This window comes from Thalassophryne amazonica, chromosome 3, assembly GCF_902500255.1.
Source record: "Thalassophryne amazonica chromosome 3, fThaAma1.1, whole genome shotgun sequence".
Classification (NCBI taxonomy): domain Eukaryota; kingdom Metazoa; phylum Chordata; class Actinopteri; order Batrachoidiformes; family Batrachoididae; genus Thalassophryne; species Thalassophryne amazonica.
Genome location: NC_047105.1, coordinates 69,273,635 through 69,345,723, shown reverse-complemented (window position 1 = coordinate 69,345,723; position 72,089 = coordinate 69,273,635). Strand labels below are relative to the sequence as shown.

Below are 72,089 nucleotides of genomic sequence, written 5' to 3'. Positions count from 1 at the left end.
CAGCAACCTAACTTGTTCATAAATCAGACATCTGTGTGTGAGAGAGACATTCTGATCTTCTGGTCCGAAGTAAAGTGCTGTCTAACTGGATCACTCAGATATGAATTAAGGTTGGATATTATTTTCGTTCATGCTAACTCTGCCAGTCACGTAACCTAGCCTAGCAATGTAACCTGTGCAAATGGTGTGCATGGCTAGCTACCATGCTGTCGCCGCCAGGTTGTTTCTTTATTCTTTATTCTATTTGTGTGACGGTCGTGCGTCGGTCATACGAAGTATGCTGTTTTGCACAGTCTGCGGTGCGGTGGCGTGGCATAACGGTGTCCCTGTCTAAAATGTATTTTCCCAAGTCCTGGCATAATTTCACATACCTAACATTTTACTTTAAATTGAGAGTCATTCTCTAAGTTGATTAGCAACACAAATTGGTAATAAAAGAAATCCTTGATGTTACTTGTAGCTTGTAGTGAGATAGACAACTGTCTCCATCTTGTGGCCTTTTTGTGTATTACAGTTTCAAAAGTTCAACCTTTGTATCCAGTCATTGGTCCAGTCATCCAGTCATTTCTTGCTTCATATGAGGAACTGTATCACACAAGTAATGATATATTATTTATAGTATAGCCTACAGCAGTGTTTTTCAACCTTTTTTGAGTCGCGGCACCCTTTTTATATTTACAAAATCCTGCGGCACACCACCAACTAAAATAATATTATAATGCTATTACCTCTGGTTTTGCGCAAAACCCAATTATCGCAATAGAAAATCGATACAGAAAACATCGCATTTCGAAAATCCTCAAGCATTTTGTGCTCTGATCTCAAGTAGGGCTGTCACGATTAGAAATTTCTGGAGACGATTAATTGTCAGACAAATAATTGCGATTGACGAATATATTGTCTATTTTTTTTTCTTTTTTTCCCCTTCTTTATATTCTACTATTGTAGTATAATTACACAACTCTGGAAGAACGTTTGGCTTCTGTGAGTGGAGAAACTGGGAATGGTGCAACATTTTTATTTTTATCTTCATTTTACATACAGTCCCAACTTTTTCTGATTTGTGGTTGTTTCTGTTGCATTTCTGAAATTGTTTCTCCTCATCAGTCACGTTTTGTGCTTAAACACTACATTAAGCTCAAGACTGAACAAATAAATACCTTTGGAAAGTAACAGCTGTTAAAGTTCAGAGTTCTCACCTGCTTTTTGTGATCTGTGCGTCTGAACATTTTTTTTGTGTATCTCAGTTCATTCATATATTCTCATTTTTTAAATATGTTTTTAAAGATATTTGACCGTTTATTTCATCTCATGATCTCATAAATTCAGCATACGACGCGCACATGGTGTGAACAGGACGGTAACGGCAGAATCACACCTTTAGAGAAAGTTCAGAGAGAAGTAAAAGCTTCACGTTTTCGTTTTGTTAACATGTTCACTCCATTTAAAATCCTCTCTCTGCTCCGCGCTCGCTGCGCACTGAACGTGTCGCGCCTGCATTCAGGAATCTCCCTCACCCACCCCCTCCCCTCCCTGACCCACCCCCTCCCCTCCCTGACCCACCCACTCCCTCGCAGTCTGCAGCCTGTTAACTCCGCGCGCGTGCACACACAGGCACAGACACACACACCGACAGCTCCGCATTTTAGACGGCTTTTGAAGGAGACGGCACTGTTTCAATCGGCCGTCAGCCTCCTTGTTATTGTCCCGCCTTAAGACGAGAGCGAGGCTGCAGCACAATGACGTCAGATTCTGAGTCGTTTTATGCTTTGTGGATAAAATAAATAATTCACGGTAATCGCGAATATGAAAAATAATCGCGAATATGAAAAATACCCACGGCACCCCTGACGATCGATCACGGCACCCTAGGGTGCCGCGGCACCCCGGTTGAGAATCACTGGCCTACAGTATTTCTATAACAAATGTTTTTATATAATTTCTGTTTCTAAATTTAAGTAAGAAGGCTGAATGAAATGATGGCTTATTATGTCTAAAAAGTAATGTGACCTACTGTCAATAGATCGTACTTTTGATAAGCCTATGATAACTGTATTTCGGGAGAACTTTTCATAATGCTTCTTATAGTGTTAAAATGTATGTGTCTCCTGGTGCACATTGATCGGTTAAGGGACCAAAAAAAAAAAAAACTGTCACAGCAGGCTTAATTTTTTTCCCCTTCGATACCTGGTGGTGGCCTGGTCTTGGTTAAAAATGCCCGGCCTGAAAATTTCCCCAGTCCAGCCCTGACCCCGCCTCACGCCCTATGACTGCTGGGATAGGCTCCAGCCCCCCGCGACCCTTCATTGGACTAAGCGGTAGAAGATGGATGGATGGATATAAGTCTTAGTACAACCCCTGGCAAAAATTATGGAATCACCGGCCTCGGAGGATGTTCATTCTGTTGTTTAATTTTGTAGAAAAAAAAAAAGCAGATCACAGACATGACACAAAACTAAAGTCATTTCAAATGGCAACTTTCTGGCTTTAAGAAACACTATAAGAAATCAAGAAAAAAAGATTGTGGCAGTAACGGTTACTTTTTTAGACCAAGCAGAGGAAAAAAATATGGACTCACTCAATTCTGAGGAATAAATTATGGAATCACCCTGTAAATTTCCATCCCCAAAACTAACACCTGCATCAAATCACATCTGCTCGTTGACACTGACCCTATGTCATGAAATTGACCCTATATGTCTTTTTGCAAGGAATGTTTTCACAGTTTTTGCTCTATGGCAAGATGCATTATCTTCTTGAAAAATGATTTCATCATCCTCAAACATCAGAAAAGTGTCCAAAATATCAACGTAAACTTGTGCATTTATTGATGATGTAATGACAGCCATCTCCCCAGTGCCTTTACCTGACATGCAGCCCCATATCATCAATGACTGTGGAAATTTACATGTTCTCTTCAGGCAGTCATCTTTATAAATCTCATTGGAACGGCACCAAACAAAAGTTCCAGCATCATCACCTTGCCCAATGCAGATTCGAGATTCATCACTGAATATGACTTTCATCCAGTCATCCACAGTCCACGATTGCTTTTCTTTAGCCCATTGTAACCTTGTTTTTTTCTGTTTAGGTGTTAATGATGGCTTTCGTTTAGCTTTTCTGTATGTAAATCCCATTTCCTTTAGGCGGTTTCTTACAGTTCGGTCACAGACGTTGACTCCAGTTTCCTTCCATTCGTTCCTCATTTGTTTTGTTGTGCATTTTCGATTTTTGAGACATATTGCTTTGTTTTCTGTCTTGACGCTTTGATGTCTTCCTTGGTCTACCAGTATGTTTGCCTTTAACAACCTTCCCATGTTGTATTTGGTCCAGAGTTTAGACACAGCTGACTGTGAACAACCAACATCTTTTGCAACATTGCGTGATGATTTACCCGCTTTTAAGAGTTTGATAATCCTCTCCTTTGTTTCAATTGACATCTCTCGTGTTGGAGCCATGATTCATGTCAGTCCACTTGGTGCAACAGCTCTCCAAGGTGTGATCACTCCTTTTTAGATGCAGACTAACGAGCAGATCTGATATGATGCAGGTGTTAGTTTTGAGGATGAAAATTTACAGGGTGATTCCATAATTCTTTCCTCAGAATTGAGTGATTCCATATTTTTTTCCTCTGCTTGGTCTAAAAAAGTAACCGTTACTGACTGCCACAATCTTTTTTTCTTGATTTCTTATAGTGTTTCTTAAAGCCAGAAAGTTGCCATTTGAAATGACTTTAGTTTTGTGTCATGTCTGTGATCTGCTTTTTTTCTACAAAATTAAACAACTGAATGAACATCCTCCGAGGCCGGTGATTCCATCATTTTTGCCAGGGGTTGTATTAATGTACTTAGACTTAGACTTTTGTTTATACTTTTCAGTATAAGCCAAGTATACTTCACTATACTATTCTTAAGTATATAAAATATATTTTATAAAAAGTCTTCAAGTATACTTCCTCAATTTTAGTAAAAAATAAGTGTACTCATAGTACACTTGAATAAACTTCTTTTTGTTAAGGGTCTCTGCAATGGCCGCCATCTTGACTGACACAACTGGTTGACAGTGTCCAAAACAGGTCCACTAGACTGCAGTAGCTCCATGGTTAACACTCTTGCCTCACAGCCAGAAGGTCTGGGGTTGATACCATGTATCCATGCCCAGTTCCTTTGCTCCACTGTGTCTAACTGTAATTAGGATAAATGCAGAGGACAAATTTTGTTGTATGTACAATAAAGGCCCTTCTTAGATCACGTAAATCCAGCAGACTTTTTTCAGTGCACAGAGTGTTAGATGAAACAACATGTGGCCTCAGTGCATGTTGCCAGACATGACCTCACCTGATTGAATTATTATTCTGACCATGTGGGTGAGATATTGTGGTTGTCAGGAGCCTGTGTGTTTAGATCACAGCCCGCTGAGTTCCCCTGGGCCCTCAGCCTGCTCACTGGTATTATTAATACACACTGATTGTTGAGCAGATTGACAGCTCATTGTGAACACTGCGAAAATAGCTACAGGCATTGATACACACTGACATATTGACTGCCACCTCCACACACATGCACAACCAAATTCAGTGCTCACACATCATCTCTCAACTCTTAGAAAAGCCTTTTTGTGGTATGGCCACCTGATGCCAACTCAGCAGGGGTGTGTGTGGGGGGGGGTGTTTATGATGACTGAGTGAAGACCATAAATGTTCATCATCAATGTGTCAGGTTTAGAACGAGGAAGGTGTGAGTCAGGTGAAGTCAGAAAATAGTTTTTGTGTGTTTAGTGTGAAACCACGACCTTTGAGTTTTGGCTCTACATTCATACACTTGGAGGCAGAACACAACAGTGTGTGGGTTCAAGAGTTTTAAGTCTCTACCAGCTCTCTGTTGCAACTTCAAATACTAGCACATTTTACTACAAATAGCATGGTGGTGGCATTTGTCATCCAACTGTTAGAGAACTTCTCTGCACATTTTATCTTCATGCTGACACATAATACTGGTGAGCGGTTACAGACTGCTCATACAGTGCAGCCAGAAAGTAGGGGAAGCCGGGGCACAGTGGATCAGAAATGTTGTTTTGTGGCAGCATAAACACATTATGCATAGGTTTAGGTCATTCTATTGTGGATTTAATACAGCAAGTTACTGTTTATAAGGCTGTGTTATTTATTTCTCTCCAAGTGTAATTTACAGGCGATTAAAATCGATTTTAAAATTTTTGATTCACTGTGCCCTGGACACTAATTCACAGGGCACAATGAATCAACTTAGAATATAATGAAAAAACTCATGATTATGAAGATTTCTTGTATATGCTGATGCATATACAAACTATAATCCTGCAAACCACTATGTAATATGTGAGAGTGTCTTATATAGTGATATAAGTCCTTTAGAAACTATTAGAAATACAACTGTCATTTCTTTTCAAATGTGAAAACAGTTGTTTGCATACACAAATTATAGAAATAATTCATGGAAAAATAAATGTATAAGCTTCAACAAGTACTATTTGTTATCCACTTGATATTGGGGCTTAGTAAATCACTTTCTAGACTGATTCACTGTGCCTGGATTCACTGTGCCCCGGGTGCATGTGACATAAATGAGTCATGTTATGTTATGTTATGATTGTGTTTTGGAGTCATTTAAGGAACCTAAAACAGTTGGTTTGGTTTAGTCCTTAGTTTGCAAAGGTAGTGGTCGTAGCTCCCCTAGTACAGAGCCTCCAGCATTTCTGGACGGCTCTCATCAACCCCCAATTCTGCAGTTTTGCCACTGCGGAATTGTTATCTCAGTGACTTCCACCAGGGAAATTGATGATGATCCCCCATCAGCTTCCAGCTCTGCTTCTACTACAGAGGATACTCCATTCTGATGCAGGAGTTCCTCAAAGTGTTCTTTCCAGCACATGATTACCTCCTCAGTTGAGGTCAACAGAGACCCATCCTTAATGTAGACAGCTTGGATGGTTCCTAGTTTTCCTCTTCTGAGGTGCCTCACGGTCTGCCAAAAGCACCTTGGTGCTGACCGAAAGTACTCCTCCATGGTTACTCCGAACTCCTCCCACACCTGCTGCTTTGCCTCCCTCACAGCAGAGGCTGTGCCTGCTGGCACCTTGCTAATGCCTCTGGAGTCCACTGAAATAACATCCCGAAAGGACTCCTTCTTCAGTCGGACAGCTTCCCTGACCATCGCTCTCCACCATGATGTTCGAGGGTTGTCGCCTCTTGAGGCACCTAAGACCTTCAGGTCACAGCTCCCCACTGCAGCTTCAGCAATGGAAGCTTTGAACATTGCCTATTCTGGTTCACTGCTCCCAACCTCCACAGGGATGCCAGAAAAGCTCCCCCGGAGGTGTGAGTTGAAGATTTGTCAGACAGTGGGCTCCTCCAGATGTACCAGGTGTGTCCAAAGTTCTCCCCCACCCTCTGATCCAACTCACCACCAGATGGTGATCAATTGACAGCTCTACTCCTCTCTTCACCTGAGTGTCCAGAACATGCAGCCTCAGATCAGATGATGCAATCACAAAATTGATATTCGACCTTCAGTCCAGGGTGCTCTGGTACCATATACACTTATGAGCATCCTTATGTTCAAACATGGTGTTCATTATGGACAGACCATGACTAGCACAGAAGTCCACAAACAATTGATCGCTCGGGTTTAGATCAGGGAGGCCGTTCCTCCCAGTCATGCCTCTCCAGGTGTCTCTGTCTTTGCCTACATGTGCGTTGAAGTTCCCCAGCAGAACAATGGAGTCCCCCACTGGAGCCCATGCAGGACTCCAGTCAGGTACTCCAAAAAAACAGAATACTCTGAACTGATGTTCGGTGCGTATGCACAGAGTTTTCCCACCCGCAAACCAAAGGTACAGTGAGGCGACCTTCTCATCTTCCAGAGTAAACTCCAACATCGCCCAACTCAGTCAGGAACTTGTGAGTATCCCCACACCTACCCAGCACCTCAAACGCTGGGCAACTCCAGAGAAGAATAAGGCCCAACCTCTGTCAATGAGAGTGGTTCCAGAGCCGAAGCTGTACGTGGAGGTGAGTTCCACCAGATCTAACTGGTAGTGCTCCACCTCCCACACAAGCTGTAGTGCTTTGCCCACAGCGAGGTGACATTCCATGCCCCCAGTCTTAGCCTCTGCCACCCACGTGCCGTCCGTGGAAGCCATCGACTTTCACTGCCAGACATGGGACAGCATACTCAACCCTACGGTCCCCACTGTATGTGGTGAGCCCACAGGGTAGAGATGGAAAGCCCACATTGCCTTTTCGGGCTGTGTCTAGCTGGGCTCCATGGCAAGCCTGGCCACAAGGCGCTCTCTTGTGTGCCCTCCAACCAGGCCTGGCTCCAGACAAGGGCCCCAGTCTTCCTCTTGGCGGGGTCACCTCGTTTTTCCATGGAGTCTTGTTCAACCTATTTTAATTCATATTGAATGCTATACATCTCTTACTTCCAGATTATGTGAAGTTGCTTCCTTATATGCTCTATTCTGTATTATTAATTTGCAAGCACTGGGTCCCACTTTGTATTACTGATTTGCTGTGACTGGGGGCATATGTCATCTCATGATGACTCTTGCTTACTTAGCCTTGAGTCCTGCACATGCATTTTGCTTGCATACAAGTTCCACCCTGTGAAAGAGTTGTTCCTCTCAACATTTATAAAGAGACAGTAGTACTCACCGCATACCACTTTACATTCAAGATGGCAGATAATATTAACTTTCATACAAGAAACCACACTCAGAGGGTAAAAAAGGCTCATTCCCCAGTGTCTCTAGGACTCAAAGGCCGAAGACATTGAAATATGAATGTCAGTGCAGGGATAAAACTTTTACACTTTTGCCAGATACGCTTCTGATGATAGAGTCCAGCAAGTCATTGAAAGCATTGCTAGATCCAAGACAATTGCAATTCCAAACACACACGGGTTCTCAAGTACAGCAATGAAAGTATGATGAAAAAAGTGAGCAAATTAAGATTCACAAAGATTTTAAGAATTGTAAATATACTCAACAAAAATATAAACGCAACACTTTTGGTTTTGCTCCCATTTTGTATGAGATTAACTCAACGATCTAAAACTTTTTCCACATACACAATATCACCATTTCCCTCAAATACTGTGCACAAACCAGTCTAAATCTGTGATAGTGAGCACTTCTCCTTTGCTGAGATAATCCATCCCACCTCACAGGTGTGCCATACCAAGATGCTGATTAGACACCATGATTAGTGCACAGGTGTGCCTTAGACTGCCCACAATAAAAGACCACTCTGAAAGGTGCAGTTTTGTTTTATTGGGGGGGGATACCAGTCAGTATCTGGTGTGACCACCATTTGCCTCATGCAGTGCAACACATCTCCTTCGCATCATCAGTGAAGAGAACACCTCTCCAACGTGCCAAACGGCAGCGAATGTGAGCATTTGCCCACTCAAATCGGTTACGACGACGAACTGGAGTCAGGTCGAGACCCCGATGAGGACGACAAGCATGCAGATGAGCTTCCCTGAGACAGTTTCTGACAGTTTGTGCAGAAATTCTTTGGTTATGCAAACCGATTGTTCCAGCAGCTGTCCCGAGTGGCTGGTCTCAGACGATCTTGGAGGTGAACATGCTGGATGTGGAGGTCCTGGGCTGGTGTGGTTACACGTGGTCTGCGGTTGTGAGGCTGGTTGGATGTACTGCCAAATTCTCTGAAACGCCTTTGGAGACAGCTTATGGTAGAGAAATGAACATTCAATACACGAGCAACAGTTCTGGTTGACATTCCTGCTGTCAGCATGCCAATTGCACGCTCCCTCAAATCTTGCGACATCTGTGGCATTGTGCTGTGTGATAAAACTGCACCTTTCAGAGTGGCCTTTTATTGTGGGCAGTCTAAGGCACATCTGTGCACTAATCATGGTGTCTAATCAGTATCCTGATATGGCACACCTGTGAGGTGGGATGGATTATCTCAGCAAAAGAGAAGTGCTTACTATCACAGATTTAAACTGGTTTGTGAACAATATTTGAGAGAAATGGTGATATTGTATATGTGGAAAAAGTTTTAGATCTTTGAGTTCATCTCATACAAAATGGGAGCAAAACCAAAAGTGTTGCATTTATATTTGTCGGGCTTATGTTTGTAAGAAATTTCAACGAAAGAGAAAGAGAAGAAGGAAATGAAGTAATGAAGAAAGAAGGTAGAAATAAAAGATCAGTGATTCTTTCAGAAAGCATTCAGTCAGCTATGAGATTGTGTTAATAGATGTAGTAACAACACCCCACAGAGGCCACATCATTTGCAATGATCCATCTTTGAAACTGTAAAAAATAGTAATTGTTTTAGTTGTAGTTCAACAAACAACCACATGGCTCTGCTATGTGTAGAATGGAAATATTAACATAAAGACCCTATAGGACCCTATAGGAAACTAGGTCTCTGTCTTCAAAGATATACAAACCCAATTCCAATAAAGTTGGGACATTGTGTGAAATATAAATAAAAACAGAATACAATGATTTGCAAATCCTCTTCAACCTATATTCAACTGAATACACCACAAAGACAAGATATTTAATGTTTATTGTTTTTGTGCAAATATTTGCTCATTTTGAAATGGATGCCTGCAACACGTTTCAAAAAAGCTGGGACAGTGGTATGTTTACCACTGTGTTACATCACCTTTCCTTCTAACAACACTCAATAAGCATTTGGGAACTGAGCACACTAATAGTGAGTGTTTTGATTGGGTATAAAAGGAACATCCCCAAAAGGCTCAGCCATTCACAAGCAAAGATGGGGTGAGGATCACCAGTTTGTGAACAACTGCGTGAAAAAAATAGTCCAACAGTTTAAGAACAATGTTCAATTGCAAGGAATTTAGGGATTTCATCATCTACAGTCCATAATATAATCAGAAGATTCAGAGAATCTGGAAAACTTTCTGCACGTAAGCCGCAAGGCCGAAAACCAACATTGAATACCCGTGACCTTCGATCCCTCAGGCAGCATTGCATTAAAACCCGACATCATTGTGTAAAGGATGTTACTGCATGGGCTCAGGAACACTTCAGAAAACCATTGTCAGTTAACACAGTTCGTCGTTACATCTACAAGTGCAAAGCAAAAGGAGGAGTAAGCGGAGGGCTACAAACCCCTTCAAACGGAGTGTATCTGGTTGCACACTCCGTTTGGACTCTGCTGTGTCCAAAGAAACAAACATGGCGCCGAAAGAGTCGCACAAATGAAAGCAGCTTTCATTACAAATTATGCTGTTTGGAAAGTTATAACTTGCCAAAAAACTTTACAGGCAGTTGTCTGTGACAGCAACGTGTATGCTGCTGGAAGCATGTTGCGTATATATTGTCGTTCTGAAGAATATTGTAACTTCGCTCGTGCGCTGAGGCGTTTTAATGCACATACACACGAACGCTATGATAAGACACTTTTATATCTCACAATGGAGAAAATCATGATAAAAGATAAGCACATTAATTTGTATGTTCATACATCTTTGGATAATATCAATACCTGCTGTTGGATTTCAAGGTCTGTAACACGTGTGTATTTTGTAAACAAACAGGGAGCCCTGAGCACACTCGTCTCCTAATAAACTTTCAGGCATAAAATGAGGAGAAGTTTCACCAATGAGAGTAAGTTGGAAAATATATACACACATGTATATGTGTAACACAGAACCTGATGTCCTGCTATTATTTGTCAAGGAAATTTCTAAAGGAAACAGGGCTGGATGCAAAAAATGGGAGAATTTGAAAAAGAAATATAAGGTTAACAGAACTAGATGCAGCCCATAAGATACATACAGGTGCTGGTCATATAATTAGAATATCATGAAAAAGTTGATTTATTTCAGTAATTCCATTCAAAAAGTGAAACATGTATAATGTATACATTCATTCCACACAGACTGATATATTTCAAGTGTTTATTTATTTTAATTGCTAATTCATTCATTCATTCATTCATTACTAGTCAATCAATGATTAATCAATTAATATTAATTATTACTACTATTAATGACTAATTATCAGTATTATTAACACTAATTAATTAATTATTATTATTAATTATTCAAAATTACTAATTAATTAAATTAATTATTAATACCACAAAGTTCTCCAACATGATTGCAATGCATCAAAGAAATCTGCGAGTTTTTCTATTTCTTTGTATATACGCAGAAAGGCGAGAAAGGCTTCAGTTGCCATGTTGACAAACGGTGAAGACGGCAGTTTGAGACAGGCAGATTTTTTCCCCCTAAGGCGGAGGGGTGTCTCAATTCATAGCGCTAGAGGCATATCCCTTTGCCTTACCCCTTGTTTTAAAGGGGTAAGCGTAGGGGTAGGGGTAGGGCCAAGGGGAAGGGGAAGGGGTACAAAAGAGAATTGAGATTGGGCCATAGACTCTGATCCAGTTCACACTATGGAATCCAGAGATAAGCACCGGCACCAATGGGCCTCAGATATTTCAATTATATCAGTGTAATAATCACTGTAAATGCTAACATACAAATTAATTAAGTATGATAACTGAACCGAACTCACTTTCATCAACCTGTTATGAACACTAATTTTAAATAAGTAAGTAGTCATTTGAGATTGATAGACATGCTTTACTTGATGTATCCCATTTCCCAGTGTTCTTTTATTGTTCTTTCAGACATGCACAGACCTGCCTCATTTACTTTGCGCATTCCCACCTGCACACATCCATGGTGAGCCCATGTTTGGACCACCAGTGCTTTTTTCAATCTGTTTTTCACTCATTGTCAGCGCTGTGGGATTACTTGTGCTTGTCACCCTGATTTGGTAAGTAAATATTTTACTATTTGGTAGACTGCATAGAACACTGCCCCCTACTGGATGGGAGTGTGAATACTGTCCAACACACGGTCACTATTCTTTGCGCTGAATCCCACTTAACAAACACAATTTTCAGTTTTGCAAATGCCTTTTTTACAAATAAAAAAATGACATATTTACAAATACACATTTATTTGTAAAAACCAACACACAAGTTACTGTAACGTGTGTTGGTTTTTACAAATAAATAAACCAACCAACCAGTGATGAGTGGAGGCTCATTTTCCCATAATGTCTTTTGGCATCTGTATGTGTTAAGGCTCAAACATTCAGAATTAGTGCATTACTTTAAAACACGTGTGATATTTTTCACTTTGTAAAAATGAGAGTTGACGTTAATGCGATAAACTGTCCGGCATTTGTTGGGTTATAAATCACAACCATAAGTCAAAACTGCTTTGCTTTGAATGTCTTCTGCGACGTGTCTGTACTGTTCCATGTTATAAGTAAATGTCTTTTCCTTACAGCAGTGGGTAGGGCACTCAAAGACATTTGAGTGAGTGTTTCTGATTTCCTTTGTTTTTACTCAGAAGCGTTGGCGGTGCTTAAAATTATTTTACGTCAAGAAAAAAATTAGTCAACATGAAAACAGAAAAGAAATTATACCAAGTGTGAGCTACAGATGACTGGAAATGACGTGGAGACACACAGGGATAGTTTATTTGGTACCCTATTCAACGGAATAAACATGAACCGGTAAAGATGTTAGTGGGAGCATGTGTGTGAGGTCGTAAATGCAGTGAGCTCAAAGCAGCTCACTGCCAATGAAGTAAAAAAAAAATTAGGACCGCCGGCTGAGAGTGTGTGACATTCACAACTTAACATACGCGTTTTTTGACAAATACTAAACACAGGGAGACAGTCGGGGGCTTAAGAAGCGCTGCAGCAGTTTCACCATCAAGAAAAAGAAAATGCATTAATAATTATTTGAATGCGCACATGCCCAAATGTGCCCATGCTGATTTTCATTTGGAACAATTACACAAATAAACTATTTAAACCCCAAGCAGCCATTCATCGCGCACTGTGCTAGCTTCTAGTCTGTTCCCAACCCAACCCAATGCATTTGCACTTCACATATGATTTGAATATTGATGAAATGAAATTGTTTCATATTATCAAAAACAATTTCATCATGTGATGGTGCCTTTATAGCAAAATGTGTGCATTCCATAGCTCCAGTTACATTAGGGAAACTGGCTCTCACTGAAAATTGTGCTTTAATGTTGGAATGTGATGTACCTGGATGACATTCGGATGCTTGTGTTCCACACAGCTGGCATGGCTTGGCTCAAGGTTAACAGCCACACTCCTGACCAATCGGCGAGCTCCCGTTGGAATGCCCCTGTTGCCAGGAAGCACCTGTGTGGGCACAGATAACCCCAGGCTTTTTGCTGTATTGCACTCTGGGTCGGCTGCAGTTCTGCGTGTAACTCCAATAACAATGGCCTTGTTGTAGGAAATCGGCTCATAAGCCAATAATTGTAATTTACAACTAAATCCCCCTGTTCCCTGAATAGACGCTCATGTCAGATTGCACCATTTGCAAGGTGCTTTAATAACACTAACGCAGCCATTGTTAATGCCATTTTACACATCACTTTGCACATGCTTTTATGTCCACCCATATAATTGCAAACACTTGGGTGTGTTAATTGTTCATAAGTGTGTCACTGATGTGCACATCACTCTGATGACTTCTTGTTTTCATACTGTTATTTTCTCAGCATCACCTCTATGTGCGGCCACTGGACCAATAGCTGTAGAAACATACATATGCCAGCCAGGGTTTTTGCATGACGCACAGCACATTTCCATGGTCATTTCATTTTGATACATCTGAACGTTAGCGCGGAAAGGGATGTACAGGAGAGCAGGGGTTCCTCAATCGCAGATTTTAAAAGTCTCTGTTTTGTGAAACCACCAGCATGGTGAGTTAGTGGGTAGCACTGTTGCCTCACGGCGAGAAGGTCATGGGATCAATTCCCACCTGTGGGCTTTGTGTGTGGAGTTTACATGTTTTCCCTGTGTTTGTGTGGGTTCCCTCTGCACTCTAAAACATTGCAGCTGCGTTTAGTTATGTCTACTTGCTAGGTCTGTTTAACATAAAGAGCTCTTACAAGTTTTGGATGTTGAACTCAACTTTACAACTCAACTCAACTTGTAAAGTTGAGTTCAACATCCAAAACTTGTAAGAGCTGTTTATGTTAAAGAGAGGTAGCAAGTGGACATAACTAAATGAGGCTGCAATGTTTTAGAGTGCGTGTGCTCCGGCTTCCTCCCACATTCAAAGACATGCAGGTTAGGTGGACTATAAACTTTTAATTGTCCGTAGGTATGTGTGCAAGTGTGAATGTGTTTGTTTATATGTGGCCCTGCGACAGACTGGCGTCCTGTCCATGGTGTACCCCGCCTCACGCCCTATAACTGCTGGGATAGGCTCCAGCCCCTCGCAACCTGTTCTTGGATAAGCAGTTGAAGATGAGTGAGTGCGTGTGTTTTGTGAAACCACTATGGTTTAAACAAAGGTTGCATATTGTTCTTACTCATTTCTGTTTAGTATACAAATATAAGACTCATCTACATAGTTTTAGCATCAAATAACCTGCTGTGTGATACTAAAGAACATTTTTGGCATTCTTTCATTTATTTGTTGGCCATTATTACATTATCGTTTGCTACACAACCTGCATATAAAAAATGACAGAGGCTTCCCTAAATTGACAAATAATGAGACGGGCCAAAATAACCTAACCATTGAAAAATAAACTTCTCACCTGTGGTTGACATGATGTTTCTACACAATGATATAGTGTCAGATTTCCCCATTACTCTCTTTGTCATTTCTGCTACTGTACTGCAAAGTTTCTAGGCCTTGTCTTCATCTCCACTCTCTTGAAAGAGTAGCGTTCTCCAGTTCGGGTGTCTGTAAGGATGTACCATGTTCCCCAGTAGATCCCATTGGTCACTCCACTGTAGCGACCGTGGTAATACCGTCCATTCAGATTAGCTGCCAAGCAGGCATCATACCACCAGCCAGCACCATAGTACTGACCACAGTTTCCAGCTGCATAACGGTCATTGTCTTGATCAGCAGTACTGAAGGCTCTGCCGTCATGGTTGTAGCTCTTACTGTAGCTCAAGGCATTGCCTGCATCACCAGTGTAATCCCGCACTGTCAGACGATACCTGGAAACATCAGAGAGAACATGTATTTTCTGACAACACTGATGTGTTTATGTGTATTTTGGATCAGGAGGTAAGGAGTGAATAAAAGTTACTATCACTGAGTTTGTATTTGTATTAACAGCAGTTTCCACCAATGAAATTGGGGCGGAGGTTATCGCTTTACCCTTGTTTGTTTGTTTATCTGTTTGTGAACAGTCTGTAACCCACAATTTTTCATATATCGTTATGAATTTTTTTACAGAGTATTCATATCCTGATAGGCAAGAACTGATTCAGTTTTCAAGGTCATAGGTCAAAGGTCTAAGGAAAAATCTTGGAATACTGGAAAAATCCCTATACTTTAACATTGTATGAATTTTCAAAAATTCATAACTCTGTTAGAAAAGATAAAATTTCTTTCACATTTGAGAGCCTTATGTAGGATGGTATCTTTTATCGACTGACAAAGTCTGATCTAGATCTGAGCCGGATTACAGATTTTGTGGACATTTAAATTTAATATTGAAAACCCCATTTAATGAATATTTTACATTATAACTTAATCAAACATGCCCCATTCACCCTCATGTTTGAAAGTGAGGTGCAGAATGGCACTCACTATTGCCTGACAAAGTTTGATCCGGATCTGATCCGGATTGTGGGTTTTGTGGTCATTTGAATTTAATATTGAGAATCCCATTTGGTGTACATTTTGCATTATATCACAATCAAAAGTGCCTCAGTCACTCTCTTTTTTTCTGTTATGGATTTGCTTACACCGCCAAAATTGGATGGAGGCTCCAATTTTATGCCTCGTTGTCTGTCTTCCAGTTATCAGTCGAAAACCAAGTGCCAAAAAGCAATGACAAATTGTTCATAGCAGAGATAACCAGTGTTCTGTGAAAATTATCTGAAAATGGATTCAGAAACCAAAAAATATGATGAAAAAAAAATTGATCACACCACAAAAAAAAAAACTTTGATTCAAGTGCATGAACAAAATACATACTCCTGACATTTCATCACATTTAATTTAGCTTATGAAAAGTCATTTCTAACAGGACTTTGACCTTGAAATTCCAAAGGAAAAATTTTTGAAAATAAAAACTAGTGTTGGTGGAGGTTTGTGCTCTACGAGCGCTGTGCTCTAGTTTTATGATCTATTTGCCTGTGGCAAGATGAGCTGTAAAAGAAAAGGCTCAGTCAGCTCTCTGTTTATGTCTCAATCAAGGAATGGCCAAACAACCTTGCTCAGATGATTTGACAGATTTATTGGTGCAGTATAAACTTAGGAGGTGAAAGATGTAAGCTACAGCATGAATGTGACATGCTTTGAAAACAACAGAATCTTGAACTGAATTTTGCAGTGAACAAGAAGCCAGTGTAGTCAGGCCAGGACAGTTATTTATTATTTATTCATATATTTATTTATTTGTTTGTTTATTTGTGTCCAATTAAGCATTTTGAATGAGCTGAAGGTGGGCCGGGCTTGTTGGGTTAATTCAGTGTTTATGGGATTGCAAAAACTCTACTTTGTATGTGTGAAAAGGCTAAAATGAATGTCTTAAATTTGAAGGAAGAAGAAACAAGTCCTCCACAGGCCAGTGCTTATCTCTGAATAATGTATTATTCCACAGAGACAGCTCTCACGAAAGTGGTGAATGATATTCTGCTTGCAATGGATTCAGACAGCACTACGGTTCTGGTGCTGTGAGATCTTAGTGCTACGTTTGATACTGTGGATCATCATATGGAGCAGATGGAGTCAGTGAAATCACCTGGTGCAGTGGGTGGTTACAATGAAAACCTGCACCCTCTTGGCCCTTTCTGGAGTCAGTTTGACACTCATTTTGGGATTACTGGGAGTGCCCTTGCATGGTTGACGTCATACCTGACCAGTCATTCTGTGTTTTGTACAATAACACTACCTCTAGCCTTAGTGACATGAAATTTGGTGTTCCACGGGGGTCCGTCTAAGACCTCCTACTTTTCTCCCTTTACATAGCACCCCTTGGGCACATACTGCAGAGTTTTGGGATTAACATTCATTGCTATGCTGATGATACTCAGTTATACATGCCGATAACTGCTGGTAATCTCATCCACATAAAATCCTTAGAAGATTGCCTTGCATCAGTGAAAAGCTGGATGTCTAGCAACTTCCTACTTTAAGAATGAAATGATGGTTCTTGGTCCAGTGAAACATCTGCATCAATTTGGCCAGCTAACACTTAGCCTAGGCTTATGTGTCATACATCATGCTGACAAAGTGAGGAACCTTGGAGTAATTTCTGATCCACATTAGAGATATTACGAGTACTGCTTTTTTTCCACCTGCGAAATATAGTGAAGATTCGTCCCATCCTGTCTATGGCCTATGCTGAGACCCTGATTCATGCGTTTGTCTCTTCTGGATTGGACTACTGCAAGGTTCTATTTTCTGGTTTACAGCAGTCCAACATTCAGAGTCTCCAATTGGTTCAAAATGCTGCTGCCACACTTTTGACACAAAGCAGAAAGTTTGACCACATTACACCCATTTTGGCATCACTTCACTGGCTTCCTGTCCCTGTGAGACCAGATTTTAAGGTTCTGCTACTAGCCTATAAAATTGTTCATGGACTGGCACCTCCCTACCTAGCTGACCTGCGTTCTCAGGGTGCAGGACTACTTTGTGTCCCTAGGGTGAATAAAAAGTCTGCGGATCACAGAGCTTTCTGTTATTGTGCCCCTGTTCTGTGGATTGATCTCCCTGCATCAATAAAACAGTCAGATTCTGTAGAGACTTTCAAGTCCAGACTTAAGAAGCACTCATTTTCCCTTTTGTATGGCTAGCATACTGGTATAGTACGTTACTATGCTTTTTACTCTTTTTAATTCATGTTATTAGGAAACAAAGCGGGCCGCGGCCTCAACTTTATCTAAATTCGGGGTCTTTTAGTGAAACGTAGGGCTACTGTCTGGCGATTACCTTAGTATTTCTTCTGTTTTTCTTGTTGCTTAATGCTGACAAATTATACTGTATTTGTTGTCTTTCTGATGCCTGATTCTGTTTCTTTTTTCTCTCTGTTTGAGGTGCAGCTCCATCCAGAGATGGGTGTGGTGTCTGTTTCTGTAACCCTCCTGTCCTGTGCACCGGCAACATTTCCTGTATATTCATTTTGTGAATTGTTTTGTAAATTGTATCGGTAGCATGGCCCAAGCAGAGGGTCACCTCTTTGTGTCTGGTCTGGTTGAGGGTTCTTCCTCAAATCATCAGAGGGAATTTTTCCTTACCATTGTCGCCTGTGTGCTTGCTCTGGGGGTTGGTAAGGTTAGACCTTACTTGTGTGAAGTACCTTGAGGCAACTTTGTTGTGATTTGGCGCTATATAAATGAAAATAAATTGAAATTGAAAAATGTAACATGAAGTGAGCGTGAGCCTACAGACCCCTGCCGTGAGGGGACACCAGTCCATCACAGATTATTCCCCACCAAAAAGGTACCCACCTGCATTTGGACAAACTGGGACAGTGCAGATTTTACAGGATGATCTCCCCCCCCCCCCCCCAAAAAAACCCCCAAAACTCATAAAAATTGTAATAAATCCTACTTAAACTTCAGTCTGTGTATGACCATTTCCCAAAGTCTCAGTTATCTTGGTCGCTTAAAATAAAAGTCATATTCTTTCCAAAATATGCTCCAAATGGTATAATTTGTTGGCGAAATAGGCCTCCAGGCAAAATGTCTTTTCCTTGGTTGACCAAGATATGTTGGGGAAGACTATTGGAACAGTCTTCCCCAACATGTCCCAGCCTTCATAACTGTTCCTCAAACTTTGTAGGATTTATTGCAATTTTCATGGGTTCTGTTTTTGGCTGTGTGTTTCTGCAGCCTGTGTCACGCGGCCTCCTGGAGTGGCAGAGCAGAGGCCTGGGTGGGTGGGGGGTCAGAAACACAAGGAGGGGTAGTAGGGATGGGGGGAGGCGTGCCTCATGTGTGCGAAAGAGTTTGTGTCAGTCTCTGACAGTGTGTGCATAAAGTCTGGAGTTGCCTTGACAACAGCAGGTTGTAAGGGAGGGCAGATAAGAGGGAAGCCGAATGCTTCACCAAGGCCATTGAAATCCTTATGGAGGAAAACAAGCTTGGCGTTTTGACCTTCGGTAGCTGATAAGGCTGACATGTTTTGAGTTAGGCAGAGAGACACAGAAATTCCATTTGTGGCTACTCTGACCGTCAAAATCCAATTTATGAATATTCCCTGGTCTCCAACATCTTCCTTTGCAAGGCAGATATTTGCTCCGAGATGTTTTCCAACTTGCGTTTGAGTTCAAAAGTTAATTCAGACTGAGATTGTACTGCCTTGTCCACTTCATTAATCATGACGGACAGAGTTGGGGTTGTGGTTCTGGTAGCAGCCGTCTTGCCATTTTTCTGGTAGGTCAGGGCAGAGCATAACCCAATCAGCCCCAGCCCTCCTACCATAAAAGCAAATAAGAATAAATCTTCGATGTCTTCCACGTAGAGTGGTGCCAAGCACCCAATGCACCACTTCTCCCAGGTGTCAAGAACATAGCCTGCAGGATAGGTTCCATCTGGGGATGCAGGGTCCCCAGCCCTAATTTCCTTGTTGAAAAAATGGTGTCAATAGCGTTGAGAGACCAGCTGATCAATTCCATGGTTATTCCAAATACAGCTTGAAGAATTCACAGTCTGGTGAAGTTTGGACTTTTGAAAGTTGGAGCAGAGATAGAAAAACACAGAGGAGAGGAAAGAGGAAAAGATGCGACCACCCTCGCCGAAGTCCCACGCCTAATGGGACTATTCAAAATGGTGGCCATTTTGAAAAGCTCATATATAGCCATTTGTCAGCTGTTTATACAAAATTGAGCTGAAAATTGCTACATGGGTAGCTATATTCAAGCCCAAAAACATACCTGACTAAAATTTTAAGTTTCCCTTGATATGACCACGTCCACTTTTCTAGTTGTAATTTTAAACACCATCTTCTCCAAAACCACTGAATCAATGGAGCTGAAATTTGGTGTGCTTGTCCTTACCGATGAGGACACCAAAGTTTATTTAAGGTGATCTGATCTGATTTAAAATATGGCCACCATGGTAGCCACCTTGAAAATCGCATATACGGCCATTTGTCAGCCATTTATGCAACATTTAAGATGAAATTTGCTACATGAATCACAATCAGCAAGCCCAAAAATGAAATCTGATGGTTTTTGTGAATTTTTAGCTCACCTGGACCAAAGGTCCAGTGGGCTTATATCATAATTCGCTTGTCTGTTGGCAGTGACAGCAGCAGCGCCATGTGTAAATATCTTCTCCAAAACTACTGAGCCAGTAAAACTGAAACTTTGTACAAATGTTCCATCCTATAAGGACACCAAAGTTTGTTTGAGGCATTCCAATCCAATGTAAAACTGCCATGGTGGCTATATTGAAAATGCCACCTAGAGCCATTAGTCAGCAGTGTAAGATAATGAGCTGAAATTTGGTACAAGGGTTTCTGGTAGGTAGCTCCAAAACATATCCAATGGGTTTTAAAGACTTTTTAAATTTGACTTTGATATGACCTTTGGAGTTTGGCCATGCCCACTTTTCTAGCTGAAACTGTGATTCTTGTATCCAGGTGAGCTACAGTGCCTGTGGCACTATTTTTTATTTTATTTTATTTTTTTGGTTTCATGACAGACATAAAAAAGGAGAAGCCAAAATAACTTACTTTAAATGCTGTAGTAGAGAGGACTGCAAACAAGATGCCTACAGGTAGGTCAGAAATTAATTAAATTCGGCTGCTTTAAGAGTTAGCAAAATTTTTATGATGCTTTGCAGTTAATGTTAGGTTACTAGATAAATGCAGTCAATGAGAATCTGGTACTTCTTCACCACAGTGGAGACACAACAGCTGAGAAGGCCACTTCACGAGCCATTCTTGGAATCTGGGGAGTAGATCAACTTCCTGCAGTTGAAAAAGGCCTGTAGTGGACAAATATCCGTCATGGTGAGCAAACAGTTCAATCCCTTATACCTTCAATAGCGTTTGCACTTAAACTGTCTTAGTACTCTATTTACTGTCAGTGAAGGTACTGGGAAGAATGTGATGATTCTATGTACAGTACGTCTTGCAATCTATGATGATCCTTTTGCAGCTTCGTCATCCATGGAATCTCAGACAACACAGCAGAGCAGAAATCAATCAACCGAAATGAACAACACTTCCGATCAGTATTTTACAACAGCAAAATAATGGACAGGATGCTAACATTATCACGGGCAACATACCAATGCTCCTATCTTTCACAGACAATCCCAGAATTTAGATGCTGTGAGACTGTCTAGTTCTGCTAATAGCAACATAAATTTAAGATGGACAGGAGAGGTATTTCAGTACAGACCTATATTGGTCATATGAAAGAGGGGGCAAATGAGCCTTTAATCTAGATTTGAATAACTTCAAAGAATCAGTCTTATTTTTATCTCGGGAGGCAGACTGTTCCACAGAAACAAAGTTGTGCAATAAGAAAAAGCTCTGTGACCTGCTGACTTCTTTTTAACCTTTGGAAAAGGCAGTAATCCCACATCCTGGGAATGCAGACCACTGGCCGGTACATTTAATTCAGTTAATTTATATCGCGCCAAATCACAACATAAGTTATCCCAAGACGCGGCACAAGGGTAAGATTTAACATTACCAACCTCCCTGAGCAAACATGTAGACAACAGTGGTAAGGAAAAACTCCCCCTGGTGTTTTTTGACTGACTGCTATGGCCGATCTAACAATAACAGAAATCAATAAACAAAGTACAACAAAAAATTACCAATCATGCAAAACAGGAAACAAAACAAAATTCTGATTGCATGTCGTTGTTATTGTCCATATAATCCAGGATAGAAATGTTGCTGGCGTTGCTTGGCTTCATCCCTCATCAAGGTTCCCACTGAATATGAACTCAAACAACAGAATCACTCAGCCAGAGCTGACAGCACACACACAAAAAATATTTATAGTTCACTTAATGCCCCTGTACATGGTTTTAAACTCTTAGAGGTTTCAGAGGCTATGGTGCTCAAAATCTTATCAAAATTTGGCATCAAGCATATTGTGGCCCCTATTACACATATTTTAAATCTCATCTGGTACTATTCCTGATGATGTAAAAATGGCTAGTTATGCCAATTTATAAGAAAAATTATAGATTAGAATTGCTTTATTGTCATTGTACAATGGAACACAACAAAAACTGGATGCAACTCTCCAGATAGAAGGGCCTTATTAAGGGAGGTGACCAAGAACCAGATGGTCACTCTGTCAGAGCTCCAGCATTCCTCTGTGGAGAGAGGAGAACCTTCCAGAAGGACAACCATCTCTGCAGTAATCCATGAATCAGGCCTGTAGAGTAGAGTGGCCAGATGGAAGCAACTCCTTAATTAAAGTCACATGGCAGCCCACCTGGAGTTTGCCAAAAGGCACCTGAAGGACTTTCAGACCACGAGAAAGAAAATTCTCTGGTCTGATGATGAGACAAAGATTGAACTCTTTGGTGTGAATGCCAGGCAGCATGTTTGGAGGAATCCAGGTACCATCCCTACAGTGAAGCATGATGGTGGCAGCATCATGTTTTTCAGCAGCAGGAACTGGGAGACTAGTCAGGATCGAGGGAAAGATGAATGCAGCAATGTACAGAGACATCCTGGATGAAAACCTGCTCCAAAGCGCTCTTGACCTCAGACTGGGTCAGTGGTTCATCTTTCAGCAGGACAATGACCCTAAGCACAGAGCCAAGTTATTAACGGAGTGGCTTCAGGACAACTCTGTGAATGTCCTTGAGTGACCCATTGAGAGCCCAGACCTCTCTGAAGAGATCAGAAAATAGCTGTGCATCGACCCTCCTCATTCAGTCTGCCCAAAGATAGGTGCGCCAAGCTTGTGGCATCATATTCAAGAAGACTTGAGGCTGCAATAGCTGCCAAAGGTGCCAATGTATTGAGCAAAGGGTGTGAATACTTATATTCATGTGATGCCTTAGTTGTTTTTGTTTTAAATAAATTTGCAAAAATGTCAAAATCTTTTTTTCATTTTGTTATTATGGGGTATTGTGAGTAGAAGTTAGGGGGGAAAAAATGCATTTACTCTGTTTTGGAATAATATTTGTAATATAACAAAATATGGAAAAAGTGACATGCTGTGAATACTTTCTGGATGCACTGTAAGCCTTCATGAATAATTCATGTAGTTGGGTGATTTGCTCTTGTCATGACTTGTTGCAGGTTGTGCGCTGCAAAAAAGCTTTCCTGGATATTTCATTGCTTTGAGTGAACCTGTAGATGTTTTATTCTCTATTATAAGTTTCAATTACTTCCACCTAGAGTATGTGTTCTGTATGCCTTACCTCTGTGCCTCTGTGCCAACTTTGAAGTTGTTGTAAGTAGCTTGTCGTCTCTGTTGATGCCAGTCCTCCAGCTCAATACGTAGCTGGTGTTGACCAGTGGAGGTCAGCGCGTGCAGTGCCGCATTCCCCAGCCAGTGTTCTCCCTGTTGACTACCGAAGCCTTCCCTGTACTCCTGCCATGTCCTGTTGAAGTCCACAGAGCCGTCCTGTCGATTTTGGAACACTGTCCATCCACCGCCTGCTGTCTCCATGTCACATTTAGCCTGAGCCCAAACAAAGACTTGATATTATTTCTCCAAGATTTTACAGGTCCACTGATGGTGTACACCTCTCTATGGCAGAGTGCGTGGTTTATGAGTTAGCTGTATCTGGAATACCTCCAGCAGCGGCCTGTGCAGGTCAGGCTGGATGGTGTAGATTCCGTTCTCCTTAATTCCAAGTCTGTAAATCTCTGCACAGTCCTGTGGATGTAACCTTTCCAAGGGGGCAACTTTAAAACACAAACATACTGTATTTAGTCCATCCCAGAATCAACCACTTATCAAGAGTGTTTATATAACAGCTGAGTGGATCCTTGTCATTTGATTGGTGCTTTGTATGTCACGTGACATGGATTATTCATCCCATTTGTGTTGCATTGCATTTAGAGTACAATTTGGTTCCATACATTTTGTACCATTGCATGCTGAAAACCCCGCCCACTAGTGGGGGGCAGTGTTTAGCTAAACATGCAGAGTTTGTTTTGCTGACAAATGATTTGAAGAGCTAACTGAGGTGATAATTCTTCTAACACACACACACACACACACACACACACACACACACACACACACACACACACACACACACACACACACAAAACAAATCCACTGCACTGTAAGCCGTCTGGAGGCATGAAGAGCTGTTAGGGGGAAGTTGGAATGAAAAGCTGGACTAATTTCTGACATGATTTTTTTTTTTTTTTTTTGCTGCACTGAGAGTAGACAGTTTCAGATTGTTTTTTTGTTTTTTTGAAGTACACAAAGTCAGTGCATGGCATCATGGACTTCATTGTCAGTTATTTTTGGACTCCTATTTAAAGTTTGTGTTGGATTGTTGATGTCAAAGCGGCAGTGATGCACAAAAGCTTGACAAATTTCTGACGTGATGTTTCGATGGAGTGAGGAAGTACACAGTCTTTATTTATTTATTTATTTATTTTGGAAGTACACAAAGTCAGTGCAGTGATGCACGAAAATGTAAGTCCCTTTTCTGTTGTTTGTAAATTAATATAATATCAAATGACAAGGACAATATAACAAGCCATTATATTAAACAAATAATGAATGTTTTTACTTTCTTTCAATGGTACGAATATTTCATGAGGTGAAAGCTGGAACATACCGTTCAATGAGGCGAAAGCCTCATTGAATGGTATGTTCCAGCATAAACATTCATTATTTGTATAACATTACATCCTCACCTGTAGGTGGATACTGAGTGATGCTCTTCAAGAAAAGCAACAGATCTTTCTCTCCCTTCCGTCCTGTGGCTACACTCTCTGTTGATGTAGACATCAGTGAGACACTTCGTCAGTTCAGTATAAATTTGTTCATACAGCAGCTAATCACAACAAGGCTGCCTCAAGGTGATACACACGAGTAAGGTCTAACCTTACCAATCCCTAGAGCAAGCACACAGGTGACAGTGGTAAGGAAAAACTCTCGCTGATGATGTTGAGGACGAAACCTCAAACAGACCACACTTAAAGGGGTGACCCACTGCTTAGGACATTCTAACAGTTAAAAGGTGTTTACAAAGTTTTACCAAGCTGAAGAAATAGGAAACAGAAAAACCAAAATACCATCAAAAACAAAGGGCATTGAGGTGAGCATGCAGTCACTGCCACCACAGGCAGGGTATCGTGAGATAAGTCCAGTGCCCTGAGGTGCAGGGCCAGCTTCTGTCCATCACCTCGTCAGTTTCACTCTCCTAAAAGCTGTCTTTGTGGAAGACTACATTCCAAAAGCAGACTGCAGTGGCTCAGAGAGGTTACCCTCAGCAAGGTGGTCTACGCGCCGCTCCGTCAGCTTCAGCCAGGGCATCTTGTGGTCAGTCCAGTGCCCTGGATGTCTCCTCAGTGCATGGGATCAAGAGAAAAAGAGCAGAAGCAGTCGGCCAGAAATAACTGCACCTAAGGTCTGAGTTCACCAACAGTAAATTGACAGGGAAGCAGAGAGAATACTAAGGTGATCGCTGGCAGCTATCCCTGCGCTTCACTAACAGACCCAGAATTTAAACATAGTGAGACTGAAGAAACTTTCACACTGCATGTCACACATCGCTCTAACAACCATTATTTTCAATGAGAAGCGAAAACCGACCTAGCGCGATGCTCCACTGGGAGCACGCATTGCCGCTTGTCGTCAGGCTGACGCGGTCAAAGTTCAACTCAATCCAACTTTCACTGCTGCACTGTGATTTAACTTCACATTGTGCAACAGAAATGAGGCATCAGGCCCAAACACAGAAGATTACAGAGTACAGAAATGTATCACAGAATTGTTCATTTATACACAGCAGTTTTCTGAAGAAAATCCTTACAAATGTTATTTTTTTTACCTCAAGATTAATTTCTGATTATTGTACATTTTCAAGTTAAAAAAACATTTCTTACTTTACAAAAGCTGTAATTAAAATAATTAAAAGAATAATTAAAAGAATTAAAAGTAATTAAAAGACTGCAAGGGACGCTCAGCGTCCCCCAAAACTTAAATGCTCATATATGTACAGTTGTGTGACATTTCATTGACTACAAATGCATTAGAATATGTTTATCTCGAATCAACTACTTATCACAAATCAGTTGACTCTATTTTGTTAACTTGTCATGCATTTCCGTAGCGTCAATATCATAGATTTCAAGAAATCGTTTTCTTTTACGGTCTGTGGTTAAAGCATTTACCCATAAGCATCTGTTCGTTTCAGTGGAGCCTCGAAACTCGACGGTCATTGGATAAATGCCACGATTTTGGCCGGCCCCCAGACGCTCAGTGCCTCTAGGGTGAATGGAGCTGTGGGCGGGACTGGATGCTGAGCGTCCGCATGATGATTGGAGGATCAGTCGAAAGGCTGAATCCAGTTTTGAATGACAGCCATTTAGAGATATACAATGCCACTTAATCATCAGGAGCTCAATCCTGTCCCAGATTTTGCAAGTGAAGTCGAAAGACAACCTGCAACGCATTTCTAGGTATTTGATTGGCAAAATGACTTGACCATTTCCATTATTCAGTTCCTACAGTGTAAATAAAACACACTCATAGTATTTCCTTGTTTCAGTTTAACATAATGTAGTGTGTTGTGGTAATGGAAGTTGGGATTTTCCCAGCATGAACTGGTTAGCTTGTTTGCTGATAAAACTACCAGTTAATGGCATTGTTCACATTATGTGGTTTACATTTATTACTGTTACTGTTCTTTGTGTCTTTTATGCAGTCTTGTGAGTTAGTATTGTAACCTGAAGTATGTGTTTTGCCACACCATGAGTGTGAGTGTTAGCACAACTAATGACCTTCCATCAGCACATGTACAGTTTCAGTGTTTAAGGGGCATGGTCTCAGTTTTGTGCAGTGTTTTGGGGCACAAGAGCAACCATTAAATTGAGGCTATGTCTCAGTCTGACTTATTGTTATAACAACCCACTCATCTGATGCAATAATTTCAACATTTCATTGTTCTACTTTAATGTCATTTCATTAGTTTGTTCAGTCAGTCATTCATAATGTTGGTTAGGTCGGAGTAAACTAGACAGATAACAAGGTGCATGCATGATGGCAGACAATACTAATACTGTCGACCTGAAATTTTGTCAAAGCCATTTGATAGTTTTCCTTACGAGGAGTAATTTAGAATTAAACAGCAGGACAGCTCAATACCGAAGATTGATTTGGTGCAAAAAGTGGGAGAAAGAGACAGGACTTTTCTGTTGTGTGGGCCGCTGAAGAGGAGGTACTGCTGGCCCACCACCACAAGATGGCGCCCTGCTTGAAGTGCGGGCTTCAAGCACGAGAGGGCATCGGAGCAACCAGGAGTGACAGCTGTCACTCATCATCCGTACCAGCTGTCACTCATCCACTACTCATCACCACCACCATAAAGGCCGGACTGCAACTCCACCTCCCCGCCGAGAAATCAGCTACCATTCAGGTAACTTTCTCTGCTGACTCAAATCATTGAGTGATAACCTGAACTTCTTTTGCAGCCATTATCCTGTGGTGTTCTGCCTTATCTGTGGGATTGGCGTTTGGTGTGATCAGCGACGGCTTCGCCTCACACCCCAAACCAAGAAGTGGTTAAGTGGTTAAACAGGAGCTGCACGAGTGTGTGATTGGAGGTGGAGGTTCTCCCTCCTTTACTGAACACTGACTGTGGGAGTACTGAGTGTGCAAACTCACACTCATCTGGACTGTCTCTGTTTTCTGCCAGCAGTACCGGGTCTGACTGCTGAAGACAGCGGCCACCTGGGGCGCAGGGCTTGGCGGCTCCGGTGTTCTTCAGCTCCGTTGGTGGTGGAAGCTGTGTGGGGATCCAGCTCTTCTCTCGCCAGGAGTCTTCTATCGTCGAGCCTGCCCACACGTCACCTGGTGTATGATTGACTGTCCACCATATTGTTATTGTCTGTACGTCGTTGTGCGATTCACAACATTAAATTGTTACTTTTGGCTTATCCATTGTCCGTTCATTACCGCCCCCTGTTGTGGGTCCGTGTCACGTCACTTTCACAACAGGATTTCTCGGCCAGCATCATGGATCCCGAGGGGCGTCAACCATCGCTTGAACAGCCAATGGAAGAGCGAGGTGCACAGGCGCCAGCAGGAGGCGTGTTGGGTGAGCTGCAGCACATCTTAACCGCCTTTACCGCTCGGTTGGACTTAGTTACCGAGCAGAGCAGTGTTCTCAATCGTAGGATAGAGGCTCTCACCGCCCAGGTGGAAGCGCGTGCTCAGGGCGCTGCTGCAGCACCTCCTCCTGCTGACCGTGTGCCAGAAACAGACATTCCGCTGGTCGTTCAACGAACCCCCCCACCGTCCCCTGAAGCATACATAAGCCCTCCGGAGCCATACGGAGGCTGTGTGGAGACGTGCGCGGACTTCTTGATGCAGTGCTCGCTCGTCTTTTCACAGCGTCCCGTCATGTACGCGTCAGACGTTATCAGGGTGGCTTACTTTATAAATTTGCTTCGAGGAGAGGCACGCGCCTGGGCTACGGCGCTTTGGGAGCAGAATTCACGGCTCCTGAGTTTGTGAGGGAGTTCCGACAGGTGTTCGACCACCCTCATAGAGGCGAGACCGCTTCAAGTGTGCTGCTGTCGATACGGCAGGGGCGTCGGAGCGCAGCGAAGTATGCAGTCGACTTCAGCATCGCGGCAGCGCAAGCCGGCTGGAATGCTGGTGCGCTCCGCGCCGCCTTTGTAAACGGACTGTCTCTGGTCCTTAAGGAGCACCTGGTGGCGAAGGACGAGCCGCGGGATTTAGATGGGCTTATCGACCTGGTTATACGGTTAGACAACCGATTAACGGAACACCGACGGCAGCGAGACGAGAGGCGTGGTCAGGTACACGCCGTCCCTCTTCCTCCCGGGTCTGAAAGGGAGCCGACTTCCCCACGCTCCACTGCCAGGGCTCTCCACGTGACAACAGCTCCCCCTGCTGACATTGCTATGGAGACGAGCAGGGCCAAAAAACGATCAGATCAGAGACAAAGGAGGCTGATCCGTGGAGAGTGTTTTCTCTGCAGCTCTACTGAGCACACACAGAGAGAATGCCCCAAACGGTCAAAACAGCAGCACTCATCCTTAGAGACTGGGCTAAGGGTGGGTCACAACACCCACGTGGGGAAACCCCGACGATCTGCATGAATCCCAGTCACGATCCTGAGTGGGGATCTAACCCTTCACGCCCCAGCACTGGTGGACACGGGGTCGGAGGGGAATCTGCTGGATAGCAGATGGGCAAAGGAGGTTGGGCTCCCTCTAGTGGCCTTACCGTCACCATTGTCGGTGCGGGCACTAGATGGCACCCTTCTTCCACTAATCACACACCAGACTCAGCCAGTGACATTGGTGGTGTCTGGGAATCACAGGGAGGAGATTGTGTTTTATGTAACACCTTCTACCTCCCGAGTGATTTTGGGTTTTCCATGGGTGTTAAAACACAATCCCCGGATTGATTGGCCGTCTGGGGTTGTGGTTCAGTGGAGCGAAACCTGCCACCGGGAGTGTTTAGGATCCTCGGTTCCACCCGGTGTGACAGCTAAGGAGGAGGTTTTAGTCCCCCCCAATCTGGCGGCGGTACCGGCTGAGTACCACGACCTTGCTGACATCTTCAGCAAAGATCTGGCACTCACGCTGCCCCCGCACCGTCCGTACGATTGTGCCATTGATTTGATACCGGGCGCTGAGTACCCGTCCAGCAGGCTGTACAACCTCTCACGTCCGGAACGCGAATCAATGGAGACCTACATCCGGGACTCGTTAGCTGCTGGGTTGATCCGGAACTCCACCTCCCCGATGGGTGCTGGTTTCTTTTTTGTGGGCAAGAAGGACGGCGGACTCCGTCCATGCATTGATTACAGAGGGCTGAACAAGATCACGGTTCGCAACCGATACCCGTTACCTCTGTTGGATTCAGTGTTCACGCCCCTGCATGGAGCCCAAATTTTCACGAAATTGGATCTTAGGAATGCTTATCACCTTATCGTGGCCCTCCCGAAGCTCCCGACGGCCCAGGAGACTGCAGACCTCCTGGTCCACCACGTCGTGCGTCTGCATGGGATTCCATCAGACATTGTCTCGGATCGTGGTCCTCAGTTCTCCTCCCAGGTCTGGAGGAGTTTCTGTAGGGAACTGGGGGCCACCGTCAGTCTCTCGTCTGGGTACCACCCCCAGACGAATGGGTGTGTTGTGGGTCCGTGTCACGTCACTTTCACATTTTCAGCTCTCCTACTATGACAAACCTGGTTCGGATCCGGGAGGGAGACGAGTAGAAGACGGCATTTAACACCCAGTTAGGTCACTTTGAGTACCTGGTCATGCCGTTCGGCCTCACCAATGCGCCCGCGACGTTCCAAGCATTGGTTAATGACGTCTTGCGGGACTTCCTGCATCGGTTTGTCTTCGTATATCTAGACGATATACTCATCTTTTCTCCGGATCCTGAGACCCATGTCAAGCATGTACGTCAGGTCCTACAGCGGTTGTTGGAGAACCGGCTGTTTGTGAAGGGCGAGAAGTGTGAGTTCCACCGCACTTCTTTGTCCTTCTTGGGGTTAATCATCTCCTCCAACTCCGTCGCCCCTGATCCGGCCAAGGTTGCGGCGGTGAGAGATTGGCCCCAACCAACGAACCGTAGGAAACTACAACAGTTCCTCGGTTTTGCAAATTTCTACCGGAGGTTCATCAAGGGCTACAGTCAGGTAGTTAGCCCCCTGACAGCCCTGACCTTCACAAAAGTCCCCTTCACCTGGTCGGATCGGTGCGAAGCCGCGTTTAGGGAGTTGAAACGCCGGTTCTCGACTGCACCGATTCTGGTGCAGCCCGATCCCAAGCGCCAGTTTGTTGTTGAAGTGGATGCCTCTGACTCAGGCATAGGAGCCGTGTTATCCCAGAGCGGGGAGTCCGACAAGGTTCTCCATCCATGTACCTACTTTTCCCGCAGGTTGACCCCAGCTGAATGGAACTATGACGTCGGCAATCAGGAACTTCTTGCGATGAAGGAGGCTCTTGAGGAGTGGAGACACCTGTTGGAGGGAGCGTCGGTACCATTTACGGTTTTCACGGACCATCGGAACCTGGAGTACATCCGGACCGCGAAGTTTCTGAACCCCAGGCAAGCCCGCTGGTCACTGTTCTTCGGGCGTTTTGACTTCTGGATCACCTACCACCCCGGGACAAAGAACCAACGATCTGACGCCCTGTCCTGGGTGCACGAAGAGGAGATCAAGACCGAGCTGTCAGACCCCCCTGAAACCATCATCCCCGAGTCCACTGTCGTGGCCGCCCTTACCTGGGACGTGGAGAAGACCGTCCGGGAGGCCCTGACACGGAGCCCGGACCCGGGGACTGGTCTGAAGAACAAACTGTACGTCCCACCAGAGGCCAGGGCTGCGGTCCTTGACTTCTGTCACGGTTCCAAGCTCTCCTGTCACCCAGGGGTGCGAAGGACCATGGCAGTGGTCCGGCAGCGCTTCTGGTGGGCATCTATGGAAGCCGACGTCCGGGAGTATGTCCAGGCCTGCACCACCTGTGCCAGGGGCAAAGCCGACCACCACAAGGCCCAAGGCCTCCTCCAGCCTCTGCCTGTGCCTCGTCGCCCCTGGTCTCATATCGGCCTGGACTTTGTCACGGGCCTCCCGCCGTCCCAGGGAAACACCACCATCTTAACGATAGTGGACCGGTTCTCCAAGGCGGCCCACTTCGTGGCCCTCCCGAAGCTCCCGACGGCCCAGGAGACTGCAGACCTCCTGGTCCACCACGTCGTGCGTCTGCATGGGATTCCATCAGACATTGTCTCGGATCGTGGTCCTCAGTTCTCCTCCCAGGTCTGGAGGAGTTTCTGTAGGGAACTGGGGGCCACCGTCAGTCTCTCGTCTGGGTACCACCCCCAGACGAATGGGTGTGTTGTGGGTCCGTGTCACGTCACTTTCACATTTTCAGCTCTCCTACTATGACAAAGTTAGCTGGCTGACTGGAAGTGCTGTGACAAAGAAAATGTACTGTTGGCCATGCATCTTGATGAAACCATCTCAGGGATGTCTTGTTTGGTCAAAATTGGGTTTTGGGGCTCTGTCTAACTTTGACAGGGCATATAAAAAGTATAAAAAGAGCCATGAATATGTGAGTCCATGCAGGGACGGACTGGGACCAAAAAACGGCCTTAGACCTTTCCTCCAAATAGGCCTACCAATTGACCGGTGGGGGGTCTTGCTTGTGAAAAGCACTGGTATCTTGTGTCTGTGATTTTAAATTAATTAAAAAAAAAAAACTACACTTATGGACAATTTATGACTGCTTGTTCAAGAACACCTAATGCTAATGTTATTGTTGGCATTGTTACTAGAAGCGTCCCAGCGTGCGCTTCAATGAGCTGAGGCACATATTAATTCCAAAGTTTACACAAGTGTGATGTTGTGTTATAATGAATCATTTTTAAGTGATAACTGTTCATTTTGATGCAGTCACGGTAAAAGCAGCAGCTGTGAGAAGGTTGTGTGCACCTGCGGCCATTAGTCATAAACGCAGCCTGTTAAAAACACTAATAAGTGTTGTATATAACTGTGAAAAATCTAGTAAGTCCCTTCGGCTGCTCCCTTGTTTGCACTCCAGGTCACCACAGCAAATCCAAGGTGGATCTGCATGTTGAACTGGCACAAATCCAATAAATATATTTATCTGTGTCATCGATTAAAACAGCGGTTAAAACAGAGTAACAGCCATTTTAACCTGCATGTCAGTTGTTTTTTTAAGGGATTACTCAAAATTAATTCTCTTTTTAAAAGTTCCTTATAGAGATTGACAGTTTTATGACATTTGAGAGAGTCTACAAGCTTAATACTGATTATATTGTATATTGTTCAAATTCAGCCAGAAGTCTGTCTAAATTGGGAGTTAAAACAGCTGATGTGCACACTCGCGCACACACACACACACCACATCCACAGACTCTCTCAAAGTAAATAGCTCCATTGAAAAGAACACAAAGCAAAATATGAAAAAAGTAATATTCCACTCACCCTAGTGTAAAGACTTCCAAATTAGTCCACAATAAAAAAGAAGCCCTCGCGCACATGTCACGTGCGCACAATCGCAATTGCGATCGCCAGCCATGGAACGGTCCACTTGTCCTCACTCAGATCCACAGCCAGAGATCATTTTCAAGCTCCTCTAGGCCAGAGAACAATGTCCAGGTCCACTTGCTCTCAGGTTCTGATTGTGCACATGCATAATGTCCAGTCGCAGCTCTGCCTTACAACTCAAATTCTGTTAGGATCGTGGCACATTAGAGAGTCCATTATCTCCTGAAAATAGCGTCTTCTGAGTTTTTTTCAATACGAGACATACGAGCTGTGGCACAAACAACAGCATCATGACAGCATCTTGACACTCCAACAGACTCTGAAAAAGTTAAGAGTTTCAGGGTGAAGATTCTCTAATGTAAATCCAAGCCACTGCTTTGAAAGAAAAGCTCCGAAGCTTCGTTATTGGGCATAACCTCATTTGTTTTGCTCTATCTGTCTATGTTTGGGATGTTTCTGTTTTGCTCTTAAGTGCGCCACACGCAGAGAAAAGCAGAGAATTACTTAGAATTACTGAGAATTGCAGAGAATTGTTGAGTGACACATTTTTTCAAGCCCGGTGCCAGAAAAAAAATATTAAGGGGGCGATGAGTTTCTCGCAGGGGGCACCCCCCCCCCCCAAAAAAAGTGTGCACCGGAGGGGACGTGCCTCTGAGCGTGCGTAATGAATTGGGTGCGCTCCTGGAAAGCTCATGTATTTAGGCTACACCGTTGTAAGAGACTGACTGACTAAGAGTGAAGAGTGATGACAGTATTTTTTTAATTATTATTTGAACGTATAGACCAGGGGTGGGCAATCATGTGCCATGAAGTGCCGAAACACTGCAGGTTTTCCTTTCTACCAATCACCTCAGCAGGTGAGTTCATTGACTATCAGGTGTTTATGTTCAGAGGAGAAGCTCATCAACAACCCACCTGCTGAGTTGGCTGGTTGCAATGAAAACCTGCACTGTCTTGGCCCTCGTTGCCCACCCCTGGTATAGACCCTCGGTCAAGTGATCTCCTGCATACCACAAAACCAAACCAACAACTGATCTGAGAAACGACACGAGACAGTAGATTAACCCCACATACAGTCCTCCATCACAAGCGCAAACACAGTGCAATTGGGCATGTGCGCCACTCCATGGCACAGAGCCCAACTACGCATGCAGTTACAAAGTTCTTTTGAAAAACTGGAGCGATCTGAATTCGGTTGGATGAATATGGGTGTGTGTGTGGAGAGAATTCACCTCATTCACAACGTGACAGAACTTAACGATGCGCTGTTACGCGCAATAGCGCGCAACAACACGGAACACTATTCTTGACCGTGCGTAATGGTTCCTGATGATTCTCCAGCAACACGTGCCATTAATCGTAATGTGTGGTAACAGGTTGCAGCAGTTCCTGAAGACACCTGACGCCTCTGCCCCGAATCATCACATTCGTGATAAGCGGCCAAGAATGTGTACTTTGTGGCATTCGTGACTTGTCGTCGTTATGTGTAAATGCAGCATTAACACCCTCCCCAAGTGAGTCGTGCTGCACGATGTGCCTTTTGCTTGGTGGGCTTGATGAATCCCAAGAACTCCAGCTTTGACACTGCTTGAATAAATCGAGCATGCTTTAGTTTGTCCACCTTGCCATAATCGCTGGACTCAGAATCCTTGCCCTCTGCCGCACTGACAAGCGCAACCCTCAACCTATCAAATCACTTGAACACAGACACACTGTTGTGTGGGCCGCCAGAAGAGGATGTACTGCTGGCCCACCACCAAAGGGCGCCCTGCCTGAAGTGCGGGCTTCAGGCACGAGAGGGCGCTGCCGCCACGGACACTGTCACTCATTAATTCCTGACAGCTGTCACACATTCTTCATCATCGCACTCCATAAAGACCAGACGTCATCTCCACCTCATCGCCGAGATATCATACTTCATTGGAGGTAATATCCTCAGCCGTTTGTGTCTTTTGCAATATATCTGTATATTGTGAGTGTTTGCAGGAGTACCGGTTCCTTTTTCTGTGGAGGCTGAGTGAGTGCAGGACGGCACTCTTTTCCCCTGAGGAATCACTGCGGTACTCTGCAACATATTGAGTGAGAGGTGGAGGTGGCATTCCCACCGCTGTTGTTACTGGGTGTACACACACCCACACTTGACTGTCTTTGTTCTTCGCCAGCAGTACCAGATCCGACAGTCGGGGACGGTGATCACCTGGGAATTCGGGACTTGGCGGCTCCAGTATTCACCAGGTTCTGTGGGGGCGGAAATCGTGTGGTTCCGGCTCTTCTCAGGACAGACGTCTTCTATCCTCGAGCCTGCCCACACGTCACCTTTGTAATTTGACTGTAATTATATTCTGAGATTGTCTGTATGTTCGTTGTGCACGTTTCACAACATTAAATTGTTACCTTTTGGCTCATCTATTGACCGTTCATTTGCGCCCCCTGTTGTGGGTCCGTGTCACTACACTTTCACAACACACGCCATATCAGTTTGTTTTAAAATTAATTACTTTAGTTAATTAATGTTTTTTATTTGTTAAATACATGATATTATTGAATAACTAATATTTTGCTATATTTTCCAGTATTTCTTTTTCTTTCTTTTTATTTTTTTTATTTTTTTGATAACTCTCACATCCGAGGGGGCGGGGTTGATGATGTGAGGGGGCGTCGCCCCCAAACGCCCCCTCGTGGCGCCGGGTCTGCATTTTTTGGAAAAGCACCTGTTTCCTCGTTTTGGGAAAGGAATAAAAAACATCAGAAACCATTAATTATGAGTGCATGTGTGCAGGGAGATTTACATTCATGAGTACTTTGATGTTGTGTTGCTAACTGGGACGTTAAAACACATGCGACATGTCCTTTAATCACAACATTTGATATGGACAAGAAGAATGAAAACAGATTTGGAAATAGCTTAAAATGGAGTTTCAGGTGGTATCAAAATCTCAAAAAGGTCACATTTCAATGGAGGTATTTTTCTATATCCCATCACATTTAGCCTGTTAGGTTTATTCTATGTAAGATTTAGCCTGCTTGAAACATTTTATAGTTTTCATATGATGCAGAATTTTTGTTAGTTTACAGTTAAGCCTGACAAACAACAAACAAAAGGCTATTAACAAACTGCACAATGCAACACTGCTGATAGTAGTTATGATGCCAGTCAACGTTTATAATGAATGCATGAATGAATGAATGAATGAGTTCATTTTGGTACAAAGGAAAAAAGAACAAAAAAGAGAAAAACTTTTCAGTACAAAAAAACCCTCTGATTTCTCAGTTAACTAACCGAAGTTTACACCTACCCGTTTTACCTCAGTAAATTTTACTCCTCACAACAAAAGCAAAATGAGCAGAACAAGCAAAACACAAACATTTGAAAATAATCAATGAAATTAAATTTCTCATAACAAAATAAGTAATAGCGCACATTGCACAATCCAAAAATAATAGTACAAAATCTATAAACTTAATTGTCCATACTGTAACCAGAAATTATATGGTTTTTATAAAGTCTTTTAAGGCTGACTAGAGTACAGCATAAATGAATACCCTTGGGACAGTTTTTCCAAATGTTCACTCCTTTTAGAGAGACACAGGTGCTTTTTAGAGTAGTTTGAGTCCTTGGTTTATCAAATATCAATATTCCTCTCAAATTATAACTAGAGTCCTTCATTTTAAACAGATTTTGGACATGTTGAGGTAAAAGTTTGTTTTTTGCTTTGTACATAGTTTGTATTGTAATATAATCACCTAAGTTCACAAATTTCAGAATATTTAAGCAAATAAATAATGGGTTGACTGGCTCACAGTAAGATTTGTTACTGATAATTCTTATGGCTTTCTTTTGCAATAGAAATATTGAATTTGTGTTTGTTTTATATGTGTTTCCCCAAACCTCACCACAATATGTCATATATGGAGCTAATAATGCATAATATAAAGTAATTAATGAATATTGAGAGAGGAAATCTTGGGCTTTTCACAGAATTGCATCCATCCATCCATCCATCCATTTTCTTCCACTTCATCCATGGTCAGGTCGCGGGGGCAGTAGCTCAAGCAAAGCTGCCCAGACCCCCCGATCCACACACACCTCCCCCAGCTCCTCTGGGGGAACCCCGAGGTGTTCCCGAGCCAGCTGAGAGATGTAGTCCCTCCAGCGTGTCCTGGGTCTTCCTCGGGGCCTCCTCCCAATGGGACGTGCCCGGAACACCTCTCCAGCGAGGCGTCCAGGGGGGATCCGGAAAAGATGCCCGAGCTACCTCAGCTGGCTTCTTTCGACGTGGAGGAGCAGCGGCTCGACTCCGAGCTCCTCCTGAATGACCGAGCTCCTCACCCTATCTCTAAGGGAGCACCCAGCCACCCTACGGAGGAAACTCATCTCGGCCGCTTGTACTCGCGAGCTTGTTCTTTCAGTCATGAGCCAAATCTCATGACCATAGGTGAGGGTTGGAACGTAGATCGATCGGTAAATCGTGTTGGGAAAGTGTAGTGACACGGACCCACAACAGGGGGCGTAAATGAACGGACAATGGATGAGCCAAAAGTATAACACTTTACTGTTGTGAAATGTGTACAATGAAATACAGACAATTGCAGATTTTGGAATACAGCCTAATATACAAAGCTGATGTGCGGGCAGGCTCAAGGATAGAAGACGTCTGTCCAGAGAAGAGCCGGATCCCACAGGATTTCCACTGCCAGTGGATCTGAAGCACACCGGAGCCGCCAAGTCCTGAGTCCCCAGGTGGCCACCGTCTTCAGCTGTCAGACTTGGTACTGCTGACGGGTAGACAATATCTCGGCAGGGAGGTGGAGTTGCTGCCCGGTTTTTATTGTGGGTGGTGAAGTGGTGGTGATGAGTGACAGCTGGTGATGGGGTGGTGATGAGTGACAGCTGTCACTCCCAGCTGCTCCTGTGAGGCGGCTGCGCCCTCTCGTGCCTGAAGCCCGCACTTCAGGCAGGGCGCCCTCTGGTGGTGGGCCAGCAGTACCTCCTCTTCAGCGGCCCACACAACAAATCGAGAGCTTTGCCCCCCTGCTCAGCTCTCTCTTCACCATGACGGTCCGATACAGCGACCGCATCACTGCAGACGCCGCACCGATCCGTCTATCGATCTCACGCTCAATCCGTCCCTCACTCGTGAACAAGACCCCGAGATACTTAAACTCCTCCACTTGAGGCAAGGACACTCCACCGATCTGAAGAGGGCAAGGCACCTCTTTCCAGTCGAGAACCATGGCCTTGGATTTTGGAGGTGCTGATTGTCACACTCGGCTGCAAACCACCCCAGTGCATGCTGAAGGTCCATTTGATGAAGCCAACAGAACCACATAGTCCGCAAACAGCAGAGTTGAGATTCTGTGGTTCCCAAACCGGACACCCTCTACACCATGGCTGCACCGAGAAATTCAGTCCATAAAGTTAATGAACAGAACCGGTGACAAAGGGCAGCCCTGGCGGGGGCCAACATGTACTGGAAACAGGTTTGACTTACTACCGGCAATGTGAACCAAGCTCCTGCTGTGGCCGTACAGGGACCGGATAGCCCTTAGCAAAGGACCCCGGACCCCGTACTCCCGGAGCACCCCCCACAGGGTGCCTCGAGGGACACGGTCGAACGCCTTCTCCAGATCCACAAAGCACATGTGGACTGGTTGGGCGAACTCCCATGAACCCTCGAGCACCCGATGGAGGGTATAGAGCTGGTCCAGTGTGCCGCGACCAGGATGAAAACCACACTGCTCCTCCTGAATCCGAGGTTTGACTATCGGTCGAATTCTCCTCTCCAGTACTCTGGAATAGACCTTACCGGGGAGGCTGAGGAGTGTGATCCCCCGTAGTTGGAACATACCCTCCAGTCCTCCTTCTTAAACAGAGGGACACCCACCCCAGTCTGCCAATCCAGAGGCACTGTCCCTGACTGCCACGCAATGTTGCAGAGGCATGTCAACCAAGACAGTCCCACAATATCCAGAGACTTAAGGTACTCAGGATGGACTTCATCCACCCCAGGAGCCTTGCCACCAAGGAGCTTTCTGACCAGCTTGGTGACTTCGGCCTGGGTGATGGATGAGTCCGCCTCTGAGTCCCCAGTCTCTGCTTCCTTTTCAGAAGATGTGATGATGGGATTGAGGAGATCCTCGAAGTATTCCTTCCACCACCAGGCAACATCCCCAGTCAGGGTCAACAGCTCCCCACACGTACTATAGACAGTGTTGGCGGAGAGCTGCTTCCGCCTCCTGAGGCATCGGACGGTTTGCCAGAATTTCTTCGAGGCCGACCAGTAGTCCTCCTCCATGGCCTTCCCAAACTCCTCCCAGACCCGAGTTTTTGCCTCTGTGTCCAAACAGGCTGCAGCACGCTTGGTCTGCCGGTACCTCTTGTGCAAATGTCTTCCAGTCATTGGGCCATTTTTTCATGGTTGTAATCCAAATCCGGGGTCCCACTTACCAACAAAGACAAGTAGGACTCCTTCTTCAACTTGACGGCATCCCTTACTTCCGGCGTCCACCACCGGGTTCGGGGATTGCCACCGCGATAGGCACCAGAGACCTTGCGACCACAGCTACGAGTGGCTGCATCGACAATGGAGGTGGAGAACATGGTCCACTCGGACTCCATGTCTCCAACCTCCCCCGGGATGTGGGAGAAGCTCTCCCGGAGGTGGGAGTTGAAGACCTTGCTGACAGAGGGTTCTGCCAGTCATTCCCAGCAGACCCTCACAATACGTTTGGGCCTGCCAGGTCTGACCGGCTTTCTTCCCTCCCAGCAGATCCAACTCACCACCAGGTGGTGATAGGTCGACAGCTCAGCCCCTCTCGTCACCCAAGTGTCCGAGACACATGGCCGAAGGTCAGATGATACGACTACAAAGTCGATCATCGACCTCCGGCTCAGGGTGTCCTGCTGCCACGTGCACTTATGGACACCCTTGTGCTCGAACATGGTGTTCGTGATGGACAAACTGTGGCTAGCACAGAAGTCCAACAACTGAACACCACTCGGGTTCAGATCGGGGAGGCCATGCTTCCCGATCACCCCCCTCCAGGTCTCACTGTCGCCACCCACATGGGTGTTGAAGTCCCCCAGGAGAACTATGGAGTCCCCAGTCAGAGCACTATCTAGTAACCCTCCCAGGGACTCCAAGAAGGTCGGGTACTCTGCACTGCTGCTCGGACCGTAGGCTGAGACAACAGTGAGAGACCTGTCCCCGACCCAAAGGCATAGGGACAAGACCCTCTTGTTCACCGGGGTGAACTCCAACACATGGCGACTGAGCTGGAGAGCAATGATCAATGCTACCCCAGCTCACTGCCTCTCCCCACGCGCAATGTCAGAGAAGTGGCGTGCCCAGCCCCTCTCTAAGGAGTTGGGTACCAGAGCCCAAGCTGTGCGGGGAGGTGAGCCCGTCTATCTCTAGTCGGTACCTCTCAACCTCCCGCACAAGCGGGATGTCTCATATGTCTCGTATTGTGCGGGAGAATTGCAAAGGATTTTGACAATTTGGATTTGACATCATTTATGAGCGTTTTCCAACTTAATTTATCATCATTAATAATGATCATCTTTCAATTTGCTTGGTAGTTACATGTTCATTTTAACAGCAATAAACCACATAATTATTTGTCATCATCACGATGCAAGAGGATCCGTGAGTGGGCCGACAGATGGTGACTGCCAAAAAATGTATCCTCTATGCAACTGTACTAAATAAAGACAAAACTTCTTTAAATTTACTGTAGTAATTGGATAAGAGCTAAAGTATATATGAAGACAAAATACCTGATGGTAGGGTGTAATACCTGTTGGGAAGGTGTCATAGCACGGACCCACAACAGGGGGCGCAAATGAACGGACAATAATCTTTATACCAGCTATAAAGATAGGGAATACAAATTCTGGCAGGCCGACAGATGGTGACTGCCAGAGAATGTATCCCCTATACAACTGTACTAAATAAAGACAAAGCTTCCTCAAGTTTACTGTAGTAATTGGATATGAACTAAGGTATATATGAAGTTGAAATAGCTGATGGTAGGGTGTAGTTTTAATTTAACCTTTATTTTAACAGGTTAGTCTCATTGAGATCAAGATCTCTTTTGCAAGGGAGACCAGGGGAATTATAAATTTTCCAATTTACCTAACTTGCATATCTTTAAATGTGGGAGGAAACCCACACAAACACAGGGAGAACATGCAAACTCCACACAGAAAGGCCAATGACTTTCTTACTCTGAGGCAAATGTGCTAACCATGAAGCCACCGTGCTTATGAATCTATAAGATACAGACAGATATCAGGGGTAGTGGCCAAGTGTTTCGTGCAGTTGTTTTCAGTGCCGAAGGTTCCTGGTTCGAACCCCACCCACATTTCACTGTGTAATGATGTTGCATCAGGAAGGACATCTGGTGTACAACTTGTGCCAAATCAGCATGCAGACCTACCTTGCCTCTGCTGCGGTGACCCTGAGTAAAATAAGTAAGAGACTATATGTGTAAATTTTACATTAAAAAATGGTTTACTATCAGCATGGCCATGCAAATTCAACATGAAAAAGACCATCACCATTACAGTTTAATTTTTTTTTATTACACATTTAAATAGTAACATTTACATAAATATGTATGTGTAAAACCATTTATATATTCCCCTGGCAACCACAGCTGCCAGAATTTTTCTGTAAAAACTGAATTTTTTTTACAGTGTAAAAGCTGAATTTTATTTCTTGTAAACCAAAACAACCCAACGTAAAATATCACCCACATCACATTTGTCAGCTTATCTTTTATTTAAAAAAAAAGAAAACGTCACAAACAAGTACAAGAGTGTACAGTTTATAATTGTTCATATTTTAATCTCTAATAAGCTAACTGAACTGAAGAAAGAGTGAAAATCATTGGATTATATTGACGGTGGTGCGGTCATAAACGTACCAGATTGAAGTTGGTTACCGGTTACTAGTTACTTATTCAGACACTTATTTGGCTAAATTTTTTTCTTTTTCTTTTTCTTTTTGGTATGAAGACATCCAGTATATCCACAGAGATGCATAATATAGGAAATCGGCCTGAAATTGCAAATATCTGTCTGAATATCTATCCAGTCCAGTCCATACACTTATTCGGCTGAATTATTTTTTTTTATTTGCAATATTTGCAATTTCAGCCCAATTTGCAGTTGTAACCCAATTTTTTCAGTCAAAACCTATATTAATTATCTCCTTGGACCAAAATAATGCCATTTTGACCAAAAAATAAAAGATTTTTTATTTTCAGCCAAATAAGTGTCTGGACCGGAGTGGACAGATATTCAGACAGATATTCGCAATTTCAGGCTGATTTCCTATATTATGTATCTCTGTGGATCTACTAGATGTCATTCATACAAAAAAAAAAAAAAATTGTTGAAGAAGTGTCTGAATAAGTAACTGGTAACTGAATAAGTGTCAGACAGATATTTGCATGAATAAGTGTCTGGACAGATATTCAGACAGATATTCACAATTGCAGCCCGATTTGCAGTTGTAACCTTTTTTTTCTGTCAAAACCTATATGAATCATCTCCTTGGACTAAAAGAATGACATTTTGACCAAAATAAACACTTTTTTTTTTTCAGCCGAATAATTGTCTGGACTGGAATTCAGACAGATATTCGCAATTTCAGGCCAATTTCCTATATTATGCATCTCTGTGGATCTACTGGATGTCATTCATACCAAAACTAATAATAAAAAAAAAAGCCAAATAAATGAAATCAAATCAATTTTATTTATATAGCGCCAAATCACAACAAACAGTCGCCCCAAGGCGCTTTATATTGTAAGGCAAAAGCCATACAATAATTACAGAAAAACCACAACAGTCAAAACAACCCCCTATGAGCAAGCACTTGGCGACAGTGGGAAGGAAAACTCCCTTTTAACAGGAAGAAACCTCCAGCAGAGCCAAGCTCAGGGAGGGGCAGTCTTCTGCTGGGACTGATTGGGGCTGAGGGGAGAGAATCAGGAAAAAGACATGCTGTGGAAGAGAGCAGAGATCAATCACCAATGATTAAAAGCAGAGTGGTGCATACAGAGCAAAAAGAGGTGAATAAAAAGAAACACTGGGTGTATCATGGGAACCCCCCAGCAGTCTAAGTCTATAGCAGCATAACTAAGGGATGGTTCAGGGTCACCTGATCCAGCCCTAACTATAAGCTTTTTCAAAAAGGAAAGTTTTAAGCTTAATCTTAAAAGTAGAGAGGGTGTCTGTCTCCCTAATCCGAATTGGGAGCTGGTTCCACAGGAGAGGAGCCTGAAAGCTGAAGGCTCTGCCTCCCATTCTACTCTTACAAACCCTAGGAACTACAAGTAAGCCTGCAGTCTGAGAGCGAAGCGCTCTATTGGGGTGATATGGTACTATGAGGTCCCTAAGATAAGATGGGACCTGATTATTCAAAACCTTATAAGTAAGAAGAAGAATTTTAAATTCTATTCTGGAATTAACAGGGAGCCAATGAAGAGAAGCCAATATGGGTGAAATATGCTCTCTCCTTCTAGTCCCTGTCAGTACTCTAGCTGCAGCATTTTGAATTAACTGAAGGCTTTTCAGGGAACTTTTAGGACAACCTGATAATAATGAATTACACTAGTCCAGCCTAGAAGAAATAAATGCATGAATTAGCTTTTCAGCATCACTCTGAGACAAGACCTTTCTAATTTTAGAGATATTGCGCAAATGCAAAAAAGCAGTCCTACATATTTGCTTAATATGCGCATTGAAGGACATATCCTGATCAAAAATGACTCCAAGATTTCTCACAGTATTACTGGAGATCAGGGTAATGCCATCCAGAGTAAGGATCTGGTTAGACACCATGTTTCTAAGATTTGTGGGGCCAAGTACAATAACTTCAGTTTTATCTGAATTTAAAAGCAGGAAATTAGAGGTCATCCATGTCTTTATGTCTGAAAGACATTCCTGCAGTTTAACTAATTGGTGTGTGTCCTCTGGCTTCATGGATAGATAAAGCTGGGTATCATCTGCGTAACAATGAAAATTTAAGCATTGCTTTCTAATAATACTGCCTAAGGGAAGCATGTATAAAGTGAATAAAATCTGTCCTAGCACAGAACCTTGTGGAACTCCATAATTAACCTTAGTCCGTGAAGAAGACTCCCCATTTCCATGAACAAATTGTAATCTATTAGATAAATATGATTCAAACCACTGCAGCGCAGTGCCTTTAATACCTATGGCATGTTCTAATCTCTGTAATAAAATTTTATGGTCAACAGTATCAAAAGCTGCACTGAGGTCTAACAGGACGAGCACAGAGATGAGTCCACTGTCTGAGGCCATAAGAAGATCATTTGTAACCTTCACTAATGCTGTTTCTGTACTATGATGAATTCTGAAACCTGACTGAAACTCTTCAAATAGACCATTCCTCTGCAGATGATCAGTTAGCTGTTTTACAACTACCCTTTCAAGAATTTTTGAGAGAAAAGGAAGGTTGAAGATTGGCCTATAATTAGCTAAGATAGCTGGGTCAAGTGATGGCTTTTTAAGTAATGGTTTAATTGCTGCCACCTTAAAAGCCTGTGGTACATAGCCAACTAATAAAGATAGATTGATCATATTTAAGTAATTGATCATATTTAACATATTTATTTTACTGGTCCTCCATGACCAGTAAAAGATCAAGGACCGTGACGTCGCCCGGTATGGCGGAGCCGGGGTCCCACCCTGGAGCCAGGCCTGGGGTTGGGGCTCGCGCACGAGCGCCTGGTGGTCGGGCCTTGGCCCATGGGGCCCTACCGGGCTCAGCCCGAAAGAGTGACGTGGGCCCTCCCTCCTGTGGGTTCACCACCTGCAGAGGGGGCCATGGGGGTCGGGTGCAGAGAGGATTGGGTGGCGGTCGAGGGCGGGTGGCCCGGCGGCCCAGTCCATGCTCACAGCCCCTGGCTGTTGGGACGTGGAATGTCACCTCGCTAGGGGGGAAGGAGCCTGAGCTTGTGCGGGAGGTTGAGAAATACCGACTAGAGATAGTCGGGCTCACCTCCACGCACAGCTTGGGTTCTGGTACCCAACTCCTGGAGAGGGGCTGGACGCTTCATTTTTCTGGCATCGCCCATGGGGAGAGGCGGAGAGCTGGGGTCGCATTGCTTTTTGCTCCCCAGCTCAGTCGCCAATTGTTGGAGTTCACTCCGGTGAACGAGAGGGTCGCGTCCCTACGCCTTCGGGTCGGGGACAGGTCTCTCATCGTTGTCTCAGCCTACGGGCCGAGCGGCAGTGCAGAGTACCCAACCTTCCTGGAGTCCCTGGGAGGGGTACTAGATAGCACTCCAACTGGGGACTCCATTGTTCTCCTGGGGGATTTCAACACCCACGTGGGCGGCAACAGTGAGACCTGGAGGGGGGTGATCGGGAAGCACGGCCTCCCTGATCTGAACCAGAGTGGTGTTCAGTTGTTGGACTTATGTGCAAGTCACAGTTTGTCCATCACGAACACCATGTTCGAGCACAAGGGTGTCCATAAGTGCACGTGGCAGCAGGACACCCTGAGCCGGAGGTCGATGATCGACTTTGTAGTCGTATCATCTGACCTTCGGCCACGTGTCTTGAACACTCGAGTGAAGAGAGGGGCAGAGCTGTCGACTGATCACCACCTGGTGGTGAGGTGGATCAGCTGGGATGGTAGGAAGCCGGTCAGACCTGGCAGGCCCAAACGTATCGTGAGGGTCTGCTGGGATTGACTGGCGGAACCCTCTGTCAGCGAGGTCTTCAACTCCCACCTCCGGGAGAGGTTCTCCCAGATCCCGGGGGAGGTTGGAGACATGGAGTCCGAGTGGACCATGTCCTCCACCTCCATTGTCGATGCGGCTGCTCGTAGCTGTGGTCGCAAGGTCTCTGGTGCCTGTCGCGGTGGCAATCCCCGAACCTGGTGGTGGACACCGGAAGTAAGGGACACCGTCAAGCTGAAGAAGGAGTCCTACTTATCTTTGTTGGTAGGTAGGACCCCAGAGGCAGCTGACAGGTACCGGCAGGCCAAGCGTGCCGCAGCCCGTGCGGTCGCAGAGGCAAAAACCCAGGTCTGGGAGGAGTTCGGGGAGGCTATGGAGGAGGACTATCGGTCGGCCTTGAAGAGATTCTGGCAAACCGTCCGACGCCTCAGGAGGCGGAAGCAGCTCTCCACCAGCACTGTTTACGGTGCGGGTGGGGAGCTGTTGATCTTGACTGGGGATGTTGTCGGGCGGTGGAAGGAGTACTTCGAGGATCTCCTCAATCCCATCGTCACATCTTCCAAAGAGGAAGCAGAGACTGGGGACTCGGAGGCGGACTCATCCATTACCCAGGCCGAAGTCACCGAGGTGGTTAGAAAGCTCATTGGTGGCAAGGTTCCTGAAATGGATGAAATCCGTCCTGAGTACCTTAAGTCTCTGGATGTTGTGGGGCTGTCTTGGCTGACACACCTCTGCAACATCGCGTGGCGATCGGGGACAGTGCCTCTGGATTGGCAGACTGGGGTGGTGGTCCCTCTGTTTAAGAAGGGGGACCGGAGGGTGTGTGCCAACTATAGGGGGGATCACACTCCTCAGCCTCAGGGTAATGTCTATTCCAGAGTACTGGAGAGGAGAATTTGAACAATGGTCGAACCTCGGATTCAGGAGGAGCAGTGTGGTTTTCGTCCTGGTTGCGGCACACTGGACCAGCTCTACACGCTCCATCGGGTGCTCGAGGGTTCATGGGAGTTTGCCCAACCAGTCCACATGTGTTTTGTGGATCTGGAGAAAGCGTTCGACCGTGTCCCTCGGGGCACCCTGTGGGGGGTGCTCCGGGAGTACGGGGTCCGGGGTCCTTTGCTAAGGGGTATCCGGTCCCTGTACGACCGCAGCAGGAGCTTGCTTCGCATTGCCGGTAGTAAGTCAAACCTATTTCCAGTGCACATTGGCCTCCGCCAGGGCTGCCCTTTGTCACCGGTTCTGTTCATTATTTTTATGGACAGAATTTCTAGGTGCAGCCAGGGTGTAGAGGGGGTCTGGTTTGGGAACCACAGAATCTCGTCTCTGCTGTTTGCAAACGATGTGGTTCTGTTGACTTCGTCAAATCAGGACCTTCAGCGTGCACTGGGGCGGTTTGCAGCCGAGTGTGAAGCGTTCAGGATGAAAATCAGCACCTCCAAATCCGAGGCCATGGTTCTCGACCGGAAAAAGGTGCCTTGCCCTTATCAGGTTGGTGGAGTGTCCTTGCCTCAAGTGGAGGAGTTTAAGTATCTCGGGGTCTTGTTCACGAGTGAGGGACGGATGGAGCGTGAGATCAATAGACGGATCGGTGCAGCATCTGCAGTGATGCGGTCGCTGTATCGGACCGTCGTGGTGAAGAGAGAGCTGAGTAGGGGGGAAAAGCTCTCGATTTACCGATCAATCTACGTTCCGATCCTCACCTATGGTCATGAGATTCGGCTCATGACCGAAAGAACGAGATCGCGAGTACAAGCGGCCGAGATGAGTTTCCTCCGCAGGGTGGCCGAGATGAGTTTCCTTCGCAGGGTGGCTGGGTGCTCCCTTAGAGATAGGGTGAGGAGCTCGGTCACTCGGGAGGAGCTCGGAGTCGAGCCGCTGCTCCTCCACATCGAAAGGAGTCAGTTGAGGTGGCTCGGGCATCTTTTCCGGATGCCCCCTGGATGCCTCGCTGGAGAGGTGTTCCGGACACGTCCCACTGGGAGGAGGCCCCGGGGAAGACCCAGGACACGCTGGAGGGACTACGTCTCTCGGCTGGCTTGGGAACGCCTTGGGGTTCCCCCGGAGGAGCTGGGGGAGGTGTGTGTGGATCGGGAGGTCTGGGCGGCTTTGCTTGAGCTGCTGCCCCCGCGACCCGACTCCGGATAAAGTGGAAGAAAATGGATGGATGGATGGATCATATTTAAATAAGTGTCTGAATACGTAACTAGTAACTGCTAACCAACTTTACTAAAAAAATTGCAGAATAAGTGTCTGAATAAGTAACTAGTAACTGGTAACCAACTTCATTTTGGTCATAAACATCTCACAGCATGTTTTTTATAAACGTCTTACAGTGTGGTTTATATATATGTATGTATGTACGTCTTACGCCGTGTTGTTGGCCACCGTTTCTGTGCAGTGCTTGTAATCGAAGTGAAGACACACATGCATTATTTGTTGTCAAAAGATTATGAAACTGATTTTTTTTTATATATCATATATTGAACAACCAACATACTGTTATTTTTGTCTGGGAGTAGGGGGAAATCATGTGTAAGAGCTGCACTGAGTGAGTGCGCGCTCCTGCGCCAGGGGATACAAGTTCTGTTGGGGATAAATGCTTTGGCACAACACCTCTCTTCCTCCGGTGAAATTCCCTGATCAGGTTCAACTTCCGAGCTCCTCCCGAGTCACTCGGAGAAAATGGATGGATGGATGGATGGATGGATGGTTCAACTTCCACCTGGTTCTGAATCTCGGTCAGTGATTTAGTCCTTTGGAGGACCTCATCGTCTAACACATTACTGCTGCTGCGCTGCAGCCAAAAAGCTCTCTGAGTTTTTTACATTTTCATTTCATTACATTTTACATTATGCTTTCTTTTCTTTGAATTTTCCCATCCACTGAAACCGATACTTCTTTGTTGGCTTTTAGGCTGAAATTGATGCTTGATAATGGACAAATTATATTAGTGCCACCTGCTGACAGCAGAGTCTATCAACTAATAACTCATAATTTTGTTTATTGAACAGGGCCGACGGCCGTAGACGACTGGTCTGGACTTTTCCAGAATGCACAGATTACCAGAGTCCATGTGCCATTGAGAGGACACTGACCAAGTCCCTGGAAAAGACGCCTACTTGGTACAATAGGGTCACAGATCATTTTCTTGAAAAGGAACAGAGGGCAGAATTTACGTATAAATCAATTTACAAATTTTATGATGTAAGCTGACAATGAGCTTCCCCTCTTAGAAAGACCAGCAGCCACCGCTGGAAGGAACCTTGGACATTTATTTTTAGACAAATAGAACAAAGCAAAACCCAGGCTGGTAATTAGGTTGTAATTAGGTCAGCTAATAAGTAGGAATGTGCTAGTCCGTGAATAATTTTATAGGTTAGCAACAAAACTTTAAAATCAGATCTCACAGAGACAGGAAGCCAGTGATGGGAGGCCAGAATCGGTGTAATGTGGTCAAAGTTTCTGTTTCTTGTCAAAAATTCTGACAGAAACATTTTGAACCAGTTGAAGACCCTTTATGCTGGACTGCGGTAAACCAGAGAATAGGACATTGCAGTAGTCCAATCTAGAAGAGACAAATGCATGGATCAAAGTCTCTGCATCAGCCATAGACAGGATGAATCTTTGCTATGTTACGAACGTGGAAGAAAGCAGTCCTTGTGATTTCGCTGATGTGTAGGCCAAAGGACAATGTCGGATCAAAAATCACCCAAGTCTCCATCATCTTTACATACTGCCGTTATTGCGTCATTCGCGGGCATAATAAAATCATAGGCATTTATTTATTTGTCTGTCCGTCTGTTAGCAAGACTACCTCAAAACTACCAGTGGTGGGCACAGCTAACCGAAAAGTTAGCTTTGATTATCCGCTAACTGAAAAGTTAACTTTCATAACGCTTAACCGTAAAATCCCTAAAAAAAATTTGCAGAAGTTACAGTTAACTGCTAACTTTTAGTATTGACTTGGTACACTGTCGGCTACTGATAAACCAGTTCTGAGTTTAAGCACCACGGGGGCTTCTGAGCAAATTCAAAGGCGATCACAAACCCAAAACAAACAACAAGCTAGAGCTTTTGTCTTTTAGGCACCCTACCAACTACTGTAAAGAAATGCCATTTACTTTTCACACACAACAACACAGATGGTGGCAGAAGACATCAAATTCAGGGCACTTTTCACTCATGGTCACAACATAACTCTTCACCAAACTAACTACATTACTACTACGAATTAGCGTAACTGTGCCCACTAAAAACGACTACACGGATTTTGACAAAATTTTCACCACAGAGAGATATTCGGCCATGGAAGACTCCATTAAATTTTGGAGGTGATTCGGATCCAGATTCTGGATCAAGATTTCACTTTATATAGGATTTGAAGGATTATGTTAAAAAAAAACGTACTTCATGGATTCTCACCAAATTTGCACCACAGATACATATTTGGCATGGAAAACTCCGAGTTTGGATTGGTGTACGTCAGAAATCTCGGATTGCTCTTGTTCCAGTTATTGTTACACCTCTCAATGTTTTTTTAACATTGTAAGTTACCTGGTAAATGTTAGTGCACAAACACAAGCTTATCCAGCTTGCAGAATTTAAATTCCTGTGCTCTAACATATGACTGACATTCAGCAGACCTCACTGAGGTGCTGTTTACTTTGTGTGGAGCAGTGCGTTGGAATTTCAGTGTGTGTGTGTGTGTGTGTGTGTGTGTGTGTGTGTGTGTGTGTGTGTGTGTGTGTGTGTGTGTGTGTGTGTGTGTGTGTGTGTGTGTGTGTGTGTGTGTGCGCGTGCGTGCGTGTGTGTGTGTATCTCAGATGTAGAGGATATAAATGTAAACTCCTCACCCAGTCGCTTGGCCATCATCCCAAGGGCCTGGCTGTGACAGTGGAGGTCACACTCTGTCAGCACAGATGCCATTAGTGCCAGGATGGCCCCCAGAGAGCTGCTCTCCTGGCCCCTGTGACCCCACGGATCTACTGTTTCCTGGAAAGAGTGCATGCAGCGCTGTAGCTGGAGCAGACGCTCTTTGACATCTCCAGGCTGCAGAGACAACATCCACAGAAAACTTTGTTTATTATTTAATCAGCAGTCAAATGTGCACCAGAACTCAGAAAAATTCAAGAAATGTGTCATTATGTCAGTATTATTCAGTGTTGGCCGCTTTTTTTTTTTCCCAGTATTGCAAAACCTGCTTCGTTTGTTTGTTTGCATGTTTTTTAAATTTCCAAAGGAGGTGTAACAAAATGAAAAAATTGAGTTTAAGGCACTGAGCGTTTAAGTTTATTGTATGTCCTTTTAAAAATTGAAATCACTGCATATACAGTGATGGGCAAATGTTTGACACACTTTCTGATTTTAATAAACGTAGTGTTTTTTACTTCCACTAATGAAGTTGGAGGAGGTTATGTTTTTGGCTCTGTTTGTTTGTCTGTTTGTAAACAGCCTGGAGCCCACAATTTCTCACATATCATTATGAAGTTTTTGCTGAAGATTTATATCCTGATAGGCAAGCACTCATTAAAATTTTAAGTTCATAAGTCAAAGGGCAAATTCAGGAAAAATCTTGGAAAACTGGAAAAATCCCCATCTTTAACACTGAACAAACATTAAAAAATTGTGCCAACAAAAGATCAAGTTTCTCTCATATTTGAGATCCCTATGTAGGATGGTGTCCTTTATTGTCTGACAAAGTTTGATGCGGATCTGATCCAGATTACAGATTTTGTGGGTATTTAAATTTAATATTAAAAAACATTTAAAGTATATCACACATTACATCTTAATCAAGCACGCCCCAATCACTGTCATATTTGAAAGTGAGGTGCAAACTGGCACTCACTATCACCTGACAGAGTTTGATCCGGATTGTGGAATTTGTGGACATTTGAATTTAATATTGAAAAGCATATTTGATTTACATTTTGCATTCTATCTCAATCAAAGTGCCTCAATCACTCTTTTTTTTGTTTGTTTGTTTGTTTGTTATGGATTTACCTACACCACCAAAATTGGATGGAGGTTCCAATTTTATGCCTGTTTGTCTATCTCACAGCTAGAAGAATTTTAGAATTCATCATAGTACAGAAACAGCATTAGTGAAGGTTACAAATGATCTTCTTATGGCCTCAGACAGTGGACTCATCTCTGTGCTTGTTCTGTTGGACCTCAGTGCTGCTTTTGATACTGTTGACCATAAAATTTTATTACAGAGATTAGAGCATGCCATAGGTATTAAAGGCACTGCGCTGCGGTGGTTTGAATCATATTTATCTAATAGATTACAATTTGTTCATGTAAATGGGGAATCTTCTTCACAGACTAAGGTTAATTATGGAGTTCCACAAGGTTCTGTGCTAGGACCAATTTTATTCACTTTATACATGCTTCCCTTAGGCAGTATTATTAGACGGCATTGCTTAAATTTTCATTGTTACGCAGATGATACCCAGCTTTATCTATCCATGAAGCCAGAGGACACACACCAATTAGCTAAACTGCAGGATTGTCTTACAGACATAAAGACATGGATGACCTCTAATTTCCTGCTTTCAAACTCAGATAAAACTGAAGTTATTGTACTTGGCCCCACAAATCTTAGAAACATGGTGTCTAACCAGATCCTTACTGTGGATGGCATTACCCTGACCTCTAGTAATACTGTGAGAAATCTTGGAGTCATTTTTGATCAGGATATGTCATTCAAAGCGCATATTAAACAAATATGTAGGACTGCTTTTTTGCATTTACGCAATATCTCTAAAATTAGAAAGGTCTTGTCTCAGAGTGATGCTGAAAAACTAATTCATGCATTTATTTCCTCTAGGCTGGACTATTGTAATTCATTATTATCAGGTTGTCCTAAAAGTTCCCTGAAAAGCCTTCAGTTAATTCAAAATGCTGCAGCTAGAGTACTAACGGGGACTAGAAGGAGAGAGTATATCTCACCCATATTGGCCTCTCTTCACTGGCTTCCTGTTAATTCTAGAATAGAATTTAAAATTCTTCTTCTTACTTATAAGGTTTTGAATAATCAGGTCCCATCTTATCTTAGGGACCTCATAGTACCATATAACCCCAATAGAGCGCTTCGCTCTCAGACTGCAGGCTTACTTGTAGTTCCTAGGGTTTGTAAGAGTAGAATGGGAGGCAGAGCCTTCAGCTTTCAGGCTCCTCTCCTGTGGAACCAGCTCCCAATTCGGATCAGGGAGACAGACACCCTCTCTACTTTTAAGATTAGGCTTAAAACTTTCCTTTTTGCTAAAGCTTATAGTTAGGGCTGGATCAGGTGACCCTGAACCATCCCTTAGTTATGCTGCTATAGTTCCCATGATGCACTGAGTGTTTCTTTCTCTTTTTGCTCTGTATGCACCACTCTGCATTTAATCATTAGTGATTGATCTCTGCTCCCCTCCACAGCATGTCTTTTTCCTGGTTCTCTCACTCAGCCCCAACCAGTCCCAGCAGAAGACTGCCCCTCCCTGAGCCTGGTTCTGCTGGAGGTTTCTTCCTGTTAAAAGGGAGTTTTTCCTCCCCACTGTCGCCAAGTGCTTGCTCACAGGGGGTCATTTTGACTGTTGGGGTTTTTACGTAATTATTGTATGGCCTTGCCTTACAATATAAAGCGCCTTGGAGCAACTGTTTGTTGTGATTTGGCGCTATATAAATAAAATTGATTGATTGATTGATTGATAGAAGGTCTTGGGATCGATTCCCACCTGTGGCCTTTCTGTGTGGAATTTGCATGTTCTCCCCGTGTCTGAGTGGGTTCCCTCCAGGTGCTCCGGCTTTCTCCCACATCCAAAGACATGCAGGTTAGGTGGATTGGAAACTTTAAAAATTGCCCGTAAGTGTGTGTGCAGGTGTGAATGTGTTTGTTTGTCTATATGTGGCCGTATGACAGACTGGCGTCCTGTTCAGGGTGTACCCTGGCTAACACCCTATGACTGCTGGGATAGGCTCCAGCCCCCCGGGACACTTAATTGGAGTAAGCGGTTGAAGATGAGTGAGTGTGTATCTTTCAGTTATCATTCAGAAACCAAGTGCCAAAAAGCACTGACAAATTGTGCATAGTAGAGATAACCATTGTTCTGTGAAAATTAGCTGAAAAGCCACTACGAGCACAGTGCTCTAGTTGTATTTTCTTCTTCATCAGCGAATCAACAATGTTCAAACATTATTATCTCACCAAAAGTCAACTTTGATTTGAATTTAATTTTTTATTACCAGTTTACCAGTTTCATGAAATGGCTATTACTACTGGTTTGTAGGTTGACTTTGGAGGTGAAGAAGATAAAGAGTCAGAGCCAAACCAAAGATCAATTTATGGAAGCTGAGGGGGGAAGACTGTGAAGTTAAAGAATGAGGTGAGACAGGCACTGGGTGGAGGTGAAGAGATGCTTAGCAATTGGAGAACTACTGCAGAAGCAGTGAGAGAGCGAGCTGGGAAATTACTGAGTGTGACATCTGGACAGAGGAAGGAAAGAAGGAGACATGGTGTTGGAATGAGGATGTTTAGGGAACTATAAAGTGGAGAGGTGAAAAAGAACTGGGATTGTCACAGAGATTAGGAAAGCAGAAATGAGCACAAAGATATACAGCGTCACATGGAAGATGAGTGCCAAAAGATTGTTTGTTTCCATCAAATGCAGCATTAATTCCACATAAATAGACATGGAATCATAGGAGTTTGATGATATTTAAAATGAAACACCAACTGTGTTTGAACTGCAGAAGGTTGATAAAAACCTGTAATATAACGGTACATTCTTTCAGCTCAGTCACCACAGCAGGTCCAAAATGCTTCTGTATCTTGATTTGGTGTAAGTTTTAGGTCCACTGGATGCCCTTCGTAATGCAGTAAAATGGGATACAGTTTGTCCTGATCCAAGTACAGTAGTGTTCAGAATAATAGTAGTAGTGCTATGTGACTAAAAAGATTAATCCAGGTTTTGAGTATATTTCTTATTGTTACATGGGAAACAAGGTACCAGTAGATTCAGTAGATTCTCACAAATCCAACAAGACCAAGCATTCATGATATGTACACACTTAAGGCTATGAAACTGGGCTATTAGTAAAAAAAGTAGAAAAGGGGGTGTTCACAATAATAGTAGTGTGGCATTCAGTCAGTGAGCTCATCAGTTTTATGGAACAAACAGGTGTGAATCAGGTGTCCCCTATTTAAGGATGAAGCCAGCACCTGTTGAACATGCTTTTCTCTTTGAAAGCCTGAGGAAAATGGGACGTTCAAGACATTGTTCAGAAGAACAGCATAGTTTGATTAAGAAGCTGATTGGAGAGGGGAAAACTTATATGCAGGTGCAAAAAATTATAGGCTGTTCATCTACAATGATCTCCAATGCTTTAAAATGGACAAAAAACCAGAGACGCGTGGAAGAAAATGGAAAACAACCATCAAAATGGATATAAGAATAACCAGAAGGGCAAAGGCTCACCCATTGATCAGCTCCAGGATGATCAAAGACAGTCTGGAGTTACCTGTAAGTGCTGTGACAGTTAGAAGACGCCTGTGTGAAGCTAATTCATTTGCGAGAATCCCCCGCAAAGTCCCTCTGTTAAATAAAAGACATGTGCAGAAGAGGTTACAATTTGCCAAAGAACACATCAACTGGCCTAAAGAGAAATGGAGGAATATTTTGTGGACTGATGAGAGTAAAATTGTTCTTTTTGGGTCCAAGGGCTGCAGACAGTTTGTGAGACGACCCCCAAACTCTGAAATCAAGCCACAGTTCACAGTGAAGACAGTGAAGCATGGTGGTGCAAGCATCATGATATGGGCATATTTCTCCTACTATGGTGTTGGGCCTATATATTGCATACCAGGTATCATGGATCAGTTTGGATATGTCAAAATACTTGAAGAGGTCATGTTGCCTTATGCTGAAGAGGACATGCCCTTGAAATGGGTGTTTCAACAAGACAATGACCCCAAGCACACTAGTAAACAAGCAAAATCTTGGTTCCAAACCAACAAAATTAATACCTCGCAGAAGTGAAGAAATCATGAAAAACTGTGGTTATACAACTAAATACTAGTTTAGTGATTCACAGGATTGCTAAAAAAGCAGTTTGAACATAATAGTTTTGAGTTTGTAGCATCAACAGCAGATGCTACTATTATTGTGAACACCCCGTTTTCTACTATTTTTTTTTTTTTACTAATAGCCCAATTTCATAGCCTTAAGAGTGTACATATCATGAATGCTTGGTCTTGTTGGATTTGTGAGAATCTACTGAATCTACTGGTACCTTGTTTCCTATGTAACAATAAGAAATATACTTGTTATGAAGGCAGGACTGCATTGTAGTTACATTAGGATGCAGTACTTAGTCAGACCACTAGGTGGCGCGGCTGTTTTAAGAGCAGAGAACAGTGCACGGAGTTATTCAGTGTTACCTGTGCATCAGAGGTGGTTGCATGTCCCCTCAGAAATAAGTTGGGTGTTATTGTGTGCGTCCTTGAGATAGGTGGGTGTCTTTGTGGGTGTCATTGTTGGGTTCAGTGTGCTATGTGAATGTAGGTCATTCTGGGGTGTGTAATCTGTGTTTTTACCTACGTTAGCTTTAGCGCTAATGCTAAGCTATTCTCCGTTTTCTCCGTGTGCCTTTTAATATTATTTAGACATAGTTTTGGGGGTTTCTGACGTGTAAAGTTGATTTATGTATAGAAGTAGTAATTATGTACGTTTATGAGTGTTTTTGGATGCATTTGAGTGTTGTTTGTTTTATTATTAGCTAATAGCACATTAGTAGTGGAGGCTTTGAGGCCTACCCCCTTTTCAAGTGGCCATAAAGTGCCTGAACTTTATTATTATTGGTTTAGAGTTTTTTATTATATTCTTGCATTACCATTAGAACGTTTTGTGATGTTATTATATCATTTATGTACAGATTGTAATTTATATTATATTGCTAATATTCTGTTTATTTCTTTGTTTACAGAACCACACACATACACACGCATATATCCTGTAACAAACTACAATAAATACAGTCAAGAGTCATCCAGCTTCATCCTTGCATTCTGACCGATGCACAGTCCGCGATCACACCTCTACTGAACCAGACACAGTAGTAAACCTCCATAATACTCAAAACCTGGATTAATCTTTTTAGTCACATAGCACTACTATTATTCTGAACACTACTGTACCTTCTGTTTTGAAAGTGAGTGCACTAACCACTTGGCCTACACACTGCCCAATATATGTATGTAATATAATTTAGTTTACTCATCACTCATATGTATGTAATATGTAGTTTACTCATATGTATGTAATATAATTTAGTTTAATTTTATATAATCCCCTTATAAAAGTGAGAACTAGCATTTGGAGGGAAAGTACTTAATCAGTCAAGTCCCACAAAACAATGCACGAAGGATATTATGATTGTTTTTCCTTTACATGAGGGACCGTAACTTCAGCCTACCGCCGAACCGATAGCAGTGGCAGAAAGCTGCAGCATTTGGAGGTACGATGTTTAATCAGTCAAGTCCCACACAACAACACACAGAGGATATATTACCTCCACCAAGGAGGTTATGTTTTCGGTCGCGTCCTTTTGTTTGTTGGTTGGTTGGTTGGTTGGATTGTTAGCAGGATTACTCAAAAAATCCTCAGCGGATTTCAATGAAATTTTTACCAGGGGTATATCTTGGCCTAACTTAGAAGTCATTAAATTTTTGTAATGATCTAGAACACGATCCGGATCCAGTAATTTTTTTTAAGGATTCTTTATCATTGCAGGATAGGGCCAATTTCAACATTTTTGCATCTAACTTCATGAAGACGGGTCACAAAGGCTGAACAAAAATTATGTTACGACACAACAATAATTTAGCATTTGTTTCTCCTCATTGAATAAACTTATTAGAAAATAAAAAAACTTGTGTAGTTCATACAGTTTCTCTTTATAAATACATTTGGTGAAGATCTAAGGCAGGGCTCTTCAACTCCAGTCCTCGAGGGCCAGTGTCCTGCAATTTTTAGATGTGTCACTGCTTCAACACACCTGAGTTGATTAATGAGGTCATTAGCAGCACTCTGGAGAACTTGACTGCATACTGAGGAGGTAATACAGCCATTTGATTCAGGTGTGTTGGACCAGGGACACATCTAAAAGGTGTAGGACACCGGCCCTCGGAGACTGGAGTTTAACCCTCTGGGGCCAACGCCGTCATATACGACGGCTGAAACCAAGTTTTACTAAATTATAAATAACTTTTTAATGATATGAGATGGAAACTTACTTTTTTTGCTGAAAACTTAACTCCACGGACTTTCGAGCCACCGTCCACCATCTTTGTACTCCTCATAGAAGCTGTGTGATGATGTGAGCAATGTGAGTGTCGAATCAGAATTGGTTCACCGTCACATGGTTTTCCAAAATCCAATCGTAGGGCAGAGTCACCTCACGTGACACACCAAAGATTTTTTTTAGGAGTGATGTGTTACTAGTTGGTCCGTTTGAATATCCCCCTTGCTGCTTCAATGCGCCTGCGCCATTACGCACAGCTAAAGTGAAAGTGAGCAGACGGAGGGCCTCTCATACAATCTCACATGCTCAAACAGTGTGTGCGTATCAGGATTGCTCGACTAGTTTTCCTGTGAATGTTACTGGATAAGCCTGTGGCAAGCTCTCTCGCTCAGGCGTAAAGCACCGTTTACCATATCAATGGAGCGAGAGGGGAGGGGCCACTCCTCGAAGTGTGAATGTTGCTTTCAGAGCAGGAGAGAACAAACACACAGTCAACTTCATAGTAGAAGTTTGTGATGTGACCTTTGTATAATAGACAGAAATTGCTTTGAGATGAAGACAAACAAAACGCATCGACCATTTTGTATATTGTTCAAAATGTGCATTTGTGTTTATTGTTTGAACCTTTTTGTTGTACAGTCTTTCACACAAGAGCCCAGTTGCCTTTATATAGTGTCAAAACAGCTGTTTATTATAGTTTGCTGTGTGTTTTGAATAAATGTGTGTGGAAAATTATTTCCGCTTTACTTTTTCCTTTCTTATTTCTGATTGTAAATTTTTATTACACTTATAAAACACAACTATAGCATATATATTTTGGAAGTACATCTTGTCCATGGAAGAAGAAGAGGCGGGCCAGCCAAGCTTCTACATCCACTAACTCCTCATGGACAGATCGCCAGCGAGAGGACATGTCCACATCCACTCCTCACGGATGGCTCACATGAGCAATCGCCAGCTGCAGCTTCTTTCACCTCCTCAAGGTCTCTCATGATTGTGGCACATTAAATAAAGTCCATTAACTCCTGCTCACGGACCGATCACCATTGAGAGGACATGTCCACATCCAGTATAACTCCTCACAGACGAATGGCCAGTGAGAGGTCCACCGTCCACTCCTCCTGTATAGATAGATCGCGCACACATCACTGGCAGCAGATTTTTTCACATCCTCAAGTTCTCTCATGATTGTGGCACGTTAAATAAAGTCCATTAACTCCTGCTCACGGATGGATCGCCAGTGAGAGGACATGTCCATGTGCAGTCCTCATGGACAGATCGAGCGTGCAATCGGAGCCTCGGAGCTGCAGCTCTGAGGCGCTTTCACCTTCTTAGTTCTCTCACAATTGTGGCACGTTAAATAAAGTTCAAAACTTTCTGATGAACTTTGCAGACATCAGCTGACAAGGAACTCATTTTGTTGGTTGGAAAAAGGACATTTGTCAGCCAAAAACTAAAGGTGCCCTGACACTAACACGACTTTGATCCGTGCACTTGCACACACTTTGTCGTGATGATCCCACCCGCTGTGTTCCCAGATGGAAGTCGTGCAAGTGTTAGGGATTCCTAACACAAACTGACAGTAGTTCCTTCACTGTGTGACTGGGGCGTCTACAAAGCAGCCTACATAGTCACAGAAGACTTCCTATTTCTTGCAGAAGAGAAGGAAAACATTGTGAAAAGTCATTGTTTCTTGCTTTTTACAATATGCTGAGGGTCACAGCATTAATTTATTTTAGGTGGGTGTTTAATAAACTTTAATTTAAAAAGTTATATGTATATATGTGTGTGGGTGTGTAGCCATATTAATATCATGAAATACTATTTATTCATTTTCAATCATAGGGCATGAGGCATGGTATACCTTGGACAGGACGCCAGTCGATCGCAAGGCCATATATATAGACAGACAAACACATTCACACCCGCACGCACACCAAAAGCCAATTTAATGTTTCCAGTTCGCTTAACCTGCATGTCCTTGGAAGTGGAAGAAGCCGGAACACCCAGAGGGAACCCATGCAAACACGGGGAGAACATGCAAAGTTCACACAGAAGGGTCCCAGATAGGAAGTGATTGCACAGCCTTCTTGCTGTGAGGCAACAGTGCTAACCCACTAAACCATCGTGCTGCCTACAAAACTGTATTTAGACTTTATTATTTTCTATCAGTATGTAGGGTCGAAATTACCTTTTGAAGTGACAATCTTAAACACTTTACGAGTTTCTAAAATATTTGTAATTACTTGTCTTTCTAACTTTTCTGCAGTCACAACAGTACAACAACAACAACAACAATAATAATAATAATCATGTTTAATTTGACTGACACATGAACCTTTGCAACTGTCTTAAAAGTCTGAGGCCCAATCAGTTTGACCACAGCATCTCCCTTTTTGCAGTGTGAAACAGCAGGAACTCATCATACAGACCAGTAGAGAATTTTTTTATTTAATTTCAAACATAACCATAACACCAAACATAATCCCTAACTATAACTCCTAACCCTAATCATAATCCCTAATAATAACCCATAATCATAATTCCCTAGCCTTAACCTTTACCCCTAACCCTAATAATAATTCCTATCTTTAACCATAGCCCCTAATCATAATCCCTAAGCCTAATCACAATCCCTAACAATAACCCTTAAAAATAATTCCTAGCCTTAACCATAACCCCTAACCCTAATCATAATCCCTAACATAACTGCTAACCCTAATCATAAACCCTAGAAATAACCCTTAATCATAATTCCTAGCCTTAACCATAACCCATAGCCCTAATCATAATCCTCAACAATAACCCTTAATCATAATCCCTGGCCTTAACCATAGCTCCTAACCCTAATCACAATCCCTAACCATATCTCCTAACCCTAATCGTAACCCTAGCAATAACCCTTAATCATAATTCCTAGCCTTAGCCATAACCCCTAGCCCTAATCATAATCCCTAACCATAATCATAATCCCCAACAATAATTCTTAATCATAATTCCTGGCCTTAACCATAACTCCTAACCCTAATCATAATCCCAAACAATAATCCTTAATCATAATTCTTCACCTTAACCATAACCCCTAACCCTAATCATAATCCTTAACCATAATTCCTAACTTTAACCATAACCTCTAGTTATAACATTACATGTGCTGCCAACTTTTGTGCATGTATCATCTTTTACTGTAAAATGACATATCATATGGTGATCCAGTAAACACTCAAACCTCAGCAGTCAACAGCACTGGCTGCTCTTTTTGTCTGTACACTTACATCAGCGGTCATCATAAGGTCACACACACCTGTCCCTGCATGAGCTCATCACAATCATATGAGGTGGGCAATTTTAAAGCAGGCCTAATTTTACCCCCACTTTAATTCTTGTTGTTGCACCGCAGCTGTTAGCAGGAGCCAAGTTTAGTGTCCCATCTCTCCCTGTTTGACAATGTCTGGTCGTGCACAGCTCAGTGTGTGTTTGGCATGTGTCCATCAACAGGCTCAAACCACTCACACAGTGCAGGAGCATTAAATATATCAGGACGTATGCAGCACATGCCCTCTGGCTGCACCTCGGCTGATGTTACTCACTTTAGGATGAACCAGGGGAAATTCATGCCTATGTTTCGCCTTTACAGGAGCGTCCGAAATGGCTGGAAGTGAAACCATCATTGGGCAGTCTGGTGTCCCAGTTTGACCCTCGCAGGCTCCAGTATCCCCTCCAGCTCCCATTCCAGGTGAGACGGGTACAGCCACCAGACTGTCCCTGCAGTGGGGATGTGAGCAGGTCGGAGACGCATCCGACGACAGCAGTGCTCCCACATACAGCAAAAGCAGAGGAACCATGTCGAGAAAACCAAACAGAAAATGCAGGAAGGTTTATTTTAATGACGTCAGTTTGCCTTGAGCAGTGGTTCACCTCTTCTTCCAGGTTGAAAGATTCCTTCCTTTGAGCTGTGACTCTTTCACTTTCGATTCTATCTGTTTCTGATCTCTCCTTTTTACTGAAATATTTCACTTTTCTTGCCTTGCCTTTGTGGTGGTCTTCCTTCCTTTTTTTTCTGCTCAGGTCATCTCACTTCATGTGATCCTCTTTCTGTTCTCTCCGAGTTTGAGATGTTGCTTCGGCTCAGATTCTGAGATAACTGCTGCACTCTTCACTGTCTGACATGAGTCACCCCCCCACCCACCGATACACACAGACACAGCCTGTGCACCTCCTCACCTCCTCTCATGCTCCCTCTCTATCTCTATGCACGAATATAGTAAATCGCTTGCATATGTTTTGTAATATTTTGTGCCATTTATAGACACGCAAACCGGCTTTTGTGGATTAACAGACCTTTTTAACTTCTGCTGACATTCTTCACCTCCCCCATTATTATCTCACATGTAACATGTCCATGCCAAGATCCCTTAATATGAAATAAAGACTTGTGACCCCTTGTCACATGTCTACCAGGAAAATGAAAGATTCAGTTTGGTTGTTGCTGTTGGACACATCAAAAGGTAAATTCAAGCGTTTCATATGGAGGGAAAAAGCAAAAGGAAAAAAATTACTAAAAATTCTGAAACATAATTTTGCATCACAACATGTCCCGACCCACGCTGTGATATCTGGAGAGTTGAACGTGCAGCTATGTATCTCTTCAACTCCTTAGTACCACACTGTCACTCATATCACTTTGTGTTGCAGTGTTTGTGTTGACCAAAGAGGTCACAAAGAGTGGCTGCTGAATAGGTGCGAGAAGGCAGGAATCCTTCTGCAAACACCGCAGCCTTTGGGAAATTACAGCAACACAATCCCACAAACAAGGAGCACAAATTCACACAGCTGAACAAAATTAATATGATGTTTTCATTCAGAGTTTTAACACTCACCACAGAGACTCAAAGTGGGATCTTAATTTTATGTCCAAATCTGTGCAGAATTATTAAGGATACTGTCAGCTAAATAACCAGTAGGCCAATGATGAAATTGAGGGCCCCGTCACAAATAATGCAAATATGTACAACTCAGGGCAACTCCTGTCAGAACAGCTCATATGAGCACACCACGAAACATCGGGCTGATGAGCAGGCGTGCACGATGCCGGTGCAACAGTTCGTGCATGGGAGAACACAGTATGAGCAGAAGTGTGATGTGTAACCATATCGCACTGCATGCTTTTATCATGTCCACATCTGCTGGTGTGTGTCCAGCTGGCCCGCACCATTCAGAAGATTCAGACGGCTTTCAGTGACGATGCTATGGGCATCACACAGGAGGAGGAGCGGTACAACTGGTTTAAAGATGTCCGCACAACGGTGGAGAGTGAGCCACACTCCGGTCGGTCATCAACATGCTGAAATGACCAGATCATTTCCAAAGTGAATGCTGTGGTGATGCGGGACCGTTGTGTGACTATCCGAGAAATTGCGGAAGAGGTGGACATCAGCACTTTTTCGGCACATTCCATTGTGACAGAAGAGTAAAAGCACCTTCATGTTGAAGTCTCACAGGACAAGCCCACCTCTTCCACAATTTCTCGGATAGTCACACGACTGAAAAGTCACCGAAAGCCGTCTGAATCTTCCGAATGGTTTCCACCTGGCTGTTGCCCAGTTTCTGGCAAAATTTGATGCGGCGCTTCTCCAGTCGTTCCGTCTTTTTCCTTGCAATGAAAATCCACCGAGCGCTCTACACCCATCCTCACACAAAGACTGCTTACCAGCAAATGACGCAATCGACAGGCGTGAAAAAAATTCACACATGCGCACGAAGGTTCAAGGTTGGCTCATGCAAGCACACGTGATTCAAATCCATCAGGTTTTTGCAAAAAATAAAAAGGTCCGATACTTTTCTAACAGACCTCGTAAGTGTTTTCACTTTCTTGTGTCATGCACGTACTTTTAACATATTTACAATTATATTATGTACTTACACTGAACTTATTAATAAACTCACGTACCCATGCACACTTTCAATATGTAGATAATCGGCATGTGAATGAGATATGTTCAAACATCTTCAAGGTATGTAACAATTCATTTTGTGGTGAGCTGCATGGAATAATGAAAGACAAGCGAGAGCTTTTTGAGAGTCTTTTTGGCACTCTGCCACTAAGAGGCACTCTTATTTTTCAGATAAAACAACACAGGGACGGCATCAAACACGATAAACTTTTCACTTATGGTGACAACATGGTGACACTTAACTCATTAAACCAATTGAACTACAAAAACACAATAAATCAATAACACTAACAACTCTGTTAAACTAACATGGACCACAATTACAACATTTAAAACCCCAAAACTCATAACTCCCATAATGCATTGCAGCACAACAACTCACAGGTTTAGCAACCGGCCCGGCGATCAATCCAATTTAATTTTGCTGAGTATCATCATCATGACATTAAATTATTTTAACAAATACGCATTTGTTAATGCAGTTTAGGTTATACGAGGTCTGTTCGGTTGCGTCATTCACCTGTGAACACGCTTTGTGGGAGGAGTGGTCCAGCCCCCTCGGCAGATTTTCATTGTCAGGAAAATGGCCGAGCGATTGCCGCTTTGCTGCATCAAAATTTTTTCAGAAACTGTGAGAGACAGCCAGGTGGAAACCATGCGGAAAATTCAGATGGCTTTCGGTGAAAATCTTATGGGCATCACACAGATTAAGGAGCATTACAACTGGATTAAAGATGGCCCACAGCGGCTGAGGGCGTGCCGCGTTTCGAGCGGCCATCGACAGGCTGAAACGACCAGATCATTTCCAAAGTGAAGGCTGTGTTGATCCAGGACATCGTGTGACTACCAGAGAAATGGCAAGAGAGGTGGACATAGCACTTTTTCGGCACATTACACTGTTACAGGAGATTTTGTAATGAATGACGTGCGGCGGAATTTGCGTGTCAGGACGAAGCCGCTAATGGCGCAGAACAAAAAGCACCTCCGTGTTGGAAGTCTCACGGGACATGCCCAGCTCTTCCACCATTCAGAACATTCAGACGGCTTTGGGTGGCTTTTCAGTCGAGTGAGTATCCGAGAAATTGTCGAAGAGCTGGGCATGTCACAACATGTCCTGTGAGACCAACACGGAGGTGCTTTCATTCCGCGTCATTAGCAACTCCGTGGCGAATTCCTCCGCTCCTGTTTTCATGGCAAAATCTCCTTTAACAGTGAAATGTACTGGAAAGTGCTATGTGCACCTTTTCTGTCATTTCTCTGGTAGTCAGACGACGTCCCGGATCAACACAGCATTCAGTTTGGAAATGATCTGGTTGTTTCAGCCTGTCGATCGCCGCTCGGAGTGCGGCGCGCCCTCCACCATTGTGCGCCGTCTTTAAACCAGCTGTACCACTCCTTAATCTGTGTGATGCCCATAAAATCGTCCCTGAAAGCAATCTGAATTTTCCGAATGGTGTCCACCTGGCTGTCTCTCACAGTTTCTGGAAAAATTTGATGCAGCGCTGCTCCAGCCATTCAGACATTTTCCTCACAATGAAAATCCGACGAGGGGGGAGGACCAGTGCTCACTCAAATCGTGCGCACAGGCGAATGATGCAACCGTCAGGCGTGAAAAAACTCACGCATGCGCACGAAGGTTCAAACTTGGCTGATGCAATCACACGTGATTCAAATCCATAAGGTTATTGCAAAAAATAAAAAGGTCCGATACTTTTCTAACAGACCTCGTATGATTAGTTGATTTTACTGTTCATTCATATGTAGGAGCATTTTTTTTTCCCCTTCCCTTTCTGTGACAACCAATCACAGCTCTTACAGGACCACATTATATCTAGCAACGGGATCAACCCCGCCTCCTCACTAAGATAGGAGTTTGTGTCAACTCCTTGCCCAGAGTTACTCTCAGACACCTCTTAGGTCTCTCTGAGGCTGGAAGTCCTTTCCGGGATATTTTAGGCTAAGTTAGGAGCTCTTTGAGAGGACTTTGAGATGCACCGAGGACATGGGCCATATATCTCCAGCTACATCAAACACACACATGCAAAACATTTTCCAATAAGTCCATTTAGAAAGCAGAGTGTAATGACTACTACTTCAACACACACAGGCACACACACTCATCTTCAACCGTCTAGTCCAGTTAAGGTTCGAGGGGGCTGGAGCCTATCCCAGCAGTCATGGAGCTCAAGGCAGGATACACCATGGACAGGATGCCAGTCTCTCACAGGGCCACATGTAGACAAACAAACACATCCACACACTCATGCACACCTACAGACAATTTAAAGGTCCCAATCCACCTAACTTTGGCTGTGGGAGGAAGCCGGAGCACCCGGAGAGAACCCACACAAACACAGGGAGAACATGCAAACTCCACACAGAAAGGCCACAGGTGGGAATTGAACCCATGACCTTCTCGTTGTAGAAGTGCTAACCACTAAGCCACCATTTTGAAAATAAAGATTTAAATGGGTTTTATTATGCACCCTTTCATCAAGCTAATAAAATAATATGTTGAAATTATTTAATATTTTGCTAACTGATAGTTATCTAAGCAGCCAGGGCCTGTACGCATGAAGCATCTCAGAGTCCTCTCAAAGAGCGCCTAACTTAGCCTAAAATTTCCTGGCAAGGAGTCTTAACCTAAAAGTGAGCCAGCAGGTGTCTGAGAGCCCCCTGCTTTTCTCCCTTTAGATAGCACCTCTTGGGCACATATTGCGGCATTTTGGGATTACCTTTCACTGCTATGCAGATGATACTCAGTTATACATGCCGATAACTTCTGGTAATCTTGTTCACATAAAATCCTTAGAAGATTGACTTGCAGCAGTGAGAAGTTGGATGTCTAGAAACTTCCTAATTTTAAACTCTGGTATGACTGAAATGATGGTTCTTGGTCCAGTGAGACATTGGCATCAATTTGACCAGTTAACACTCAGCCTCGACTCGTGTGTCATACATCACACTGACAAAGTGAGGAACCTTGGGGTAATTTTTGATCCTTCGTTGTCCTTTGGCCTCCACATCAGAAATATTACTAGGACTGATTTCTTCCACCTGCGAAATATAGCGAAGATTCGTCCCATCCTGTTTATGGCTGATGCCGAGACCCTGATCCATGCATTTATCTCTTCTAGATTGGACTACTGCAATGTTCTATTTTCTGGTTTACGGCAGTCTAGCATTAGGGGTCTCCAATTGGTTCAAAATGCTGCAGCCAGACTTTTGACACGAAGCAGAAAGTTCGACCACATTACACCCATTTTGGCATCCCTTCACTGGCTTCCTGTCCCAGTGAGATCAGATTTTAAGGTTCTGCTACTAACCTATAAAATTATTTATGGACTGGCACCTCCCTACCTTGCTGACCTAATTAAACCTTACGTACCTGCCCGGGCTTTACGTTCTCAGGGTGCAGGACTACTTTGTGTCCCTAGGGTGAATAAGAAGTCTGCGGGTCACAGAGCTTTCTCTTATCGTGCCCCTGTTCTGTGGAATGATCTCCCTGCGTCAATAAAGCAGTCAGATTCTGTGGAGACTTTCAAGTCCAGACTTAAGACGCACTTATTTTCCCTTTCATATGGCTAGCATACTGGTACAGTTTTTGTTTACGCTTTTTACTCTTTTAATTAATTTATTAGGAATTGGAGCGTGCCATGGCCTCAACTTTACTTAAATTCTGGGTCTTTTAGTGAAGCTTAGGGCTAGTGGCCGGCGATCACCTTAGTATTTCTCTGTTTTCTTTTTGTTTAATGCTGGCAAATTATACAGTATTTTTTTGTCTTTCTGATGCCTGATTCTGTTTTTTTCTCTCTGTTTAAGGTGCAGCTCCATCCAGAGATGGGAGTTGTATTCATGTTGGCGATCCTCCTGTCCTGTGCGCCAATAGCATTTCTTGTATATTCGTCCGTGAATTGTTCTGTAATTTATGTTTGTAGCATGGCCCAAGCAGAGGGTCATCCCTTTGAGTCTGGTCTGCTTGAGGTTTCTTCCTCAAAGGGAGTTTTTCCTTACCACTGTTCTCTGGGGGTTGGTAAGGTTAGACCTTACCTGTGTGAAGTGCTTTGAGGCAACTCTGTTGTGATTTGGTGCCATATAAATGAAAATAAATTGAAACTGAAATTGAAGTCTGAGCAAGAAGGAGACAGAAACTCCTATCTTAGTGAGGAGACGGGGTTGACCCTGTTGATAGGTATGATGTGGTCCTGTCACTGAACTCTACACTACATGGAATGGGCGTCACGGTTGAGCGCATGAAGCCAGGCCGCTGCATTGTCAGCATTTTTGCTTCCCCCAAAAGGCGCAAATGCCGCACAGTGGAATCAGGTCGATAGTATAGGGTCAAACTCACAAATTTCTGCAGAATTAAGCCCTTCGTCGAGTTGTTATGTAATATTATTAAGCTCTGTTAAGGCCATTTAGAAGACTTGTACACGTAGTGTAGTTTTTGATAGATTACTAAAGTAAATAGAAACAAAAACTTGTTAAATCTATGGACATTATAAGCTCTTGTAATGCAGCACTATTTGAATACTTTCTATGCTCTAAAGGTGTATTATCAAATCATATTATACGCGTTTGAACACGCACAAAGCCCCCCCCCCCCACACACACATAATGTTCATTTGACACACACAGTCACACACACATACACCATAATGTTCATTTGACACAACACACACACACACACACACACACACACACACACACACACACACACACACACACACACACACACACACACACACACACACACACACACACACACACACACACTCAAAAACACCCCCCAAATGGTGCACATCAACACAATCAAACGCACAAATACTTTTTAATGTCGTGCACACACGCTGAAAGGCACACAAGTAATTAGTCAGTCAGTTAAAGTAAATATTAGAATGTATTATAGTTTTGCAGAAGTAGGAACATTGCAACAAATCACAATCACAGGTGATGTAAAGCAGTCAATCCATTCACACGTCAATGTACACTCTATCAAATTGAAAATTAACTATGTGACAGCTTTAGTGTCTCAAACAACAAAATACAACTAGAGCAATGGCTCAATTTTAAATGAGTTGTTTATATTTCAAAACTTTACAGCATCTGATTAACACATTTTGAAAAATACCTTTTTAATGTATGTACAGTGCGTGTAAGCACTTTCGTCATCAGATGGAGCAGCACATGACTTTGTAGCTATGAAAGATCTGGATCTTACTTGGATCCAATCTAAAAAATAGTATTTGATAATGCTCTGTAGAAGTTGACATTTTCAAAGAAGCTAGACCAAGTTAGAGGCAGAAAATTTCAAAATGTATATTACATGTATTATATATATATATATATATATATATATATATATATATATATATATATATATATATATATATATATATATATATATATATATATGTATTATTATTATATTATTGTATTATATTGTATGTATATTACTGAATCTGGCCTGTCAACTGCATGGAAAACTCATAATAATAAAGCAAAACTGAAAATCAAGGTTCGGGTTTGTTGATGTGAATGTTGAAAGATTCAGAAAATGATGGTATCTACATTTATCTATTCAAGGATCAAGCTCTACCACAACACCAATGTACAACCACTTCCTGAGACTTTTATGGGAAAAATTATACTTCTATACTATTGAACTTCTATTAGCTCATTTCCCACACGTAGATGTAAAACAAAGCTAAATGGGTGAATATTAATGTAAATTGTGAATATTAATGTAAATTGTGCGTGTGCTACAAGTGTCTTTTGCATATCGGCGTTTGATGTTTTGGGGGGAACAAGATGGCATTTTCTGTACCTCGGCTTCACGCCTCAATGGCCAATCAACGTGCAGCGATTGATCTGGCCCATTCCACGTAGTGTAGAGTTCAGTGGGTCCTGTAAGAGCTGTGATTGGTTGTCACGGAAAGGGAAGGGGAAATAAAAAATATATATTAAACTAACATGAACCACAATAGCAACATTTAAAACTCCCAAACCCAGAACTCCCATAATGTATTGCAGCACAAGAATTTACAGTTTTAGCGACTGGCCCGGCGACCGCTCCAGTTTAATTTTGCTGAGTATCGTCATCATGGCGTGAAAATTATTTCATGCCATGCTGACGATACTCAGCTATATATATATATATATATATATATATATATATATATATATATATCACTAAAATACCTGCAAACAGTTTATGAATGCAATTGTTTCTTGTTTGATGTTCAGATCTAAAAATAAAGTCTTTCTTTCCCCCAAGATTTTTGGAAGTGGAAATATACATTCTGGTAGAATGTCCCATGTACAATAATTCTGTGTCAGAAAATAAACAGAGCAAAGAAATCTTTGAAAGCTCAACATTGCCGTGGCATTTGCGTTCCATGATGAGTGTATGTAAAGTTTTTATCTACAACTGTATAATGCTTTACATATTGACAGACGGCTTTTCAGCTGCACTGATTAACCAGGTAATGAAACAAGCTTTACAGTACTAAAAAAGCAGACACACTCACTATGTTTGACTTTACACATTCTCTGCACAGTGTTAACAGTGTGCCTGAACCCCCGGACCTGAACCCTTTACAAAGAACTGAAACGTGGAGTGACAGTTATGTGGCATGAATGGGAAACATTCTGATGATTCCATCCCAACCAGTCTACTCAGCATGTGATTTCACTAATGAGCACCACCTTGAGGAAAGTGAAGGCGATCATCAAAAGCACACAGACTGTTGTCCATCCCTACTAAACCACCGGTACCTGTTCGTCCATGTGAAATGTGTGACATTGCCCTCTAGTGGTATGTGTGGATCACTGTCATCAGAGTCTGGAGTGCAGAGGTGGCTCCAAAGTGTTTTTAAATCACTCAATGGCAAAACACATGTACAAATCAAATTTAATAGCATTTGTCTTTTTTGTATTGTTGGATATGTGGGGATGCTGTATATTAATGAAAACACTAAAGGCTAGGTGAGGAATATGATCGATTACATTTGTACAAATTACATCTTTTCAGGCCAGGCACCGACAACATTTCATTTATCCATCCATTTTCTATACTTGCTTACTCAAATTAAGGGTCACAGGGCAGGGGTGGGGGGCTGGAGCCCATCTCAGCTGTCATAGGGCGTACATAGGCGGGGTACATCCCGGACAAGACGCCAGTCTGTTTCAGGGCCACATATGAACAAACAAACATATTCACACCCACACGTGCACCTAAAGACAATTTGAAGTTTCCAATCCACCTAACGTGTGTCTTTGGATGTGGGAGGAAGCCTGAGCACTCGAAGGGAACCCACGCAAGCATGGGGAAAACACGCAGACTCCACACAGAAAGGGTGGGAAGCAATCCCAAAACTTTCTTGCTGTGAGGCAACAGTGCTAACCAATAAGCCACTGTGCCTCTTTAATTTAATTTAATTTAATTCAATTTGATAGAAATTTATATATACCAAGGTATATGTTTTAGTCACCCATGCTCCTCTAAAATGTGGTATCAATGCACACACACATCACTTAGAATGATTGGCGAACGATATACAGCTTCTGTATATTCTGTGTTAGTGCGCAGCTGCGGCCGACGTGCTTGATGAATTCCTGTGCAAAAAGTAGTTCCCAGATAATTGTGATATATTCCTGTGAGATAATAAGTATATCTAATCTAAATCAATTCTAAAATTTACCAGTAATAAAATTATAAAGATAAGTGAAGTTTTAAGAGTGGCCGTAATAAATATTTAGGAAACTTAATTTTTTGGAGTATGGAGTTAAATTTGTCTCATTAATACTTGCAAATGCACAGAGGGTGATTTACAAATATCCTTTGATTTG

The 72,089-nt window shown here is 43.3% G+C and overlaps 1 protein-coding gene across 1 annotated transcript; it reads right to left on the bottom strand.

Moving 5' to 3' along the window:
* Positions 1-14,145: 14,145 nt before the first annotated feature.
* si:ch211-157b11.8 (fibroleukin) lies at positions 14,146-62,416 on the bottom strand. The gene is made up of 6 exons (XM_034166648.1): positions 61,875-62,416; positions 50,850-51,045; positions 24,902-24,979; positions 23,817-23,929; positions 23,440-23,702; positions 14,146-15,072 (listed from the first exon to the last, which is right to left on the bottom strand). Exons 1-6 carry the CDS (start codon positions 62,127-62,129, stop codon positions 14,733-14,735), a joined length of 1,245 nt encoding a protein of 414 aa, XP_034022539.1. The 5' UTR covers positions 62,130-62,416; the 3' UTR covers positions 14,146-14,732.
* Positions 62,417-72,089: the final 9,673 nt, after the last annotated feature.

Bases quoted from the DNA above. Each gene is read 5' to 3' on its own strand.
- si:ch211-157b11.8 (XM_034166648.1), bottom strand. From the start codon at position 62,129: ATGGTTCCTCTGCTTTTGCTGTATGTGGGAGCACTGCTGTCGTCGGAT. The intron at 23,703-23,816 runs GTATTCCAGATA...GTTTGGGCTCAG, and splicing joins TGCACAGGCCGCTGCTGGAG to GCTAAATGTGACATGGAGAC. The intron at 15,073-23,439 runs GTAAGGCATACA...TGATGTTTCCAG, and splicing joins GTTGGCACAGAGGCACAGAG to GTATCGTCTGACAGTGCGGG.